Raw genomic sequence first — 72,089 nt, forward strand, 5'->3', positions numbered from 1 at the left:
TGAACATCACTTATGTTGATCATATCTACTATATGATTCACGCTCGACCTTTCGGTCTCAGTGTTCCGAGGCCATATCTGCATATGCTAGGCTCGTCAAGTTTAACCTGAGTATTCTGCGTGTGCAAAACTGGCTTGCACCCGTTGTAGATGGACGTTGAGCTTATCACACCCGATCATCACGTGGTGTCTGGGCACGACCAACTTTGGCAACGGTGCATACTCAGGGAGAACACTTTTTATCTTGAAATTTAGTGAGAGATCATCTTATAAAGCTACCGCCGAACTAAGCAAAATAAGATGCATAAAAGATAAACATCACATGCAATCAAAATATGTGACATGATATGGCCATCATCATCGTGTGCCTTTGATCTCCATCTCCAAAACATCGTCATGATTTCCATCGTCACCGGCATGACACCATGATCTCCATCATCTTGATCTATATCAATGTGTCGTCACATGGTCGTCTCGCCAACTATTGCTCTTGCAACTATTGCTATCGCATAGCGATAAAGTAAAGCAATTATTTGGCGCTTGCATCTTATGCAATAAAGAGACAACCATAAGGCTTCTGCCAGTTGCCGATAACTTCAACAAAACATGATCATCTTATACAACAACTTATATCTCATCACGTCTTGACCATATCACATCACAACATGCACTGCAAAAACAAGTTAGACGTCCTCTACTTTGTTGTTGCAAGTTTTTACGTGGCTGCTACGGGCTGAGCAAGAACCGTTCTTACCTACGCATTAAAACCACAATGATAGTTTGTCAAGTTAGTGTTGTTTTAACCTTCTCAAGGACCGGGCGTAGCCACACTCGGTTCAACTAAAGTTGGAGAAACTGACACCCGCTAGTCACCTATGTGCATAGCACGGCAGTAAAATCAGTCTCGCGTAAGCGTACGCGTAATGTCGGTCCGGGTCACTTCATCCAACAATACCGCCGAACCAAAGTGTGACATGTTGGTAAGCAGTATGACTTATATCGCCCACAACTCACTTGTGTTCTACTCGTGCATATTACATCAATGCATAACACATGGCTCTGATACCACTGTTGGGGAACGTAGCAATTTCAAAAAAAATCCTATGCACACGCAATATCATGGTGATGCATTGCAACGAGAGGGGAGAGTGTTGTCCATGTACCCTTGTAGACCGAAAGCGGAAGCGTTAGCACAACGCGGTTGATGTAGTCGTACGTCTTCACGATCCGACCGATCAAGTACCGAACGCACGACACCTCCGAGTTCTGCACACATTCAGCCCGATGATGTCCCTCTAACTCCGATCCAGCCGACTGTTGAGGGAGAGTTTCGTCAGCATGACGGCATGGTGACGATGTCGATGTTCTACTGATGCAGGGCTTCGCCTAAGCACCGCTACAGTATTATCGAGGTGGACTATGGCGGAGGGGGACACCGCACACGGCTAAGAGACGATCAACTTGTGTGTCTAGAGGTGCCCCCCTGCCCCTGTATATAAAGGAGCAAGGGGGGAGGCGGCCGGCCTAGGAGGAGGGCGCGCCAAGATGGGAGTCCTACTCCCACCGAGAGTAGAACTCCTCCTTTCCTTGTTGGAGTAGGAGTGAAGGAAAGAGGGGGAGAGGGAGAAGGAAAAAGGGGCGGCACCCCTTGTCCAATTCAGACTAGAGGGGGGGGGGGCGCAGGCCTCCTTCCTTTTGGCCTATCTTCTCTATTCCCGTATGGCCCAATAAGGCCCATATACTCCCCGACGAATTCCCGTAACTCTCTGGTACTCCGAAAAATACCCGAATCACTCGGAACCTTTCCGAAGTCCGAATATAGTCGTCCAATATATCGATCTTTACGTCTCGACCATTTCGAGACTCCTCGTCATGTCCCCGATCTCATTCGGGACTCCGAACTCCTTCGGTACATCAAAACATATAAACTCATAATATAACTGTCATCGAACTTTAAGCGTGCGGACCCTACGGGTTCAAGAACTATGTAGACATGACCGAAACACGTCTCCGGTCAATAACCAATAGCGGAACCTGGATGCTCATATTGGCTCCTACATATTCTACGAAGATCTTTATCGGTTAAACCGCATAACAACATACGTTGTTCCCTTTGTCATCGGTATGTTACTTTCCCGAGATTCGATCGTAGGTATCTCAATACCTAGTTCAATCTCATTACCGGCAAGTCTCTTTACTCGTTCCGTAACACATCATCCCACAACTAACTCATTAGTTGCAGTGCTTGCAAGGCTTATAGTGATGTGCATTACCAAGTGGGCCATGAGATACCTCTCCGACAATCGGAGTGACAAATCCTAATCTCGAAATACGCCAACCCAACAAGTACCTTCGAAGACACCTGTAGAGCACCTTTATAATCACCCAGTTACGTTGTGACGTTTGGTAGCACACAAAGTGTTCCTCCGGTAAACGGGAGTTGCATAATCTCATAGTCATAGGAACATATATAATTCATGAAGAAAGCAATAGCAACAAACTAAACGATCAAGTGCTATGCTAACGGAATGGGTCAAGTCAATCGCATCATTATCCTAATGATGCGATCCCGTTAATCAAATGACAACTCATGTCTATGGTTAGGAAACATAACCATGTTTGATCAACGAGCTAGTCAAGTAGAGGCATACTAGTGACAACTCTGTTTGTCTATGTATTCACACATGTATTATGTTTCCGGTTAATACAATTCTAGCATGAATAATAAACATTTATCATGATATAAGGAAATAAATAATAACTTTATTAGTGTCTCCAGGGCATATTTCCTTCAGCCTATATACATGATCATACCTAGATATTCTCATAACTATGCTCAATTTTGTCAATTGCTCAACAGTAATTTGTTCACCCACCATAGAATACTTATGCTCTTGAGAGAAGCCACTAGTGAAACCTATGGCCCTCGAGTCTCTTTCTCATCATATAAATCTCCATCACTTTATTATTGTTTTGCTTTTTTACTTTGTCTTTTACTTTTCACTTTGCATCTCTATACCAAAAATACCAAAAATATTATTTATCATCTTTATCAGATCTCACTTTCGTAAGTGACCGTGAAGGGATTGACAACCCCTAAGCGCGTTGGTTGCGTTGAGCTATAGTTTTTGTGTTGGTGCGAGGGACTCGTGCGTAGCCTCCTACTGGATTGATACCTTGGTTCTCAAAAACTAAGATAAATACTTACGCTACTTTGCTGCATCATCCTCTCCTCTTCGAGGAAATCCAACGCAGTGCTCAAGAGGTAGCAAGAAGAATTTCTGGCGCCGTTGACGGGGAGTCTGTGCAAAAGTCAACATACCAAGTACCCATCACAATCCCTATCTCCCGCATTACATTATTTGTCATTTGCCTCTCGTTTTCCTCTCCCCCCAATTCACCCTTTCCGTTTTATTCGCCCTCTCTCTCTCTATCCTTCCTCTCTTTCTCTATTTGCCCGTTTTGCCTTTTTGTTTGCTTGTGTGTTAGTTTGCTTGCTTGTCGCGATGGCTCAAGATAATACTAAATTGTGTGACTTCACCAATACCAACAACAATGATTTCCTTAGCACTCCGATTTCTCCTCTTACCGATGCTGAATCTTGTGAAATTAATGCTACTTTGCTGAATCTTGTCATGAAAGATCCATTCTCCGGCCTTCCTAGTGAAGATGCCGCTACCCATCTTAATAGCTTCGTTGATTTGTGTGACATGCAAAAGAAGAAAGATGCCGATAATGATATTGTTAAACTGAAGCTATTTCCTTTTTCGCTTAGAGATCATGCTAAAGCTTGGTTTTCATCTTTGCCTAAAAATAGTATTGATTCATGGAACAAGTGCAAAGATGCTTTTATCTCTAAGTATTTTCCTCCCGCTAAGATCATCTCTCTTAGAAACGATATTATGAATTTTAAGCAACTTGATCATGAACATGTTGCACAAGCTTGGGAGAGAATGAAATTAATGATACATAATTGCCCTATTCATGGTTTAAATTTGTGGATGATTATACAATTTTTTATGCTGAATTGAATTTTGCTTCTAGAAATCTTTTAGATTCGGCCGCGGGAGGCACTTTTATGGAAATAACTTTAGGAGAAGCTACTAAACTCCTAGATAATATTATGGTTAATTATTCTCAATGGCATACTGAAATATCTACTAATAAAAAGGTGCATGCGATAGAAGAAATTAATATTTTGAGTGGAAAGATGGATGAACTTATGAAATTATTTGCTAATAAGAGTGTTTCTTCTGATCCTAATGATGTGCCCTTGTCTACTTTGATTGAGAATAATAATGAATCTACGGATGTGAGTTTTGTTGATAGGAACAATTTTGGTAACAACGCGTATAGAGGAAATTTCAATCCTAGGCCTTATCCTAGTAATCCCTCTAATAATTATGGTAATTCCTACAACAATTCTTATGGAAATTATAATAAGATGCCCTCTGATTTTGAATCTAATATTAAAGAATTTATTTCTTCGCAAAAGAATTTTAATGCTATGATTGAAGAAAAATTGCTTAAGATTGATGATTTGGCTAGGAACGTTAATAGAATTGCTCTTGATGTTGATTCTTTGAAACTTAGATCTATTCCACCTAAGCATGATATCAATGAGTCTCTCAAACCCATGAGAATTTCCATTGACGAGTGTAAAGAAAGAACCGCTAGGATGCGTGCTAAGAAAGATGCCTTTATAAAAGCGTGTTCTTCTAGTTCCTATGAAAATAATGATGAAGATCTAAAAGTTATTGATGTGTCCCCTATTAAGTCTTTGTTTTGCAATATGAATATTGATAATGATGGGACTGAATATGATCCAACTTTACCTAGAAGGCGTTCCAAGAATGCTGAATCTTTTGATCTTAATGCTAAATTTGATAAAAGTGGGATTGAAGAAATTAAAACCCTAGATGTTGATAAACCCACTATTATGGATTTCAAGGAATTTAACTATGAAAATTGCTCTTTGATTAATTGTATTTCCTTGTTGCAATCCGTGCTAAATTCTCCTCACGCTTATAGTCAAAATAGAGCGTTTACTAAACATATCGTTGATGCCTTGATGCAATCTTATGAAGAAAAACTTGAATTGGAAGTTTCTATCCCTAGAAAACTTTATGATGAGCGAGAACCTACTATTAAAATTAAAATTAAAGATCATGAGTTTTATGCTTTGTGTGATTTGGGTGCTAGTGTCTCTACTATTCCCAAAACTTTGTGTGATTTGCTAGATTTCCGTAATTTTGATGATTGCTCTCTAAACTTGCATCTTGCGGATTCCACTATTAAGAAACCTATGGGAAGAATTAATGATGTTCTTATTGTTGCAAATAGGATTATGTGCCCGTAGATTTTATCGTTCTTGATATAGATTGCAATCCTTCTTGCCCTATTATTCTCGGTGGACCTTTCCTTAGAACAGTTGGTGCAATTATTGATATGAAGGAAGGGAATATTAGATTTCAATTTCCACTAAAAAGGGCATGGAACACTTCCCTAGAAAGAAAATAAAATTACCATATGAATCTATCATGAGAGCCACTTATGGATTGCCTACCAAAGATGGCAATACCTAGATCTATTCTTGTTTGTTATGCCTAGCTAGGGGCGTTAAACGATAGCGCTTGTTGGGAGGCAACCCAATTTTATTTTTATTCCTTGCTTTTTGCTCCTGTTTAGTAATAAATAAATTATTTAACCTCTGTTTTGGTTGTGTTTTTTGTGTTTAATTAGTGTTTGTGCCAAGTAGAATCGTTGGGAAGACTTGGGGAAAGTCTTGTTGAACTTGCTGTAAAAAAACAGAAACTTTAGCGCTCACAAGAACTTCTGTCATTTTTATTTGGAGAGTGCTATTTAGTTAATTCTTCTGGCAGATGATTAATAGATAAATTCCTCACGTCCAGCAATTTATTTTAGAATTTTGGGGGTTCCAGATCTTGCGCTAGCTACAGATTACTACAGACTGTTCTGTTTTTGACAGATTCTGCTTTTCGTGTGTTGTTTGCTTATTTTGATGAATCTATGGCTAGTAAAATAGTTTATTGTAGCGACCAGACCTCAAACAGTCTGATCTCTATGCTCTGGTGTCATCCCTGGATCAGTAATGTTGACACCACACAGTACTTAGAGGATTTATAACAGAGTAGCAATCGCACACTTATTACATCGAGTGTCTCATAAGAGAACTTATTACAATAAATATGGCTTAAGGCCATCTAATAACGATAACAGCGGAAGGCTTGGAAGATAAGTGAGTCCATCAACTCCAACGGCATCACTGAGTATAGAACCTTGACCTAAAAACTCCTTAATCGTCGTCTGAAAAGTCTGCAACATTAACGTTGCAGCCCGAAAACGGGTCAGCACATGGAATATGCTGGCAAGGTAACACATAAAGAGTAATGGAATGAAACAGCTATACTATATGCATATTTGGCTGGTGGAAAGCTCTATGGTTATAGTTTTGCGTAAAGCCAATTTTTCCCTACTTCAAAGGAATAAAATTTAATTACTATCATGGTGGTTGTTAAACATTGAGAATGGTTGACAGCATCCTCAATCCCAATTAAGCATCATCATTAAACATAACCCAACAAAATTAATTTTAGAGTAACATGTTGAGATTCACATGAAAATCCAAGTACTAGATACTCAAGATGTCCATAACCGGGGACACGACTAACCATGATTAGTTTATTACACTCTGCAGAGGTTTGCGCACTTTTCCCCACAAGACTCGATCGCCTCCGTTTGGTTTCTCGCACTACATGGTGTTTGAGAAGACGGATGACCGAGACATAGTCTTTCAGAAGCACTAGCACCTTACGATGGGTAGACCGTACCACCTATATCTGCTAGTCTACCACTGTAAGAGTTTGCACGACTTAGTCAACTATGCTAGAGCCCATAATAGCTTGTGGCTGCACACGAAAGTTTCTAGTATGAATAGTCTCATGATCCCTTTGAGCCTGGGTGGCGGTCCAAAAGAAAACAGGCAAGTCCTGAAATACCCAGGTGCCTCAATCCACCCAGATGTGTGTTTAAGTTGCCACCTTAGATAAACCATTAATTAACAATCTCACATCTGTCATGGATTTCACTCACCCAATCCACGTCTACTATCATAGCATGGCACAATAAGCAAACGTAGAAGTAACTCCCAAAGGTTTGATAATAAAAAGGTAATAGGTACTACCTCATCTACTTCCCATCCCACAATTTAATTAGATCCTAATCATGCAATGTGTGAGGATTGATCTAATGCAATAAAACTGGGTAGTAGAAAAGGTATGATCAAAGTATTACTTGCCTTGCTGATGATCCGCGAAACCTAACGATTTGAAGTAACAGGCGGCGCACTCCGGGTATTCTATCGCAGACAAACAAACAAGCATACAATAAGTACTCATCTAAAGCACAGGTAAAACTCAAATAAGAGATCTAACCAGAAGGTTTAACTTAAGAACTCCGGTTGGCAAAAAGAATCAAATCGAACGAAGCAACGAAAGACAAACGGCGAAACAAAACAACTTCATTCTAGTAATCTCGATCTAGGGCAAATTTTACAGTAATAAAAACTTGTTTAAGTTGGTTAAACGGATAGAGGGTTTCGAGACGAATCCCTAGGCGCTTGAATCGCCTGATTCCGATAAACGAGCGAGAAGCTAAACTAAAACGAAAATGGGATCAGGAATCGCGATCAGAAAAATCGTGGATTTAATCCGAGAAAAAGAAAAACGACGAACGCCGAATTTTTTCTCTTTTTTTTCCTCTTTTTTTTGGCACGGAAAATGAGGTGCGACGAACCTCGGGTGGCGGGATCGTCGGCGGCGGCAATGGCTCCGGCAGCGCGCGTGGATCGAGGCGGGGCTGATGGGCTGGGGCGGCGCTATTTAAAGGCTGCCCCCAGGCGGTGTCCCGCTCGGGTACGGCCCGAAGTCGGTTCGTTTTTTATTATTCTGCTCGGAAGAAAAATAAAAAGAAATACTAAACAGACTCCAAAAATTCCGAAATAAATTTTCACGGGCTTCTAAAATCAAGTCGCACAAGGTGAACATTTATTTGGGCCCTGAATGCAATTTTGAAAAACGCACATTTTTCCTAAATTCAAATAAAACACCGAAAAACTCCGAAATAAAATCTTATTTAATTTTTTTATTAAATCCTCAATATTTCTTTATTTTGGGAAAGTCATTTTATTCCCTCTCTCATATTTTTGTAATAGAAATAATTGACGATAAAATAATTAAAATCAAATGATCCTATTCTCAAAATTTGAGAAAACTCAAATATGAAAATAACGAAATCCCCAACTCTCTCTGTGGGTCATTGAGTTGCGTAGAATTTCTAGGATCAACCAAAATGCAAAATAAAATATGATATGCATGATGATCTAATGTATAACATTCCAAATTGAAAATTTGGGATGTTACATTTGTAAACCATAGAGAAGTTGGAATATAGTAGGTTTAACACCAATATAAATAAAGAATGAGTTCATTACAGTACCTTAAAGTGGTCTTTTGTTTTCTTTCGCTAACGGAGCTCACGAGTTTTCTACTTTAAGTTTTGTGTTGTGAAGTTTTCAAGTTTTGGGTAAAGATTTGATGGATTGTGGAACAAGGAGTGGCAAGAGCCTAAGCTTGGGGATGCCCATGGCACCCCCAAGATAATCTAAGGACACCTAAAAGCCAAAGCTTGGGGATGCCCCGGAAGGCATCCCCTCTTTCGTCTACTTCTATCGGTAACTTTACTTGGAGCTATATTTTTATTCACCACATGATATGTGTTTTGCTTGGAGCATCTTTTATGATTTGAGTCTTTGCTTGTTAGTATACCACAATCATCCTTGCTTTACACACCTTTTGAGAGAGCCATACATTATTTTGAATTTGATAGAATACTCTATGTGCTTCACTTATATCTTTTGAGCTCTATAGTTTTACTCTAGTGCTTCACTTATATCTTTTGAGTTTTATAATTTTGCTCTAGTGCTTCACTTATATCTTTTAGAGCACGGTGGTGGATTTGTTTTATAGAAACTATTGATCTATAATGCTTCACTTAGATTATTTTGAGAGTCTTAATAGCATGGTAAATTGCTTAATAATAATATGCTTGGTATTCAAGATTTGTAAAACTTCCTTTTGAGTGTGTTGAATACTAAGAAAAAATTGATGCTTGATAATTGTTTTGGGATATGAGGTTGGTGATATTAGAGTCATTCTAGTTGACTAGTTGCGAATTTGAGAAATTCTTGTGTTAAAGTTTGTGATTCCCGTAGCATGCACGTATGGTGAACCGTTATGTGATGAAGTCGGAGCATGATTTATTTATTGATTGTCTTCCTTATGAGTGGCAGTCGGGGACGAGCGATGGTCTTTTCCTACCAATCTATCCCCTAGGAGCATGCGCGTAATACTTTGCTTTGATAACTTCTAGATTTTTGCAATAAGTATATGAGTTCTTTATGACTAATGTTGAGTCCATGGATTATACGTGCTTTCCTTCCTTCCACCATTGCTAGCCTCTCTAATACCGCGCACTTTTTGCTGGTATCATACGCCCACCAAATACCTTCCTCAAAACAGCCACCATACCTATCTATCATGGCATTTCCATAGCCATTCCGAGATATATTGCCATGCAACTTTCCACCGTTCCGTTCATTATGACACGCTCCATCATTGTCATATTGCTAGCATGATCATGTAGTTGACATCGTATTTGTGGCAAAGCCACCATTCATAATTCTTTCATACATGGCACTCTTGATTCATTGCATATCCCGGTACACCGCCGGAGGCATTCATATAGAGTCATATTTTGTTCTAAGTAATGAGTTGTAAGAAAAATAAAAAGTGTGATCATCATCATTTTTAGAGCATTGTCCCAAGTGAGGAAAGGATGATGGAGACTATGATTCCCCCACAAGTCGGAATGAGACTCCGAACGAAAAAAAGAGGCCCAAAAAAAGAGAAGGCCCAAAAAATGAGAGAAAAAGATAGAAGGGACAATGTTACTATCCTTTTACCACACTTGTGCTTCAAAGTAGCACCATGATCTTCATGATAGAGAGTCTCTCATTATGTCACTTTCATATACTAGTGGGAATTTTTCATTATAGAACTTGGCTTGTATATTCCAATGATGGGCTTCCTCAAAATGCCCTAGGTCTTCGTGAGCAAGCGAGTTGGCTGCACACCCACTTAGTTTCTTTTGTTGAGCTTTCATATACTTATAGCTCTAGTGCCTCCGTTGCATGGCAATCTCTACTCACTCACATTGATATCTATTGATGGGCATCTCCATAGCCCATTGATACGCCTAGTTGATGTGAGACTATCTTCCCCTCTTTTTGTCTTCTCCACAACCACCATTCTATTCCACATATAGTGCTATATCCATGGCTCATGCTCATGTATTGCGTGAAGATCGAAAAAGTTTTGAAAATGTCAAAAGTATGAAACAATTGCTTGGCTTGTCATCGGGGTTGTGCATGATTTAAATACTTTGTGTGGCGAAGATAGAGCATAGCCAGACTATATGATTTTGTAGGGATAACTTTCTTTGGCCATGTTATTTTGAGAAGACATAATTGCTTTGTTAGTATGCTTGAAGTATTATTATTTTTATGTCAACATGAACTTTTGTCTTGAATCTGAATATTCATACCACAATTAAGAAGATTTACATTGAAATTATGCCAAGTAGCACTCCGCATCAAAAATTCTGTTTTTATCATTTACCTACTCGAGGACGAGCAGGAATTAAGCTTGGGGATGCTTGATACGTCTCCAACGTGTCTATAATTTTCGATTGCTCCATGCTATATTATCTACTGTTTTGGACATTATTGGGCTTTATTATCCACTTTTATATTATTTTTGGGACTAACCTATTAACCGGAGGCCCAGCCTAGAATTGCTATTTTTTGCCTGTTTTAGGGTTTCGAAGAAAAGGAATATCAAACGGAGTCCAAACGGAATGAAACCTTCGGGAACGTGATTTTCTCACCGAATACAACTCAGGAGACTTGGACCCTACGTCAAGCCAATTAACAGGAGGCCACGAGGTAGGGGGGCGCGCCTCCCCCCCAGGCGCGCCCTCCACCCTCGTGGGCCCCCTGTTGCTCCACCGACGTACTTCTTCCTCCTATATATATCCACGTACCCCCAAACGATCAAATACGGAGCCAAAAACCTAATTCGACCGTCGTAACTTTCTGTATCCACGAGATCCCATCTTGGGGCCTGTTCCGGAGCTCCACCGGAGGGGGCATCGATCACGGAGGGCTTCTACATCATCATCCAAGCCCTTCCGATGAAGTGTGAGTAGTTTACTTCAGACCTACGGGTCCATAGTTAGTAGCTAGATGGCTTCTTCTCTCTTTTTGGATCTCAATACAATGTTCTCCCCCTCTCTCGTGGAGATCTATTCGATGTAATCTTCTTTTTGCGGTGTGTTTGTTGAGACCGATGAATTGTGGGTTTATGATCCAGTCTATCTATGAATAATATTTGAATCTTCTCTGAATTCTTTTATGTATGATTGGTTATCTTTGCAAGTCTCTTCGAATTATCAGTTTGGTTTGGCCTACTAGATTGGTTTTTCTTGCCATGGGAGAAGTGCTTAGCTTTGGGTTCGATCTTGTAGTGTCCTTTCCGAGTGACAGAAGGGGCAACAAGGTATGTATTGTATCATTGCCATCGAGGATAACAAGATGGTTTTTTTATCATATTGCATGAAACTATCCCTCTACAGCATGTCATCTTGCTTAAGGCGTTACTCTGTTTTTAACTTAATACTCTAGATGCATGCTGGATAGCGGTCGATGAGTAGAGTAATAGTAGTAGATGCAGGCAGGAGTCGGTCTACTTGTCTCGGACGTGATGCCTATATACATGATCATACCTAGATATTCTCATAACTATGCTCAGTTCTATCAATTGCTCAACAGTAATTTGTTCACCCATCGTGGAATACTTATGCTCTTGAGAGAATCCACTAGTGAAACCTATGGCCCCCGGGTCTATTTCTCATCATATCAATCTCCAACACTTTATTATTGCTTTGCTTTTTTACTTTGCCTTTTACTTTTCACTTTGCATCTCTATACCAAAAATACCAAAAATATTATTTATCATCTTTATCAGATCTCACTTTCGTAAGTGAACGTGAAGGGATTGACAACCCCTAAGCGCGTTGGTTGCGTTGAGCTATTGTTTTGTGTAGGTACGATGGACTCGTGCGTAGCCTCCTACTGGATTGATACCTTGGTTCTCAAAAACTGAGGGAAATACTTACGCTACTTTGCTGCATCATCCTCTCCTCTTTGGGGAAATCCAACGCAGTGCTCAAGAGGTAGCAGCGCGGTGCGTACATGGTCAGAAAACGGCCACCGGAGGACGTTTGGACCGCCGCTAGCATCTACAGGTGCAGGGGGACGACGCGCTTCGAACCGCGGCAGCAGCGGGGGCGGGGGTTGCCGGGGCGGCACCGACGGCGAGCGTGGGTGGCGGTTGGCTTCGGGCCTCATCGGGGATGGGGCTACGGGCTCTCAAAAGGAGCGTGGGGTGGTGCGTTCAAAAGCAGGGGCTCGAGCGCAGCCATTCGAGGTCTCAGCCGAGGTTGGGATGGACGGTGTCGACGGTGGCATCGACCGCGGCGGACGTCGGAGCTTGGGCGAGCTCGAGCTCGTCGAAGCAGGGCACGACAGGGGCAACTGGCGTGTGGGTCAGGCTGCTCGGAGCGTGCTGGGCACGGCGCAGTGCTCTGTTGAGCTCGACGGCGAGCGTGGTCACGATGGTGAGGAGATCTGCGGCGGCGAACTCACGGTAACGGCGATGAGCTAGCTAGGGAGAACCACACAGTGCGGGAGAAGAATGGAGGGAGGGAGGAGCTCACCGAGCGGCGCAAGGAGGACGGCGATTGGATTAGTAGCAGCAGGGGTGCTCGAGGTCGCCGGCGAGCGTCGGAGACAGAGGCGAAAGGGGACGATGGCGATCGGTAGCTGCAGGGGCCCTCGGCTCCAATGGAGGACCCCATGCGACATGGATGATGACGGCGGAGCGGACGGACAGGGCCGGTGGCCTCGGGATCGATGGAGGTACAACGGCGATGGCACTCGGTGGGGTTGGGATCTCGCGAGAGAGAGAGGGCAACCAGTGAGAGAGAGCGTCCAGAGGGAGTGGGACGAGTGGAGTGGTAGGGGGGAGCCCGAGGGGTCGGCCTCGTCGTCGCCCTTATCCCCTCGCTGGCGGGGACGGCAAGGTGGTCCGGCAGAGACGCGAGCGCGCGGTCGCTCGCGCAGTGGGGAGCGGGAAGACGACAGGGGGGAGTGGGCTGGCTTAGCTGGGCCAGTTGCCTCGGGTGGGCCGAAGCCCAAAGGGAGGCCAGGGGCTCTCCCACCCCTTCTCCTTTTCTTTTCCTTTTTCTTTTTCTTTTGATTTTATTTTTCCAGCAGCTTTTGCATTTCATTTTGCCACAAATGACTTTACAAAAAATATCCCACTTGCCAAAACAAATTCAAAGAAGTACTGTACACTGCCACAAAAATGTTGGGAATGTTTTGAATCCCTTTGGATTTATTCAAAAAGAAAAGGGCATTTTAAAAGGCTGTTTTGGCTCTATTAAAAGCATTAGGCCCATTTAGGGTTGATGATGATGTTGTGTTCCTTAACAGCAAATAGTTTTGGATTATTTGCTAAAAGGTGAACATTTTTCCAACAAGTTATGAGCAACTTCATTTTGTACTTTGAATTTGAATGGAATTCAAAGAAGGAATGTGAAATGAGATATTAACCCAACATGATTATTATTGCAAATCTCAATAGCTTAGCATCATCATGATGGATTACTGTAGCATGACACTGGGGGTGTTACACATGGCCCTCGTAGGTCGAGCACAATTGCAAGCATGAAAAACAGACGTCGAAGGCAACGGCGATGCCAATGTCAAGCTCGATGGTGAGCAGCCACACATTCCAGAGCACCCACTGGAAAAACGAGCTCGGGGACATCCCTCGTATCCGCGACAGATGGGTACTTCCAGGCACGTCGAAGCCCACCGCCAACAAGTCGCCCTGCAAAAATATGGTCGTATGTTCATCTTAGCGGACATCAAAAAGGAAGAGAGAATGGGTTGGTTAATTGCAGCCTTAATTGGAGACACGAAAGGAGGGCAAAAGGTCAGGCTCCTGCCATGCGGGTTGGTCGGGTCAGCGGTGGTGGCTGACATCGGCAGCTACGTCTTGTTGTGACTGGCTGACACAGGCAGCGATGGGTTCGTGGCGGCGAGGTGTGGGCAGGAGGTGGGGCCACAAGGGGACAAGGAGCGTGGCACCGTTCTTGACTGGGAGCGGCCAACATGGCTCTTGACGCAGGAGCCATCAGCGGTGCTGTTGTTTGAGGTTGTGCTTTTTGTTGATGGTGGTGTTGAGGGAGCACACTTGGGAGGTGGGAAAGGTGAGCTTGTGATGGGTGGCGCCGTGAAGTGGGGGAGTGGTTTTGGCGAGAGGAGGGCTCGCTCCCGACCCAACCTCTCCCGCTAGGGTTTCCCCGTTGTCGCCGGTGCCCTAGCCCCCTCCCGCCGCCGCCGGCCCCGGCGCGTGCGCCCCGGCCCACCCCGCTCCCCCCTTCCCATCCCGACCCTGTGTTGTCTTCCCAGGAGGCGGCCTGGGGCGGCGCGCGCCCCTTCCCCCTTGTCCCCCACCCTCCTTCATGCCCTCCCACTTCCGCCGCCGGTCGCCCCCGGATCTGGCCGGGTGGTCCCGGCGGTGGGTCTTCCAGTACCCGCCCGTGCTCCTCCTGCCTGGGGCGGGGGGCGGCGGCGATGATGTTCGACCGGTGGCGGCCCGACGTCCTGGTGGCGGCGTCTAGTGGCGCGCATAGTGGTGGTGCTTCCACTTGGTGTCGGGGCGGTCCGATGGTGTTGGGTGGCCGGTGTCGCGGCCCCGGCCCAGATCTGGGCCCGTAGGGCCCCATCTTGGTCCTAGCGGGCCGGCTCCGGCACGACCTCGACGCTCTTTGTGCGGGGAGGCAGGGGAGCGGCTTGGACAGGGGCGGCGATGCCTACGGCGTGCCGGCTGCAGCGCGAAGGTGGAAACTTTATGGGCTTCTGAGATCCCGGCCGGGTCTGTGCGGCCATGGGCCTGGTATGTTCCTGCTATTGCGTCCGGTCTACCGTCGTTGACGGTGGAGGTGGGGCCCTCCCGCGTGCCGACGGTGTTGCTGCCCTAGTCCCGACTCCTCTTCTTCATTGTGCAGGCCATGCATCGCGGTGCCGTGGTGAGATAGCATGGGAAGCTGAAGGAAATATGCCCTAGAGGCAATAATAAAGTTATTATTTATTTCCTTATATCATGATAAATGTTTATTATTCATGCTAGAATTGTATTAACCGGAAACATAATACATGTGTGAATACATAGACAAACAGTATGTCACTAGTATGCCTCTACTTGACTAGCTCGTTGAATCAAAGATGGTTAAGTTTCCTAGCCATAGACATGAGTTGTCATTTGATTAACGGGGTCACATCATTAGAGAATGATGTGATTGACTTGACCCATTCCGTTAGCATAGCACTTGATCGTTTAGTTTGTTGCTATTGTTTTCTTCATGACTTATACATGTTCCTATGACTATGAGATTATGCAACTCCCATTTACCGGAGGAACACTTTGTGTGCTACCAAACGTCACAACGTAACTGGGTGATTATAAAGGTGCTCTACAGGTGTCTTCGAAGGTACTTGTTGGGTTGGCGTATTTCGAGATTAGGATTTGTCACTCCGATTGTCGGAGAGGTATCTCATGGCCCACTTGGTAATGCACATCACTATAAGCCTTGCAAGCACTGCAACTAATGAGTTAGTTGTGGGATGATGTGTTACGGAACGAGTAAAGAGACTTGCCGGTAATGAGATTGAACTAGGTATTGAGATACCTACGATCGAATCTCGGGAAAGTAACATACCGATGACAAAGGGAACAACGTATGTTGTTATGCGGTTTAACCGATAAAGATCTTCGTAGAATATGTAGGAGCCAATATGAGCATCCAGGTTCCGCTATTGGTTATTGACCGGAGACGTGTTTCGGTCATGTCTACATAGTTCTTGAACCCGTAGGGTCCGCACGCTTAAAGTTCGATGACAGTTATATTATGAGTTTATGTGTTTTGATGTACCAAAGGAGTTCGGAGTCCCAGATGAGATCGGGGACATGACGGGGAGTCTCGAAATGGTCGAGACGTAAAGATCGATATATTGGACGACTGTATTCGGACATAGGAAAGGTTCCGAGTGATTTGGGTATTTTTGGGAGTACCGGGGAGTTATGGGAATTCGTATTGGGCCTTAATGGGCCATACGGGAAAGGAGAGAAAGGCCTCAAAGGGTGGCCGCACCCCTCCCCATGGGCTGGTCTGAATTGGACTAGGGAAGGGGGTGCCCCCTTCCTTCCTTCTCCTTTTCCCTTCCCTTTCCTTCCCTCCTACTCCTACTACTTGGAAGGGCTCCTAGTTCTACTAGGAAAGGGGGAATCCTACTCCCGATGGGAGTAGGACTTCCCTAGGGCGCGCTATAGAGAGGGTCGGCCCTCCCCCTCCTCTACTCCTTTATATACGGGGGCAAGGGGCTCCCCAAAGACACAACAATTGATCTCTTGATCTCTTAGACGTGTGCGGTGCCCCCCTCCACCATAATCCACCTCGATCATATCGTAGCAGTGCTTATGCGAAGCCCTGCATCGGTAGAACATCATCATCGTCACCACGCCGTCGTGCTGACGAAACTCTCCCCCCAACACTCGGCTGGATCGGAGTTCGAGGGACGTCATCGAGTTGAACGTGTGCGGAACTCGGAGGTGCCGTGCGTTCGGTACTTGATCGGTCGGATCATGAAGACGTACGACTACATCAACCATGTTGTGGTAACGCTTCCACTTTCGGTCTACGAGGGTACATGGACGACACTCTTCCCTCTCGTTGCTATGCATCACCATGATCTTGCGTGTGCGAAGGATTTTTTTTGAAATTACTATGTTCCTCAACAGTGGCATCCGAGCCAGGTTTTATGCGTAGATGTCATATGCACGAGTAGAACACAAGTGAGTTGTGGGGGATATAAGTCATACTGCTTACCAGCATGTCATACTTTGGTTCGGCGGTATTGTTGGATGAAGCGGCCCGGGCCGACATTACGCATACGCTTACGCGAGACTGGTTCTACCGACGTGCTTTGCACATAGGTGGCTGGCGGGTGTCAGTTTCTCCAACTTTAGTTGAACCGAGTGTGGCTACGCTCAGTCCTTGCGAAGGTTAAAACAGCACCAACTTGACAAACTATCATTGTGGTTTTGATGCGTAGGTAAGAACAGTTCTTGCTAAGCCCGTAGTAGCCACGTAAAACTTGCAACAACAAAGTAGAGGATGTCTAACTTGTTTTTGCAGGGCATGTTGTGATGTGATATGGTCAAGACATGATGCTAAATTTTATTGTATGAGATGATCATGTTTTGTAACCGAGTTATCGGCAACTGGAAGGAGCCATATGGTTGTCGCTTTATTATATGCAATGCAATCGCCCTGTAATGATTTACTTTATCACTAAGCGGTAGCGATAGTCGTGGAAGCATAAGTTTGGCGAGACGACAACGATGCTACGATGGAGATCAAGGTGTCGTGTCGGTGACGATGGTGATCATAACGGTGCTTCGGAGATGGAGATCACAAGCACAAGATGATGATGGCCATATCATATAACTTATAATGATTGCATGTGATGTTTATCTTTTATGCATCTTATCTTGCTTTGATTAACGGTAGCATTATAAGATGATCTCTCACTAAATTTCAAGATAAAAAGTGTTCTCCCCGAGTATGCACCGTTGCCATAGTTCGTCGTGGCCAGACACCACGTGATGATCGGGTGTGATAAGCTCTACGTCCATCTACAACGGGTGCAAGCCAGTTTTGCACACGCAGAATACTCAGGTTAAACTTGACGAGCCTAGCATATGCAGATATGGCCTCGGAACACTGAGACCGAAAGGTCGAGCATGAATCATATAGTAGATATGATCAACATAGTGATGTTCACCATTGAAAACTACTCCATTTCACATGATGATCGGTTATGGTTTAGTTGATTTGGATCACGTGATCATTTAGAAGATTAGAGGGATGTCTTTCTAAGTGGGAGTTCTTAAGTAATATGATTAATTGAACTTTAATTTATCATGAACTTAGTCCTGGTAGTATTAGCATATCTATGTTGTAGATCAATAGCTCGCGTTTAGCTCCCTTGTTTATTTCGGTATGTTCCTAGAGAAAACTAAGTTGAAAGATGTTAGTAGCAATGATGCAGACTTGGTCCGTGATCTGAGGATTATCTTCAAGAAAAGGGAAAGGGAAATAAAGGGAACTTCAAGAAGAACGGCAAGCAAATTGCTGCTCAAGTGAAGAAACTCAAGTCTAGACCTAAGCCTGAGACTAAGTGCTTCTACTGCAAAGGGACTGGTCACTGGAAGCGGAACTGCCCCAAGTAATTGGCGGATAAGAAGGATGGCAAAGTGAACATAGGTATATTTGATATACATGTTATTGTTGTGGACTTTACTAATGTTTATAGCAACCCCTTAGTATTTGATACTAGTTCAGTTGCTAAGAATAGTAACTCGAAACGGGAGTTACAGAATGAACATAGACTAGTTAAGGGTGAAGTGATGATGTGTATTGGAAATGGTTCCAAGATTGATATGATCATCATCGCACACTCCCTATACTTTCGGGATTAGTGTTAAACCTAAAATAAATGTTATTTAGTGTTTGCATTGAGCATGAATATGATTGGATCATGTTTATTGCAATACAGTTATTCATGTAAGTTAGAGAATAATTGTTGTTCTGTTTACATGAATAAAACCTTCTATGGTCATACACCCAATGAAAATGGTTTGTTGGATCTCGATCGTGGTGATACACATTTTTATAATATTGAAGCCAAAAGATGCAAAGTTAATAATGACAGTGCAACTTATTTGTGGCACTGCCGTTTAGGTCATATTGGTGTAAAGCACATGAAGAAAATCCATGCTGATGGGCTTTTGGAATCACTTGATTATGAATCAGTTGATGCTTGCGAACCATGCCTCATGGGCAAAATGACTAAGACTCCGTTCTCCGGAACAATGGAGCGAGCAACAAATTTGTTGGAAATCATACATACTGATGTATGTGGTCCGATGAATATTGAGGCCCGCGGCAGGTATCATTATTTTCTGATCTTCACAGATGATTTGAGCAGATATGAGTATATCTACTTGATGAAACACAAGTCTGAAACATTTGAAAAGTTCAAAGAATTTCAGAGTGAAGTGGAGAATCATCGTAACAAAAAAAAGTTTCTACAATATGATCGCAGAAGTAAAATATTTGAGTTACGAGTTTGGGCTTCAGTTAAAACAATGTGAAATAGTTTCACTACTCACGCCACCTGGAACACCACAGTGTAATGGTGTGTCCGAACGTCGTAACCGTGCTTTATTAGATATGGTGCGATCTACGATGTCTCTTATCGATTTACCACTATCGTTTTGGGGTTATGCATTAGAGACATCTACATTCACATTAAATAGGGCACCATCTAAATCCGTTGAGACGACACCGTATGAACTATGGTTTGGCAAGAAACCTAAGCTGTTGTTTCTTAAAGTTTGAGGTTGCAATGCTTATGTGAAAAAGTTTCAACCTGATAAGCTCAAACCCAAATCGGAGAAGTGCATCTTCATAGGATACCCAAAAGAAAATGTTGGGTACACCTTCTATCACAGATCCGAAGGCAAGATATTCATTGCTGAGAATGGATCCTTTCTAGAGAAGGAGTTTCTCTCGAAAGAAGTGAGTGGGAGGAAAGTAGAACTTGATGAGGTAACTGTACCTGCTCCCTTATTGGAAAGTAGTTCATCACAGAAATTTGTTCCTATGACTACTACACCAATTAGTGAGGAAGCTAATGATAATAATCATGTAACTTCAGATCAAGTTACTACCGAACCTTGTAGGTAAACCAGAGTGAGATCCGCACCAGAGTGGTACGGTAATCCTGTTCTGGAGGTCATGTTACTTGACCATGACGAGGCTACGAACTATGAGGAAGCGATGATGAGCCCAGATTCCGTGGAATGGCTTGAGGCCATGAAATCTGAGATGAGATCCATGTATGAGAACAAAGTGTGGACATTGATTGACTTGCCCATTGATCGGCGAGCCATTGAGATTAAATGGATCTTCAAGAGGAAGACGGACGCTGATAGTAGTGTTATTATCTACAAAGCTAGAATTGTCGCAAAAAGGTTTTTGACAAGTTCAAGGTATTGACTACGATGAGAGTTTCTCACTCGTATCTATGCTTAAGTCTGTCCGAATCATGTTAGCAATTGCCGCATTTTATGAAATCTGGCAAATGGATAAACAAAACTGCATTCCTTAATGGATTTATTAAAGAAAAGTTGTATATGATGCAACCAGAAGGTTTTGTCAATCCTAAAGGTACTAACAAAATATGCAAGCTCCAGTGATCCATCTATGGACTGGTGCAAGCATCTCGGAGTTGGAATATACGCTTTGATAAGTTGATCAAAGCATATAGTTTTATACAGACTTGCGGTAAAGCTTGTATTTACAAGAAAGTGAGTGGGAGCACTACAACATTTCTGATAAGTATATGTGAATGAAATATTGTTGATTGGAGATAATGTAGAATTATTCTGCAAAGCATAAAGGAATGTTTGAAAGGAGTTTTTCAAAGAAAGACCTCGGTGAAGCTGCTTACATATTGAGCATCAAGATCTATAGAGATAGATCAAGACGCTTGATAAGTTTTTCAATGAGTACATACCTTGACAAGATTTTAAAGTAGTTCAAAATGGAACAGTCAAAGAAGGAGTTATTGCCTGTGTTACAAGGTGTGAAGTTGAGTAAGACTCAAAACCCGACCACGGCAGAAGATAGAGAGAGAATGAAAGTCATTCCCTATGCCTCAGCCATAGGTTCTATAAAGTATGCCATGCTGTGTACCAGACCTATTGTATACCCTGCCCTGAGTTTGGAAAGGGAGTACAATGGTAATGTGAACTATTGATGTTAAATCACATGGCAATGTGAACTAGATTATTGACTCTAGTGCAAGTGGGAGACTGAAGGAAATATGCCCTAGAGGCAATAATAAAGTTATTATTTATTTCCTTATATCATGATAAATATTTATTATTCATGCTAGAATTGTATTAACCGGAAACATAATACATGTGTGAATACATAGACAAACAGTATGTCACTAGTATGCCTCTACTTGACTAACGCGTTGAATCAAAGATGGTTAAGTTTCCTAGCCATAGACATGAGTTGTCATTTGATTAACGGGGTCACATCATTAGAGAATGATGTGATTGACTTGACCCATTCCGTTAGCATAGCACTTGATCGTTTAGTTTGTTGCTATTGCTTTCTTCATGACTTATACGTGTTCCTATGAATATGAGATTATGCAACTCCTGTTTACCGAAGGAACACTTTGTGTGCTACCAAACGTCACAACGTAAATGGGTGATTATAAAGGTGCTCTACAGGTGTCTCTGAAGGTACTTGTTGGGTTGGCGTATTTCGAGATTAGGATTTGTCACTCCGATTGTCGGAGAGGTATCTCTGGGCCCACTCGGTAATGCACATCACTATAAGCCTTGCAAGCATTGCAACTAATGAGTTACTTGTGGGATGATGTGTTACGGAACGAGTAAAGATACTTGCCGGTAATGAGATTGAACTAGGTATTGAGATATCGACGATCGAATCTTGGGAAAGTAACATACCGATGACAAAGGGAACAACGTATGTTGTTATGCGGTTTGACCGATAAAGATCTTCGTAGAATATGTAGGAGCCAATATGAGCATCCAGGTTCCGCTATTGGTTATTGACCGGAGACGTGTCTCGGTCATGTCTACATAGTTCTCGAACCCGTAGGGTCCGCATGCTTAAAGTTCGATGACAGTTATATTATGAGTTTATGTGTTTTGATGTACCGAAGGAGTTCGTAGTCCCGGATGAGATCGTGGACATGACGAGGAGTCTCGAAATGGTCGAGACATAAAGATCGATGTATTGGACGACTATATTCGGATATCGGGAAGGTTTCGAGTGATTCGAGTATTTTCGGGAGTACCGGGGAGTTACGGGAAATCGTATTGGGCCTTAATGGGCCATACGGGAAAGGAGAGAAAGGCCTCAAAGGGTGGCCGCACCCCTCCCCATGGGCTGGTCCGAATTGGACTTGGGAAGGGGGCGCCTCCTTCCTTCCTTCTCCTTTTCCCTTCCCTTTCCTTCCCTCCTACTCCTACTACTTGGAAGGGCTCCTAGTTCTACTAGGAAAGGGGGAATCCTACTCCCGGTGGGAGTAGGACTTCCCTAGGGCGCGCCATAGAGAGGGCCGACCCTCCCCTTCCTCTACTCCTTTATATACGGGGGCAGGGGCACCCCAAAGACACAACAATTGATCTCTTGATCTCTTAGCCGTGTGCGGTGCCCCCCTCCACCATAATTCATCCTCGATCATATCGTAGCAGTGCTTATGCGAAGCCCTGCGTCGGTAGAATATCATCATCGTCACCACGCCATCGTGCTGACGAAACTCTCCCTTAACACTCGGCTGGATCAGAGTTCGAGGGACGTCATCGAGTTGAACGTGTGCAGAACTCGGAGGTGCCGTGCGTTCGGTACTTGATCGGTCGGATTGTGAAGACGTACGACTACATCAACCGCGTTGTGCTAACGCTTCCGCTTTCAGTCTACGAGGGTACGCGGACAATACTCTCCCCTCTTGTTGCTATGCATCACCATGATCTTGCGTGTGCGTAGGATTTTTTTTTGAAATTACTACGTTCCCAACAGAAGCTTCATGACCGGGTTGCGCAGGGTGGTGGTTGGTTTGATGGCGAGCGCCGGAGTGCCTGAGGTGAAGGTTGAGAGTGGAAGAAATCCCTGTTGGCTTGGCCGACACCGACGCGGTGGCGCCTGAGGGTGCCGCCAGACCTTCCTGGAGGGCGTCCGGGGTACCCTTCCTTTCTCCTCACCGCGCACCGCCGGAAACCCTTGGCAGCAGCGTCGTCATCGTCGCGTCCCTTCTTGAAGGTGTTGATTGGTACCGGCTCTTGGGAGTCTCAGAGCTTGGTGGGCGATCTCCGATGGATGCAGCGGCCGCGAGGCTTCTTTGTTTTTTGTCGATCCGCCGTTGTCGGCATTTGTTTCTCTTGTATTTTCTCTTTTATTTCTTTTGAGCATGACTGTGCTGCTTCCGTCCCAGCACCTATTGTTGGTTGTCTCGGTTGGTTGCTTTGTACACAAAGCGGGGGGAAACCTTTTTTCGATAGTGGTGTTAGCGAGTGTCGGTGGCGGTGAGGTGGGCTGTGGGGAGGCGACGGGATACCTGGTGCACATATGACAACGACGAGAGCTCTGCCTCACTCTCTCTCGAAGAGAATAACGAGATTTTGAAGAAGCCTCGACCCTGCGCTTGCTATAGGGAGGAAAGGATAAGATGTTTGCGTCACGAATGAAAACCATGACGTGGCAGTGTGCCAAGATTCATATGAGCGATCCAATGGTTCATAGTTTAAGAAATTCTATAATGGCCTCAAAAATATGAATGAACAAAGAAAAAGGGTTTGGGAAATTCTATAATGGACCCAAAATATGAATGAATGAAGAAAAAAATGGCAATGCCACATTCGCCCACCGTGGGGCTCGAACCCACGACCACAAGGTTAAGAGCCTTGCGCTCTACCAACTGAGCTAGACGGGCTTTGGCGAGATAGAAGAGGAATGCTTCTCCAGTATCTATGATGCCTATACGATTCCATGATGCCATTCACCAAAGCAAACCCACCGGTCGGTCGGATCCGACCTCCGAGCCCCGCCAGCACCAACTATCCCGCGAAGAGAACCCCACTGCCGCGGCCGGAAATCTCACCAGTCAGTTCATCTACCTAGCTCGCCGTCTCGTCGCCAGCCACCCTCCTCTCGCCGGGGCGGTGATCCCGCCATGGCCTCCTGGCTCAAGGTCGCCGAAGGTACGCGCCAGAGCCTCCTCTCCCCTCCCCTCCTCCCGATCGCCGCCGAGATCCACCTCTCCTGCGGGCTAAGATCTGGGGTTTCTCCCCTCGACTCTAGTACTGCATCCGCGGCGGTTACTGCGTGGGATTACGACGCCGGCTGCGAAATCTGGCGAGCTAGCCTTGATGCAGTGCCTTGTTCGACCGCCTTTGGGTGTGCGGGCGGGCCAGTTGCACCCCACCCGAACCCATTGCCTGCTTGATACGCTATTGAGTTGTTGGCAATGTGGAGCTGTAACAAGTATCCTGTTTTTTGCTGTAACAGACTTGCTCGAAGTGGTCGACCGGAGGGCGAAAAGCGTGGCCACCGAGCTGTCCGACGAGCAGACTGCTCCTCAGCCCTCAGGTAAACATTGCCCCGTGTTAGCCAGCTGCTCGGCGAGTTGGAATATAAGTAATCGCTGATGTTTGTTTGCTGAAGGATCGAATGGCCAAGAAGGGCAAGCAAAGAGGGGAAAGCCCAGGGAGAAGGTCGCAACTGGATAGACTTCTTGAGCGTACTTGATTCCTTGCAGACGGCGTGCCTGATACCTGATGTCTAAAGCCTGCTGTAAATCCGCATTGCAGGGTCCATTGAAGCTCACTACCGGGGATGCAGGTAACAGGACAGCGGCTCAGAAGGAGAGGAAGAACAGGCAACCGCCTCGGGAGAGGATTAAGATTGAGAAGATCAAACCTTCGGCACGTCCTGATTCATCAAATGATGATGCTCTTGCTATTGTTAGTGCCAGCGAACCTGAAGTCACTTCAGTTGATGTTAAGGGAGCGAATGCTGAGAGCACATCCGACAAAGTAGAGAACACCACTGTTGACCTTAAAAATGATGTAGCTGCTAATGCTGTCGATAATGCGGTTGAAGTCCAGTCAATAGAGAGAACCCCTGAGGATACAGGTCCCATCACGGATCATGTTGCAGATTCTGGCAATTTGGAGAGTGCTTCTGAAAGCTCTGCTCCTTCAGTTCCAGACGAAAAAAATGAGCCAAGCAGCAGTAACCAGTCTACTGACATTGGTTTAGCAGTCAGTTTGGAGGATAAAGACACAGCTGTGGCTGTTATCCAGGAGAGAACTATCTCTGGAGTACCCGATTCACAAGGTTCTGGCAAATCCCAAGATCTGAAGAAAGATAATTTGTCAGATCCACCAGAAATCACACAAAATCAACAGGAACATAAGTCTGAATCAGTTCCTCTGAAGGATCAAGACCAACTTGAGGAGGTAGGCTGTAGCAAATTGCACTCATAATGACCAAGATATGCTGATGTGAATGCATTCTCTGCTTACACTATAGCGCTGTCTTGTTGGTCTTTGGCAGGCTCAGGGATTACTAAAAAGCGCTGCAAAAACTGGCCAGTCAAAAGAAGCTAGATTAGCTCGGGTATGATTAGTATAAGCATAGTGACGCTGCCACGTTACCTGCTTACCTTTATTGTGATTAAGTCCATATGTTGACCTGTTGGTTTATGTTTTACTTATCAACAGGTCTGTGCTGGACTTTCATCTCGTCTCCAAGAATATAAATCCGAGAATGCACAGCTAGAAGAACTTCTTGTTCAGGAGGTCAGATTATCTTACCGAAATTCATCTCATTACATTTTATTTCCAATTACCTTAACCCCATGCATGGTAGAGTGGTTTTCCCTAATATATATTGATTTCATAACACATAACAGAGAGAGAAATGTAGCTCACATGAAGCTCATATAAAGCAACTACAGCAAGAACTATCGGTGTCCAGAGTACAAGGTTCACGAGTTGAATCTAACATGGTTGATGCTTTGGCTGCAAAAAACACTGAGATTGAATCTCTAGCTAAATCATTGGACTCTTGGAAGAAAAAAGCAGCAGCTTCAGAAGAAATGCTGGCATCTTTACAGGTTTCATCTTTCATACTCTTTCAAGTTTCTTTTAATCTTTCTGTAACACTACTACATCGCCAAAGGAAACCATACATTGTGGCCAGTGTCCTGTGCAGTTGCAGAGTTTAATGTATGATTGTATGAACTCCATAGTGGCACTTTACTGCTGTCTTCAATCATTATACAACAACAACAAAGCCTTTAGTCCCAAACAAGTTGGGGTAGGCTAGAGGTGAAACCCATAAGATCTCGCAACCAACTCATGGCTCTGGCACATGGATAGCAAGCTTCCACGCACCCCTGTCCATAGCTAGCTCTTTGGTGATACTCCAATCCTTCAGGTCTCTCTTAACGGACTCCTCCCATGTCAAATTCGGTCTACCCCGCCCTCTCTTGACATTCTCCGCACGCTTTAGTCGTCCGCTATGCACTGGAGCTTCTGGAGGCCTGCGCTGAATATGCCCAAACCATCTCAGACGATGTTGGACAAGCTTCTCTTCAATTGGTGCTACCCCAACTCTATCTCGTATATCATCATTCCGGACTCGATCCTTCCTCGTGTGGCCACACATCCATCTCAACATACGCAACTCCGCCACACCTAACTGTTGAACATATCGCCTTTTAGTCGGCCAACACTCAGCGCCATACAACATTGCGGGTCGAACCGCCGTCCTGTAGAACTTGCCTTTTAGCTTTTGTGGCACTCTCTTGTCACAGAGAATGCCAGAAGCTTGGCGTCACTTCATCCATCCGGCTTTGATTCGATGGTTCACATCTTCATCAATACCCCCATCCTCCTGCAGCATTAACCCCAAATACCGAAAGGTGTCCTTCCGAGGTACCACCTGGCCATCAAGGCTAACCTCCTCCTCACACCAAGTAGTACTGAAACCGCACATCATGTACTCGGTTTTAGTTCTACTAAGCCTAAACCCTTTCTATTCCAAGGTTTGTCTCCATAACTCTAACTTCCTATTTACCCCCGTCCGACTATCGTCAACTAGCACCACATCATCCGCAAAGAGCATACACCATGGGATATCTCCTTGTATATCCCTTGAGAGTTGTGACCTCATCCATCACCAATGCAAAAAGATAAGGGCTCAAAGCTGACCCCTGATGCAGTCCTATCTTAATCGGGAAGTCATCGGTGTCGACATCACTTGTTCGAACACTTGTCACAACATTATCGTACATGTCCTTGATGAGGGTAATGTACTTTGCTGGGACTTTGTACATTACCCTCATCAAGGACATGTACGATAATGTTGTTCAGTGGCCATTATAATTGTTTCAAATATGCTAGCACAGTGGCCATTTGTTCAGTGATTTGCTACTCACATGCTTTCATTTTCTGTCATGATCTAATTATAATTGCGTTGTCATATGTGTTTTTGTACTTTTCCATTTGGAATACCGTGGAGGTGCTTGTGAACTTTCTTTCTAGTTGAATGCAGATAAGGTCCCAAGTAGACATGATTTGGAGTTGGAGTAGCAGGATTTTGGATATTTTTTACGCATTCCAAGAACTCAAGATGCTCATGTCATTTGCGGATTCTTGTAGCTTTGTTAATATTCACCCTTGTGTGTCTTAAAAAAATTCTGGCTGTAGAACTTAGCATAAAAACTTATTAGTGATGTAGAAACTCCCCCCTCCTAGTTTATTCTGTGCCCGGGAGTGGGAGTTGCTCATTTTCATTTTATATATGCACATCTGCACGTGTCTGTTTTTTGATACATGGAAAGTCTCTTACAGTCTCTAGCATTCTGCCTTCATAGTTTAAATCAATGGAGCTTCGTGTTCCTGCTCAAATTTTGAGCTCGAGCTGTGTGTTATCGCAAATGAGTATGAACCTGGAGTGTCCTGTGCTCTCTCTGTCAGACTCAGATATCAGTGGAAGTCTTGGACTTACTCTCAGGAACTAGCACCTGTGTGTTTAAGTTGTACAGCTTGATATGATCTCTTTTGGATATAAATCTTGAATAGTATGGCTATGTGGGTGACTGTTAACACTTTTCCTTATGTTTTTAGGCTTCTGTAAGACTGTAACATAACTGATGTTATCAAATAATAAATCGATTTTGTTTTCTGTGGATACTAGGAAGATATGGATGGCCTTAAGAGGAACCGTGAGCTTACTGAAACCAGGATCATCCAGGTTAGTGAAATAGACTTTCTGGGGTAGAATAATAGAATAGCCTCATATTTTCATGAAGTTATCTAACCTCTGTGCAATTCTCAAAAAAATAAAAATAAATCTAACCTCTGTGTACCATGTACATGTTAGGCTCTACGAGAGGAACTTTCAACCGTGGAGCGGAGGGCTGAAGAGGAGCGTATTGCACATAATGCTACAAAGATGGTAATTTGTTGAAGTGCATCCGTTTTATTGCTTTGTCTTTATCATAATTTCTTGTGTTCTAAAATTTCAATACTTTCTATTACATTGCAGGCAGCTGTTGACAGAGAAGTAGAATTGGAGCATCGGGCTGTCGAGGCATCAAATGCTCTTGCTAGAATCCAGGTAATTTTACAAGGTATAAATATGAAGCGTCAACATGTGGTCTATTATGTGAGGATGTCAAAATTGTCTGCCAATTTTCTTGAACACTAACAAGGAAATTGCATGTTAGTGCTATGTAGATGTTTGTTTCAATTGACATTTCTTGCAATATCATGCGCAGTGCAAGGGGCATTTATCACAGCCTGACTATTTGTTTCAACAACTACAGATGTTAGTCTACTACATTCTAGAATCGGCAGAATGAAAGTTTACTCCTGTAAGATCAAATGTTTTGGCACATGCCACGCTATCCCATTAGTTGCGTTCATCTGTTTATTGGCGTATTGTTCTCCAAGGGATACATTTGAAGATCTAAGTAGATGTCCTTAAAACAAGTTTCATACTCAAACTGCCAAGATGAGCTAATTCAACATTTAGAAGTTCTAGCACTGTGACTAAGTGGAGACAAATCTATCTAGATTTTAGAGGTTCGTCAATACCACAAGGCCAGCATGTGTACTTGCAAGAAACAGTAATCCAGCTAGAAAATTAGTAAATGTTATGTTTCCAGGGCTGTGCTTCAATACATATATGTGATTTATAGTATGTTTCCACTAATTTTCTAAGCTCTTGTTTAAATAGTTCAACTCCTATCCGTTCTATGTCAATTTAATCCAAATCTTGTACTTGCAATAATGTCACTTAGTTTAGATTCCATGGGTGTCACATTTTAGTCGATTGGTCTCTGATTTTTGATCTTGACTGTTCTGTTGGCATACAGAGAGCTGCTGATCAAAGCTCATCGAGAGCAATGGAATTTGAGCACAAAGTAGCTGTACTTGAGGTAAATTCCTTTCCGCACTGTGTGTCATATCTGATCAGTTTAGTTTCTGCTATTAACTATCGGTACCCTGGTTGTTTCAGGTTGAATGTGCATCACTGCACCAAGAACTACAGGAAATGGAAGCTCGTAATCGCCGTGCTCAGAAAAAGCCTTCTGAAGATGCTAGTCAAGCTCTTCAGGTTAAAATTTTCTTCTAAACCAGATCTCCCGTTTCTCATTACTAAAAAATTATAGTTGACAGCAATAGGAGGGGAAAAATGGAAAATGTTTTGACACCTATCAGGAAATCCGCAGTGCGATCACGGTCTGGGTCAAGAACTGCAGAGAAGTTGATAGCACCTCCTATTAGTATTAGCTACCTTTGCACAGACACTCAGCCAGATAAAATAGCGGCAAAGAAGTAGCAACAAGGCATAACAATATATATATAGTGTGGAACTGATTCCAAATAGTGGTGAAACCGTGAAAGTATAACTGGGGGTTCTTCAGGTTAAAATCAAAGAACCTTGGTTTCTTTACGGGATTAATATGAGCTGTACTTTTAGCACACTCCATACCTGAGATACTCATATTGTGGATCTATTTACTACCCTATCTACAAATGTCTATCTGTATTTATTTACCTTTGCTTTTGAAATAATAGAACTTAGCATATTGCACTATCCTGAAATGTAACACTATGGTGTTTGTTTCTCTTGATGCTGTGCTTTTGGAAAGCAGATACAGGCATGGCAGGAGGAAGTTGAGCGAGCACGGCAAAGCCAAAGAGAGGCAGAAAGCCAGATATTATCCTTGGAGGTACCATTTAATTCATAAGATATCAAAGAATCAGTTGTCAAGTAATAATTCGGAAGTTTAGGTAAAAATGCTAATATGATGATCAGGTATAATATCACAGAAAATGTAAAAAGGATCAATGGAGTTGTTTCTATTATAGTAATCAGAATGCTCTGTCTTGCACCATTATTTGTTCAACATCTTTATTTGTATGATGTAGGCTGAGTTGCAGAAGATGAGAGTTGAAATGGCTGGAATGAGACGCGACGCAGAGCATTATTCTAGACAGGTTGTTAATCCTAATCAAATCACACTTTTCTTGTTAAAACTGGGTGAACAACATTTACCCACCTTATAACTGGACGAATGCAACATTTACTACAATCTATCTTGTTACCAGATCATACTTAATGGTTACTTTTTCTTGTGCAAATGTGTCTCTTTTTAGGAGCATGTTGAGCTAGAGAAAAGATACCGTGAGCTCACTGATTTGCTGGTATGTGCTGAAGCATACCAATTTCCTTTTCTGTCATTGACATTTTAGCTAAGGAGAGCTAATTCATTATCTATGCATTATTTCTTCCAGTACCACAAGCAAACACAATTAGAATCCATGGCCAGTGAAAAAGGTGCATTAGAGTTCCAACTGGAGAAATCATTGAAGCAATTCCATGAAGTGCAGGTTCATAATTTCTCTTCTTCCTATGTTGCTTGTGCTATAGGAATTGTCCTGCGGATGTTCTTATCTTCCTACCATTCTGTTATCTTTGTGTTCCATTTGATAGGTAGAAGCAGAAAGGAGTAGGGTTTCTCGCAGATCAGCATCATCATGGGAAGAAGATACTGATATCAATGCGCTAGAGTATGTTGACCGTTTTCTTTTCATTATTGAACATGCAGGAAAATATTGTTTATAAGCATGCCATAGTTTCTTTATGCTGTGAGAATGTCCAGTCAAAAGAGAAGCAGCCATGTGTTGCAAATTGTACTTGAGATTTCCAAGGTTTAGCTGTGTTCCTCTATTTGGAAGTTCTAGTACAGTTTTAGATAATTACCTTTTATATTTCAGGCCTCTTCCACTGCATCATCGACACATGGCAACGGCAAATCATCAGGTATATGTGTCCAATGGAAATCTGGAGTGCAGCATCCTAACAAATAGTGGGAGAGTGCTAATATTTTACCTTGGCATTTTTGGCGTTCCAGTTACAAAAAGCTGCGAAGTTTTTAGATTCAGGGGCTGTGAGGGCGACAAGATTTTTGTGGCGGCATCCTGTTGCCCGAGTCAGCCTTCTATTCTATCTGGCAAGAACATAATTTTGATCCTGTATGTTTATTTTAGATCTTATTAAGGCTGATCTCTGATTGAATCTGCGTATACCTGTTCCAGGTGTTTGTGCATTTGTTCTTGATGTACTTGATGCAGCGCCTGCAGGTACTCAACCATGTTATACTGCTATCACATTTATTTATTTTCATTCATGTCATCTCATGCCTTGGTCAGGCACACAATGTTGTTTATTTTTCATTCTATCCGTGTATTATCACAGAGCTCTTTTGCTAAAACAATTAACCAAAGTTAACTGATGAGCGTGTTGGAATGTTACAGGACTTTGCAGCGGAAGAGACTGTGAAATCGTCCATGGGGGACCTGGCCAACGTGAAGTTGCCATAGGCTTTACAGCCTATTCCCACCCCCTCACGAATCTAGGCGTTACTTCCTGATTATAGCTCTATACGTGGCCCCTATATGTTCCTACGGGATTTCGACGATTGCCTGTGAAATTCCTGTGTTCGAAATAGGCCAGCCATTAAGTTTTTCTTGGTTTGATGTGGTGTTAACCCTGCTACAATTTTTTTCTTCCCCTTCCCTCTCGTTTGTAAAGTAGTAATGTTCTTTGGTTGGCCGTGGGCTATATAATCCATTCTTTAACACTTGATATTAATCACAAATGTAGCAGCCTGACCCGATAATAATATATGTGTCATACAGGCCACTTGAGCCAATTCTTGTAGTACTTACAACAAGCTGTTGGGGGTCGATGGAGCAAACTGATATGAAATGAGGAAATGCGTCCATACTCGAGTTTTGTTCTGTTTTGTATTGCATCGTCTCTTCTCATCTGGATGCTGCCTGTCTGGTGCACACACACGTGCACACAAGCGCACGCGCGCGCGCACACACACGTGACACACACACACACACGCACACACAGGGGCATAATCACTGATCTTCCCCCAAATTTAACCCCATCAGACCCAAAATTGAACCCATATCAACTTAGATTGCGTCCTAGATCCCATGGGTTAAGGACTTAACCCCATCGACAAGTTGCGATGAGGCGCCTTTGGATGGTCGTCGCCGATGCCATCCATGGTGCCGCCAAAGGTGAGAGGAGAGTGACAGGGGAGACAGGTGAGAGTGAGCGTGAGAGAGTGATGAGGGTGTTTTATGGCCCGCCTTCAAGAAGCATCGCGTCATCTCCCGCTCGTCATCGCTCATGCGGCCGCGTGCTCTCTTTACGCTTGCTCGGGCTTGGCTCACTGGAAACGGTCAACCCCGACGTTCCTCCAAAGCTAAGCTATGGGCTGCTTTGAGGAGCATGCGATGCAGGCCCAGCCGCATGCGCAACTAACCAAACGAGCCAAATCCACCCCCCCACCGGGCTAGGATGGAGGTTGTGCGGTCAACCAAACAGTCCCAGGTGTCTCTCCACTGGTCCTGCCCGATTTGAGTTGTGAGTGTGTAGCAGGGATCATAGGTGACGGTGCGAAATACCGTCAGATCCCTCGGTAGGGGTCCAAGCACGACCGGAAGTCTTGGATCGGAGGTCGCACAAAGGTTCTACCCAAGTTTGAGCCTCCGAAGAGTAATACCCTACGTCCTGCTTGGTTTGATATTTCATGGTGGAGGGATACCTCATGCGAGGGGTTTAGAGTGGTGTTTGATGTTGCTATCGAGAGTTGCTATCTGAGATTAGATGTGATGAAAACCTCCTGACCCCCCCCCTTATATAGATGAAGGAGGCCTAGGGTTTACAGGGGGCAGATGCGATCTAGGTTGCCTTCGATCTTTGCCTTGGGCGGTAGGAAGGTCCTTAACGCTACCCTTAGGGTTTCGCCCGACCTTGGGGCTTGTGGGCCCCGACAAGGCCTACGGTTGGGCACCTCCGAATAAGCCACCCCAGGTGTATGACACTCTCAGTAGCCCCCGCGCGTGGCGGAGGTCGTAGAAGTGGTCTTTGAGACCACCAGCGGCTCATGTCTTCCTCTTTTTCGCACCTTGGTCCTTCAGCTTTAGGAAACCTGAACCCGACCTCTTGTGGTAGTCGCTTCCTTCAGAGGGCCACACACTCCCAGCGGGCCTTTTTTACTTTAGGCAGAATCGAAGCTCCGCTGAGGGAATCGTCGGCGGTGTATCCCTTTAACTTTGGGCGTTGATGATGGCGCCATGATTCTCGCACCCGTTTTGGAGCGGCTATAAGAGGAGGCAAAGTGAGGGGTTTTCAATTTCTCCCCGCCTCTAGTCATTTCAACTTCCTTTTCCGCCGCCAGCCTAATCGCGTGTGTTGTTAGTGCTCCGCCTTGCTCCCCTGCCAACCTCTTTGTCCTTCCTTTTTCACCGCGATGGTGACCAAGAGTGAGAAGGGGAGTCGGGCTTCCAGCCAGGAGCCGGTTGTGAGTGCTCCCGGCCAAAAGCGGAAGCGGCCCGCCTCCATAAGCGTGAGATCGTCGCGATCTCCCCCCAAATCCACAAGGAAGTGGTTCCCCTTCGTGTCAATGGAGGAGGTCCAGGCCTACAAGGACCAGCTTATGATGCCGACAGACTTGAAGGTCCGGCTTCCACTTGGGGAAGCGCCGCCTGTTGGTGTCCTAGATTAGGGGTGCTTGCCACGTCGGCCCGTCAGTAATGGACCAAGCCGAGAACCCATTGAAGATTGTTGGCATGGCCGTGCCAGCCCTGACCCACGGCAGATCTCCTGAAAACTTGGCGTTCACTTCAAGCGTACTTAAACCGGCATGCTTATCTCTAAAGATTGTAACCTCCCATTTGTAAACCCTAGGTACCTCTGGCGTCTAGAGACACGTGCGTACTCATTCGCAAGGTTTAGAGCTTAGACAAACTCATACAATCTCGAGGTAGATCAATATGTACTTTGTACCCCCATCACAATCGATATATAAGAAGCATGACGTAGGGTTTTACCTCATCAAGAGGGCCCTAACTTGGGTAAAACACCATGTCCCTACTCTCCTTGTTACCATCTAGCTCTGATCACCAAGCTTGGGACCCCCTACCCGAGATCTGCTGGTTTTAGCACTGACATTGGTGGCCCATGCAGGTCCCACCAGGTGATCACACGAACTCGATGGCAGATCTACGGATCAACGATTTGTCTTCGGCAACATCACACTACTTGCCGATACGACTGACCATCTAGTCCAGATAGAGACCCCCCCTTTGGACCAAGCCATGTGGCTCGACAATTTGAAAAATGCTACGGATCGCCGCGACAGGATTACCTTTTCATGCCAGATGTCAGATTGGCCCATGAATACCGACGCATATGCCCCGGATTCGATCTCGGATCCAAAAACTTCCTCGCTGGTTCGGGCATTTAGCCTGCCTGATAGGAACCCCGAGGCAGCACCCCACGGTGCCCAGGCGCAAGTCCGACTCGGTGCCACCCGCCATTGGATGATGGGTAAAATCGATCTTCTTGCTTTCAACAAGATGTTGGACCAAGCTTGAAACCTCAGGATTTCAGATTTGCCGGTCTCGGCCCGCGGTCAGGGCAGATTTAGATCAAAAAATGTGGAGCTTTTCGACCCACCCACCACCCACTTAGTCGTCATGATTGAGGACTTAACTGACGTGTTGGACTACGCCTCCGAGGAGGCCGTCGATATGGAAGAGGATGTCGATGACATGTCGTATACATCGTCACCTCTAACATCCGGTTATACCAGGAACCAGGCAGTCACTTCTACCTTCGATGTCTACATGGTAGACACTCCCAAGGATAAAAGGAAGGACAAAGGAGAGGAGCCACCCAAACACCGGTGACGCCGCAATAAAGGCGCAGGTAATGGTGATGCTAGCCACGAAGCCACTAATAACGATGACGTCACCGATAACGGCGATACCCCAGAAGGCGCCGATAACCTGGACACATGTTATAACACCGACAATGGTCCCATCAATAGCATCACGCCCAACGGGGACGATGATGACCCCGAGGACATCAACCATTACCAAGAGTCCGAGGAATATTTAAGCCTCAGACCGGATGAGTCCGACATGCCTGAGGAACCGTTAGATGATCCTCGGTTATAGGACTTTCACCGGCAGTTGTCGGCCCAGTGGGAACCAGGGTACCACGGGCCACCTGCCTATGACCCAGGAAGGCCCCTTGGCCAAAATCATGAGGCAGCCCATCGGCGGGCACCGCGAAGCCAGCAACCTCGCGAGGGCCCTGCCCTACAAGGGGCTTCTCCTACGAAGGCCTTCATCAAGACTACCATCGCAACAAGTGGCCTCGCGAGGCCGCCCTTGCGAGACGCCCTCCTGTGAGGCCTCCCGAGGAGCCATGCAGCGCAGGCGCTACCCATCACATGGATGACGTAGGGCTATTACCTCCACCGAGAGGGGCCTGAACTCGCTAAACACCGAGTGTTACACCTACGTCGCAGCTAGGATCTGCCCCTCTTTCATACCCCTAGTACTCATTGTCAGGATCGTAACCCCGACACCATCCTATGCACTCGGAGACAGTTTCCCCTTCGGTGCTAAGGGAGCAGCTATGCCTACCTGCCCCAAAGCAAGTCCCAAAGGTTTTCTCTTTGGTGATAGAAGACCAAGACGGTGGTGCGGCAGGACGGAGGTCATCATGGAGCCCCTGACACTTCACGGATAAGCCCTTTGGCAGGCGAAGACCACCTTTTGTTAGGAGAAGCACTAGCGCCTGTCCCCTTTCAAATTGCCGCCCTCTAGTAGCCCTTTCCCACTCATATTTTTGGGGAAGAGGCCCAAGGCATCTATATAAGAGACAAATTGGCCACCGTAGCAAGGGATCGACTCCTGCCCAAACCCTAGCGCCATTGCTACCCCCAAAGATCTTCGGCTCATCTTCTAGCTCTGAGAGCACTGTCCACAAGCAATACAACCAAGCAGGAGTAGGGTTTTACACCACACGGTGCCCCGAACCTGGGTAGCTAGATGTGTGCTCGTCGCACCTAGCTCGTAGCCTCGTAGACGCAAAGCCAGGCCCCCAAAGCTCGAACCAGGGTTTTGGAGGATTTCCCGTGGCTCAAAATCAATCCCCCGACATTTGGTGCGCCATGTAGGGGGCTTGGTTTTAGCGCCTCGAGCTTCCACACCGCCATGGCCAACGCTCGACGCACCCATGCCTAGTGCCGAGCCAACCACATCCAGACGGAGCCCATGGGTGTGGAGCCGTAGGGGGAGGCTTCCTCCGAGCACCCTTCAGTCGGGCAGCACCAGCAGTAGCCACCGCCGACGCACACGGCCACGGCGACTTCGCTTGCCCGCCACCACCCGCAGGCTACGCTCCACATGGCGCAAGAGCTACCGCGCTACTGCCCCACCGAGGACGGCTACGATGACTGGCTCACCTGCATCACCGAGCCCATCAACATCATCGGGGATGCACCGACCCCTTTTTCACCCTCTGATCCCGCCTCCGTCACGTGGAGCGCGGGCAGGGCAGGACGCACCTCCTCTACCTCCTCTGTGCAACGATCACGAGCACATCACCACCGTGATCGCTCGCCCGAGTCCTCCCATGGTTCCTCCCCCGCCGCACGACGACAACCCGAGCTGCCAGATCCTCGAGCACGCACGACCGAACGGACAAGTTCTCATTGAAAGCCAGCGCGGGTGCCAGAATCGCACCACCCAGGGGGTTGTGGCTGCCGGGTGCTAGAACCACGCCTCCCTTGTAGACGGAGTAGTCTCCACCGTCGGGGGCCGCTTGGCCTTCACCGCGAGCTCTGGCATGTGATGTGGCCCGTGAAGTTCAAGCCAGAGATGTCTCCCCACTATGATGGCACCGCCAACCCCATGGAGTTCTTGTCGCTCTACTTCTTGAGCATCCAGGCCGCCAAGGGCGACAACAAGGTCATGGTGAACTAGTTCCCCATGGCCCTCAAGGATGCAACACGTTCATGGCTAATGAACCTTCCTGAGGGCTCCATATCCTTGCGGGCTGAGCTGTGCCGGGAATTTGTTACCAACTTCAAGGGCACGTCCGACCGCCCCCTCGCACTCAGCAGCCTGTGCGCCATCCACCAGCAGCCTGACGAGCCCCTCCGCAAGTATATCCAGTGCTTCAGCCAGGTGCGCAACAAGACCCCGCGCGCCTCCGAAGTCGCGGTTATTGCAGGGTTCTCCTCAGGCATCATGAACGTCATGATGTGCGAGAAGCTCACCGTCCACAACGACCTTTACACTGTGGTGTAACTTTTCGAACTCACCGACAAGTGCGCCAAGGCTGAGGAGGGTTGTCTCTTTGCCCACAATGACCCTAACACCGACCTTGACGTCGCCAAGCCTAAGGGCAGGGACACCAAGCGCAAGGGCCCCGCCGTTCTTGCGGCGGAGCCTGAGCAGAAGCACGACCACGACCGTGACAAGGCCAAGAAGGACGAATGCCCTTTCTGTGCCTACCACAACATGCACTCCCACGCCACTTAAGACTGCCACGAGCTCAAGCTGTTCCACAATGAGTGGCAGGAGATTACAACAATCAGACGCCAAGCCCATCAAGTGGTCACAGTACCCAATCGGCTTTGATTACAACAACCACCCCAAGTCTACAAAGTACGCGGGAACCATCCCTCTACTGTGCACACCTACCATCAACAACGTGGCAGTCACCAAGACACTCATCGACAGTGGCGCCAGCCTCAATGTGATCTCTGTGGAGACCTTCGAGCAGTTCCAAGTGCCTTACGAGCGCTTTATGCCCACGAGGCCCTTCTCGGGCATGACTGGCGGCTCCATAGTGCCCCTGGGGCAGGTGCGTGATAACCCACAAGTATAGGGGATCGCAACAGTTTTTGAGGGTAGAGTATTCAACCCAAATTTATCGATTCAACACAGGGGGAGCCAAAGAATATTCTCAAGTATTAGCAGCTGAGTTGTCAATTCAACCACCCCTGGATAAATTAATATCTGCAGCAAAGTATTTAGTAGCAAAGTAATATGATAGTAGTGGTAACGGTAGCAAAAGGTAACGATAGCAAAAGTAATGTTTTTGGTATTTTGTAGTGATGATAGCAATAGCAATGGAAAAGTAAACAAGCGAAGAACAATATATGGAAAACTCATAGGCAATGGATCGGTGATAGAGAATTATGCCGGATGCGTTTCATCATGTAACAGTCATAACCTAGGGTGACACGGAACTAGCTCCAATTCATCAATGTAATGTAGGCATGTATTTCGAATATAGTCATACATGCTTATGGAAAAGAACTTGCATGACATCTTTTGTCCTACCCTCCCGTGGCAGCGGGGTCCTAGCAGAAACTAAGGGATATTAAGGCCTCCTTTTAATAGAGTACCGGACCAAAGCATTAACACATAGTGAATACATGAACTCCTCAAACTACGGTCATCATCGGGAGTGGTCCCGATTATTGTCACTTCGGGGTTGCCGGATCATAACACATAGTAGGTGACTATAGACTTGCAAGATAGGATCAAGAACTCACATATATTCATGAAAACATAATAGGTTCAGATCTGAAATCATGGCACTCGGGCCCTAGTGACAAGCATTAAGCATAGCAAAGTCATAGCAACACCAATCTCAGAACATAGTGGATACTAGGGATCAAACCCTAACAAAACTAACTCGATTACATGATAAATCTCATCCAACCCATCACCGTCCAGCAAGCCTACGATGGAATTACTCACACACGGCGGTGAGCATCATGAAATTGGTGATGGAGGATGGTTGATGATGACGACGGCGACGGATTCCCCTCTCCGGAGCCCCAAACGGACTCCAGATCAGCCCTCCCGAGAGGTTTCAGGGCTTGGCGGCGGCTCCGTATCGTAAAACGCGATGAATCTTTCTCCTTGATTTTTTTCTTTCCGAACATGAATATATAGAGTTGGAGTTGAGGTCGGAGGAGCTCCAGGGGGCCCACGAGGTAGGGGGCGCGCCCCCACCCTTGTGGCTAGGGTGTGGGCCCCCTAGCCTTGATCTTTTGCCAGTATTTTTTATTATTTCCAAAAATACGCTCCGTGGAGTTTTAGGTCATTCTGAGAACTTTTGTTTCTGCACATAAATAACACCATGGCAATTCTGCTGAAAACAGCGTCAGTCCGGGTTAGTTCCATTCAAATCATGCAAGTTAGAGTCCAAAACAAGGGCAAAAGTGTTTGGAAAAGTAGATACGACGAAGACGTATCAACTCCCCCAAGCTTAAACCTTTGCTTGTCCTCAAGCAATTCAGTTGATAAACTGAAAGTGATAAAGAAAAACTTTTACAAACTCTATTTGCTCTTGTTGTTGTAAATATGTAAAGCCAGCATTCAAGTTTTCAGCAAAGATTATAGACTAACCATATTCATAGTAATGCATAGGTCTCATGTTTGCTCATATTAATGGCATAATCAACTGCGAGCAATAATAATAAATCTCGGATGACAACAGTTCCTCAAAACAATCATAAAATGATATAACAAGATGGTATCTCACTAGCCCTTTCTGAGACCGCAAAACATAAATGCAGAGCACCTTTAAAGATCAAGGACTAACTAGACATTGTAATTCATGGTAAAAGAGATCCAGTCAAGTCATACTCAATGTAAACTAACAGTAATGAATGCAAATTACAGCGGTGCTCTCCAACTGGTGCTTTTTAAAAAGAGGATGATGACTCAACATAAAAGTAAATAGATAGGCCCTTCGTAGAGGGAAGCAGGGATTTGTAGAGGTGTCAGAGCTCGGTTTTGAAATAGAGATGAATAATATTTTGAGCGGTATACTTTCATTGTCAACATAACAACCAAGAGATGGCGATATCTTCCATGCTACACACATTATAGGCGGTTCCCAAACAGAATGGTAAAGTTTATACCCCCCCCTCCACCAACAAGCATCAATCCATGCCTTGCTTGAAACAACGAGTGCCTCCAACTAACAAGTGAAGGAAATATGCCCTAGAGGCAATAATAAAGTTATTGTTTATTTCCTTATATCATGATAAATGTTTATTATTCATGCTAGAATTGTCTTAACAGGAAACATAATACATATGTGAATACATAGACAAACATATTGTCACTAGTATGCCTCTACTTGAGTAGCTCGTTGATCAAAGATGGTTATGTTTCCTAACCATAGACATGAGTTGTCATTTGATTAATGGGGTCACATCATTAGGAGAATGATGTGATTGACATGACCCATTCCGTTAGCTTAGCACACGATCGTTTAGTATTCTGCTATTGCTTTCTTCATGACTTTTTACATGTTCCTATGACTATGAGATTATGCAACTCCCGTTTACCGGAGGAACACTTTGTGTGCTACCAAACATCACAAAGTAAGTGGGTGATTATTAAGGTGCTCTACAGGTGTCTCCAAAGGTACTTGTTGGGTTGGCATATTCCGAGATTAGGATTTGTCACTCCGATTGTCGGAGAGGTATCTCTGGGCCCTCTCGGTAATGCACATCACTTAAGCCTTGCAAGCATTGCAACTAATGATTTAGTTGCGATATGATGTATTACAAAACGAGTAAAAGAGACTTGCCGGTAACAAGATTGAACTAGGTATTGAGATACCGACGATCGAATCTCGGGCAAGTAACATACCGATGACAAAGGGAACAACATATGTTGTTATGCGGTTTGACCGATAAAAGATCTTCATAGAATATGTGGGAGACAATATGAGCATCCAGGTTCTGCTATTGGTTATTGACCGGAGACGTGTCTCGGTCATGTCTACATAGTTCTCTAACCCGTAGGGTCCGCACGCTTAACGTTTCGATGACAGTTATATTATGAGTTTATATGTTTTGATGTAGCGAAGGTTGATCGGAGTCCCGGATGTGATCACGGACATGACGAGGAGTCTCGAAATGGTTGAGACATGAAGATTGATATATTGGAAGCCTATGTTTGGATATCGAAAGTGTTCCGCGTGAAATCGGGATTTTACCGGAGTACCGGGAGGTTACCGGAACCCCCCGGGGACTTAATAGGCCTTAGTGGGCCTAGGTGGAAGAGAGGAGAGGCGGCTAGGGCTGGGTCGCGCCCCCCTCCCCCAGTCCAAATAGGACAAGGAGAGGGGGGCGACGCCCCCTTCCTTCTTCTCCTCCACTCTTTCCCCCTCCCAAGTCCTAATCCAACTAGGAAGGGGGGGGGGAGTCCTACTCCCGGTGGGAGTAGGACTCCTCCTGGCGCGCCTCCTCCCTGGCCGGCCGCACCCCCCTTGCTCCTTTATATATGGGGGCAGGGGGCACCCCATAGACACAACAATTGATCGTTTGATCTTTTAGCCGTGTGCGGTGCTCCCTCCACCATAGTCCACCTCGATATTACTGTAGCGGTGCTTAGGCGAAGCCCTGTCTCGGTAGAACATCAACATCGTCACCACGCCGTCGTGCTGACGAAACTCTCCCTCAACACTCGGCTGGATCGGAGTTCGAGGGACGTCATCGGGCTGAACGTGTGCTGAACTCGGAGGTGCCGTACGTTCGGTACTTGATCGGTCGGATCGTTAAGACGTACGACTACATCAACCGTGTTGTGCTAACGCTTCCACTTTCGGTCTACGAGGGTACGTGGACAACACTCTCCCCTCTTGTTGCTATGCATCACCATGATCTTGCGTGTGTGTTGGAATTTTTGTGAAATTACTATGTTACCCAACAGTGGCATCCGAGCCAGGTTTTATGCGTAGATGTCATATGCACGAGCAGAACACAAGTGAGTTGTGGGCGATATAAGTCATACTGCTTACCAGCATGTCATACTTTGGTTCGGCGGTATTGTTGGATGAAGCGGCCCGGACCGACATTAGCGTACGCTTACGCGAGACTGGTTCTACCGACGTGCTTTGCACACAAGTGGCTGGCGGGTGTCAGTTTCTCCAACTTTAGTTGAACCGAGTGTGGCTATGTCCGGTCCTTGCGAAGGTTAAAACAGCACCAACTTGACAAACTATCATTGTGGTTTTGATGCGTAGGTAAGAACGGTTCTTGCTAAGCCCGTAGCAGCCACGTAAAACTTGCAACAACAAAGTAGAGGACGTCTAACTTACTTTTACAGGGCATGTTGTGATGTGATATGGTCAAGACATGATGCTAAATTTTGTTGTATGAGATGATCATGTTTTGTTACCGAGTTATCGGCAACTCGCAGGAGCCATATGGTTGTCGCTTTATTGTATGCAATGCAATCGCCCTGTAATGCTTTACTTTATCACTAAACGGTAGAGATAGTCATGGAAGCATAAGATTGGCGAGACGACAATGATGCTACGATGGAGATCAAGGTGTCGCGCCGGTGACGATGGTGATCATGACGGTGCTTCGGAGATGGAGATCACAAGCACAAGATGATGATGGCCATATCATATCACTTATATTGATTGCATGTGATGTTTATCTTTTATGCATCTTATCTTGCTTTGATTGACGGTAGCATTATAAGATGATCTCTCACTAAATTTCAAGATAAAAAGTGTTCTCCCTGAGTATGCACCGTTGCCAAAGTTCGTCGTGCCCAGACACCACGTGATGATCGGGTGTGATAAGATCTACGTCCATCTACAACGGGTGCAAGCCAGTTTTGCACATGCAGAATACTCAGGTTAAACTTGACGAGCCTAGCATATGCAGATATGGCCTCGGAACACTGAGACCGAAAGGTCGAGCGTGAATCATATAGTAGATATGATCAACATAGTGATGTTCACCATTGAAAACTTCTCCATTTCACGTGATGATCGGTTATGGTTTAGTTGATTTGGATCACGTGATCACTTAGAAGATTAGAGGGATGTCTTTCTAAGTGGGAGTTCTTAAGTAATATGATTAATTGAACTTAAATTTATCATGAACTTAGTACCTGATAGTATCTTGCTTGTCTATGTTGTATTGTAGATAGATGGCCCATGCTGTTGTTCCGTTGAATTTTAATGCAATCCTTGAGAAAGCAAAGTTGAAAGATGATGGTAGCAATTACACGGACTGGGTCCGTTACTTAAGGATTATCCTCATTGCTGCACAGAAGAGTTACGTCCTAGAAGCACCGCTGGGTGTACCACCTGCGCCAGCAATTGCAGACATTGTGAATGCCTGGCAGTAACGTGTTGATGACTACTCGATAGTTCAGTGTGCCATGCTTTACGGCTTAGCACCGGGACTTCAACGACGTTTTAACGTCATGGAGCATATGAGATGTTCCAGGAGTTGAAGTTAATATTTCAAAAGAATGCCCGGATTGAGAGATATGAAGTCTCCAATAAGTTCTGTAGCTGCAAGATGGAGGAGAATAGTTCTGTCAGTGAGCATATACTCAAGATGTCTGAGTACTGCAATCACTTGATTCAACTGGGAGTTAATCTTCCGGATGATAGCGTCATTGACAGAATTCTCCAATCACTTCCACCAAGCTACAAGAGCTTCGTGATGAACTATAATATGCAAGGGATGGATAAGACAATTCCTGAGCTCTTCGCAATGCTAAAGGCTGCGGAGGTAGAAATCAAGAAGGAGCATCAAGTGTTGATGGTCAGTAAGACCACCAGTTTCAAGAAGGGCAAAGGGAAGAAGAAGGGGAACTTCAAGAAGAACAACAAGCAAGTTACTGCTCAGGAAAAGAAACCCAAGTCTGGACCTAAGCCTGAGACTAAGTGCTTCTACTGCAAGCAGACTGGTCACTGGAAGCGGAACTGCCCCAAGTATTTGGCGGATAAGAAGGATGGCAAGGTGAACAAAGGTATATGTGATATACATGTTATTGATGTGTACCTTACTAGAGCTCGCAGTAGCACCTGTGTATTTGATACTGGTTCTGTTGCTAATATTTGCAACTCGAAAGAGGGACTACGGATTAAGCGAACACTGGCAAAGGACGAGGTGACGATGTGCGTGGGAAATGGTTCCAAAGTCGATGTGATCGCGGTCGGCACACTACCTCTACATCTACCTTCGGGATTAGTATTAGACCTAAATAATTGTTATTTGGTGCCAGCGTTGAGCATGAACATTATATCTGGATCTTGTTTGATTCGAGACGGTTATTCATTTATATCAGAGAATAATGGTTGTTCTATTTATATGAGTAATATCTTTTATGGTCATGCACCCTTGAAGAGTGGTCTATTTTTGATGAATCTCGATAGTAGTGATACACATATTCATAATGTTGAAGCAAAAAGATGCAGAGTTGATAATGATAGTGCAACTTATTTGTGGCACTGCCGTTTAGGTCATATCGGTGTAAAGCGCATGAAGAAACTCCATACCGATGGACTTTTGGAACCGCTTGATTATGAATCACTTGGTACTTGCGAACCGCGCCTCATGGGCAAGATGACTAAAACGCCGTTCTCCGGAACTATGGAGAGCGCAACATATTTGTTGGAAATCATACATACAGATGTATGTGGTCTGATGAATGTTGAGGCTCGTGGTGGATATCGTTATTTTCTCACCTTCACAGATGATTTAAGCAGATATGGGAATATCTACTTAATGAAGCATAAGTCTGAAACATTTGAAAAGTTCAAAGAATTTCAGAGTGAAGTTGAAAATCATCGTAACAAGAAAATAAAGTTTCTACGATCTGATCGTGGAGGAGAATATTTGAGTAATGAGTTTGATCTACATTTGAAACAATGCGGAATAGTTTCGCAACTCACGCCACCCGGAACACCACAGCGTAATGGTGTGTCCGAATGTCGTAATCGTACTTTACTAGATATGGTGCGATCTATGATGTCTCTTATAGATTTACCGCTATCATTTTGGGGTTATGCTTTAGAGACAGCCGCATTCACATTAAATAGGGCACCATCGAAATCCGTTGAGACGACGCCTTATGAACTGTGGTTTGGCAAGAAACCAAAGTTGTCGTTTCTGAAAGTTTGGGTCTGCGATGCTTATGTGAAAAACCTTCAACCTGATAAGCTCGAACCCAAATCGAAGAAATGTGTCTTCATAGGATACCCAAAGGAGACTGTTGGGTACACCTTCTATCACGGATTCGAAGGCAAGACATTCGTTGCTAAGAATGGATCCTTTCTAGAGAAGGAGTTTCTCTCGAAAGAAGTGAGTGGGAGGAAAGTAGAACTTGATGAGGTAACTATACCTGCTCCTCTATTGGAAAGTAGTTCATCACAGAAACCGGTTTCTGTGACACCTACACCAATTAGTGAGGAAGTTAATGATGATGATCATGGGACTTCAGATCAAGTTACTACTGAACCTCGTAGATCAACCAGAGTAAAATCCACACCAGAGTGGTACAGTAATCCTATTCTGGAAGTCATGCTACTAGATCATGATGAACCTACGAACTATGAAGAAGCGATGGTGAGCCCAGATTCCGCAAAATGGCTTGAGGCCATGAAATCTTAGATGGGATCCATGTATGAGAACAAAGTGTGGACTTTGGTTGACTTGCCCGATGATCGGCAAGCAGTTGAGAATAAATGGATCTTTAAGAAGAAGACTGATGCTGATGGTAATGTTACTGTCTACAAAGCTCGACTTGTTGCGAAAGGTTTTCGACAAGTTCAAGGGATTGACTATGATGAGAATTTCTCACTCGTAGCGATGCTTAAGTTTGTCCGAATCATGTTAGCAATTGCCGCATTTTATGATTATGAAATTTGGCAAATGGATGTCAAAACTGCATTCCTGAATGGATTTCTAGAAGAAGAGTTGTATATGATGCAACCAGAAGGTTTTGTCGATCCAAAGGGAGCTAACAAAGTGTGCAAGCTTCAGCGATCCATTTATGGACTGGTGCAAGCCTCTCGGAGTTGGAATAAACGCTTTGATAGTGTGATCAAAGCATTTGGTTTTATACAGAGTTTTGGAGAAGCCTGTATTTACAAGAAAGTGAGTGGGAGCTCTGTAGCATTTCTAATATTATATGTGGATGACATATTGTTGATTGGAAATGATATAGTATTTCTGGATAGCATAAAGGGATACTTGAATAAGAGTTTTTCAATGAAAGACCTCGGTGAAGCTGCCTATATATTGGGCATCAAGATCTATAGAGATAGATCAATACGCTTAATTGGACTTTAACAAAGCACATACCTTGACAAAGTTTTGAAGAAGTTCAAAATGGATCAAGCAAAGAAAGGGTTCTTGCCTGTGTTACAAGGTGTGAAGTTGAGTAAGACTCAATGCCCGACCACTGTAGAAGATAGAGAGAAAATGAAAGATGTTCCCTATGCTTCAGCCATAGGCTCTATCATGTATGCAATGGTGTGTACCAAACCTGATGTGTGCCTTGCTATAAGTCTAGCAGGGAGGTACCAAAGTAATCTAGGAATGGATCACTGGACAGCGGTCAAGAACATCCCGAAATACCTGAAAAGGACTAAGGATATGTTTCTTGTTTATGGAGGTGACAAAGAGCTCATCGTAAATGGTTACGTTGATGCAAGCTTCGATAATGATCCGGACGATTCTAAATCGCAAACCGGATACATGTTTACATTGAACGGTGGAGCTGTCAGTTGGTGCAGTTCTAAGCAAAGCGTTGTGGCGGGATCTACATGTGAAGCGGAGTACATAGCTGCTTTGGAAGCAGCAAATGAAGGAGTCTGGATGAAGGAGTTCATATCCGATCTAGGTGTCATACCTAGTGCATCGGGTCCAATGAAAATATTTTGTGACAATACTGGTGCAATTGCCTTGGCGAAGGAATCCAGATTTCACAAGAGAACCAAGCACATCAAGAGACGCTTCAATTCCATCCGGGATTTAGTCCAGGTGGGAGACATAGAAATTCGCAAGATACATAAGGATCTAAATGTTGCAGACCCGTTGACTAAGCCTCTTCCACGAGCAAAACATGATCAGCACCAAGGCTCCATGGGTGTTAGAATCATTACTGTGTAGTCTAGATTATTGACTCTAGTGCAAGTGGGAGACTGAAGGAAATATGCCCTAGAGGCAATAATAAAGTTATTGTTTATTTCCTTATATCATGATAAATGTTTATTATTCATGCTAGAATTGTATTAACAGGAAACGTAATACATGTGTGAATACATAGACAAACATATTGTCACTAGTATGCCTCTACTTGACTAGCTCGTTGATTAAAGATGGTTATGTTTCCTAACCATAGACATGAGTTGTCATTTGATTAATGGGGTCACATCATTAGGAGAATGATGTGATTGACATGACCCATTCCGTTAGCTTAGCACAGATCGTTTAGTATTCTGCTATTGCTTTCTTCATGACTTATACATGTTCCTATGACTATGAGATTATGCAACTCCCGTTTACTGGAGGAACACTTTGTGTGCTACCAAACATCACAACGTAACTGGGTGATTATTAAGGTGCTCTACAGGTGTCTCAAAAGGTACTTGTTGGGTTGGCATATTTCGAGATTAGGATTTGTCACCCCGATTGTCGGAGAGGTATCTCTGGGCCCTCTCGGTAATGCACATCACTTAAGCCTTGCAAGCATTTCAACTAATGAGTTAGTTGCGAGATGATGTATTACAAAACAAGTAAAAGAGACTTGCCAGTAACGAGATTGAACTAGGTATTGAGATACCGACGATCGAATATCGGGTAAGTAACATACCGATGACAAAGGGAACAACGTATGTTGTTATGCGGTTTGACCGATAAAAGATCTTCGAAGAATATGTGGGAGCCAATATGAGCATCTAGGTTCCGCTATTGGTTATTGACGGGAGACGTGTCTCGGTCATGTCTACATAGTTCTCAAACCCGTAGGGTCTGCACGCTTAACGTTTCGATGACAGTTATATTATGAGTTTATATGTTTTGATGTAGCGAAGGTTGATCGGAGTCCCGGATGTGATCACGGACATGACGAGGAGTCTCGAAATGGTCGAGACATGAAGATTGATATATTGGAAGCCTATGTTTGGGTATCGGAAGTGTTCCGGGTGAAATCGGGATTTTACCGGAGTACCGGGAGGTTACCGGAACCCCCGGGGGACTTAATGGGCCTTAGTGGACCTAGGTGGAAGAGAGGAGAGGCGGATAGGGCTGGGCCGCGCGCCCCTCCCCCCAGTCCGAATAGGACAAGGAGAGGGGGGCGACGCCCCCCTTGCTTCTTCTCCTCCACTCTTTCCCCCTCCCAAGTCCTAACCCATCTAGGAAGGGGGGGAGTCCTACTCCCGGTGGGAGTAGGACTCCACCTGGCGCGCCTCCTCCCTGGCCGGCCGCACCCCCTTGCTCCTTTATATACGGGGGCAGGGGGCACCCCATAGACACAACAATTGATCGTTTGATCTTTTAGCCGTGTGCGGTGCCCCCCTCCACCATAGTCCACCTCGATATTACTGTAGCGGTGCTTAGGCGAAGCCCTGCATCGGTAGAACATCAACATCGTTACCACGTGTCGTGCTGACGAAACTCTCCCTCAACACTCGTCTGGATCGGAGTTCGAGGGACGTCATCGGGCTGAAAGTGTGCTGAACTCGGAGGTGTCGTATGTTCGGTACTTGATCGGTCGGATCATGAAGACGTACGACTACATCAACCGCGTTGTGCTAACGCTTCCGCTTTCGGTCTACGAGGGTACGTGGACAACACTCTCCCCTCTCGTTGCTATGCATCACCATGATCTTGCGTGTGCGTAGGAATTTCATTGAAATTACTACGGTACCCAACAACAAGAGTCCCAGGGGGAGTTTTGTTTGCAATTATTTTGATTTGATTTGCATAAAGCATGGGACTGGGCATCCCGGTGACCAGCCATTTTCTCGTGAGTGAGGAGCGGAGTACACTCCTCTTGAGAATAACCCGCCTAACATGGAAGATACAGACAGCCCTAGTTGATACATGAGCTATTCGAGCATACAAAACAGGATATTTATTTGAAGTTTTAGAGTTTGGCACATACAAATTTACTTGGAACGATAGGTAGATACCGTATATAGGTAGGTATGGTGGACTCATATGGAATAACTTTGGGGTTTATGGAGTTGGATGCACAAGAAGTATTCCCGCTTAGTACAGGTGAAGGCTAGAAAAAGACTGGGAAGCGACCAGCTAGAGAGCGACAACAGTCATGAACATGCATTAAAATTAATCAACACCGAATGCAAGTAGGAGTAGGATATAATCCACCATGAACATAAATATCGTGAAGGCTATGTTGATTTTGTTTCAACTACATGCGTGAACATGTGCCAATTCAAGTCACTTAAATCATTCAGAGGAGGATACCACCCTATCATACCACATCACAACCATTTTAATAGCATGTTGGCACGCAAGGTAAACCATTATAAGCTCCTAGCTAATTAAGCATGGCATAAGCAACTATATTCTCTATTTGTCATTGCAAACATGTTTATTCATAATAGGCTGAATCAGGAACGATGAACTAATCATATTTACAAAAACAAGAGAGGTCGAGTTCATACCAGCTTTTCTCATCTCAGTCAGTCCATCATATATCGTCATAATTGCCTTTCACTTGCACGACCGAATGATGTGGATAATGATAATAGTGCACGTGCATTGGACTAAGATGGAATCTGCAAGCATTCAATAAACAGGAGAAGACAAGGAAATATGGTCTCTTTTGTCAGATCAACAATAATGCATATAAGAGCCACTTCAACAATTTAATTGTGGTCTTCTCCTATCGACGCCCAAAGAAAAGAAAAGAAATAAAACTATTTACACGGGAAAGCTCCCAACAAGCAAAAGAAGAACATGAAATCTTTTTGGGTTTTCTTTTTAATTACTACTACAAGCATAGAAATTAAAGCTAGCTAAAAGCTACAACTAATTTTTTGGTTTTTCTTAAGGTTTATCAAACACACAAGAAGAAAGCATAAAAAGGAAATAAACTAGCATGGATATTACAGTGAAAAAGTATGAGCACCGACATCTAGCAATGAGTGTGTGAGCATGAATGTAATGTCGGTGAGAAATACGTACTCCCCCAAGCTTAGGCTTTTGGCCTAAGTTGGTCTAATGCCACGGATGGCCTGGTGGATATCCAAAGTTGTAGTTGGGGTCGTACTAAGATGCAGCAGTCATTGCATCGTGGGCTGTAGCTTGGAGACGAGCTATCTCAGCCCTCCTCTTATACTCTTCCGCCTCCTCTCTGGTTATAGAATATCTCCCTTTTCCCTGAAAGTCAAAGAAAGTAGAAGCAGGGAGAGCGACGTGATAGGTGTGTTGTCTGTCAAAGATTAGTCGGTACTAGAGGAACTGATCGTTCCTCTCAACAAACTGATGACGAACCATAGCCTCATAATCCAAATAAGCAGGAGGCAACTCAATATCATGCTCACGTATGGTTATACCAAGAAAATTAGCTATGCGGGTTGCATAAATTCCACCGAAGAAATCTCCATTAAATCTATTAAGATGCAACCTACGTGCAACAATGGCTCCCAAATTATAAGATTTATCTCCTAACACAGCACTCCTAAGAATAATGAGGTCAGGGACACACCTATGACATGCTTCATCTTTACCATTTATGCACCTACCTATGAAGAGAGCAAAATAATGTATAGCAGGAAAATGAATGCTCCCTATGGTAGCTTGTGATATATCTCTAGATTCCCCCACAGTTATACTAGCAAGAAAATCTCTAAATTCAGATTTGCGAGGTTCACTAGTACTACCCCATTGTGGAAGTTTGCAAGCAGTGGTAAAGTCCTCTAAGTCCACAGTGTAAGAATTTTCATAAAGATCAAACATGACAGTTTGAGAATTACGTGAAGATGAAAATTCAAACCTCCTCACAACGGAGCTAGTGAGATAGTGGTACTGACGACATTTTTCTTCCTTGAAGCTCACAAGATCAGCGTTACGCAAATATGCATTAAATTCTTCCTTAATTCCTGCTCGATCCATGAAGTCCTCTGAAGGCCATTCACAAGGCCGCACTGGGGCATTCCTTGGTGGCTCATCGTCAGCATCACACATTGCAAGCCTGGGTCCTTGCTTCTTTGAAGAACCACCTTGGTACATTTTCCTAAGCATATTTCTCCATCTGAAAAATTTCTGAAATTTTTAGTAACTTCAAATAAAAGTAAGCCAAGCTCAACAAAATTGATAGCAACTACTCCTACAAGTGCCTAGAGACTATATCATGCATTAGAACTACTTGGAACCATATAAATTTGACATGCAAGCTCAAGAACAGGGTCACCTAAGCAGCAAAAATATGCAATGAATAAAGCACTAGAACAAAAACTAATTGGACCAATGGTGGAGTCACATACCACGGAACAATCCCCCTAAGCAGTTTTGTGAGAGGTGCTTTGAGCAAGGAGATCGAAAATCGCAGCAAAATGAGCTAGAACTCGTGCTTGAGTTGGATAATAGTGTTTGTGGGAGGAAGAAGGAGTGTGTGGGTGCAGGAATAAGTGGAGGAGGGCCACCATGGGCCCACGAGGCAGGGGGCGCACCCTCCACTCTCGTGGCCAGGTGGATGCCCACCTGCTGTGATCTCAGTGCCAAATATTCTCAAATATTCCAGAAAAAATCATATTTAAATTTCAGGGCATTTGGAGAACTTTTATTTTCGGGGTATTTTTATATTGCACGGATAATTCAGATAACAGGCATAAAATACTATTTTTATTTTATTTAATATAAATAACAGAAAGTAAAAGGAGGGTACAGAGAGTTGTGTTTTCTAACTTCATCCATCTCATGATCATCAAAAGGAATCCATTAACAAGGTTGATCAGGTCTTGTTAATAAACTCATTCCGAATGACATGGAACCGGAGAATTTTCGAATAACACTAGGTTACCTCAACGGGGATATGCACATCCCCAACAATAAGAATATCATATTTCTTCTTGACAGTGGGAAGAGGAAATTCAAAACCTCCAAAAGTAATTGATGGAATTTTTCCAATAGAATTAATAATGTGGACTTGAGGCTGTTTCCTCGGAAAGTGTACCGTATGCTCATTACCATTAACATGAAAAGTGACATTGCCTTTGTTGCAATCAATAACAGCCCCTGCAGTATTCAAAAAGGGTCTTCCAAGAATAATAGACATACTATCGACTTCGGGAATATCAAGAATAACAAAGTCCGTTAAAATAGTAACGTTTGCAACCACAACAGGCACATCCTCATAAATACCGACAGGTATAGCAGTTGATTTATCAGCCATTTGCAAAGAGATTTCAGTAGGTGTCAACTTATTCAAATCAAGTCTACGATATAAAGAGAGAGGCATAACACTAACACCGGCTCCAAGATCACATAAAGCAGTTTTAACATAGTTTCTTTTAATGGAGCATGGTATAGTGGGTACTCCTGGATCTCCAAGTTTCTTTGCTATTCCACCCTTAAAAGTATAATTAGCAAGCATGGTGGAAATTTCAGCTTCCGGTATCTTTCTTTTATTAGTAACAATATCTTTCATATACTTAGCATAAGGATTCATTTTAAGCATATCAGTTAACCGCATAAGCAAAAAGATAGGTCTAATCATTTCAGCAAAGCGCTCAAAATCCTCATCATCCTTTTTCTTGGATGGTTTGGGAGGAAAAGGCATGGGTTTCTGAATCCCATTGTTCTCTTTCTTTACCATGTTTCCTAGCAACAAAGTCTTTCTTATCATAATGTTGATTCTTTGATTGTGGGTTATCAAGATCAACAGCAGGTTCAATTTCTATATCATTATCATTGCTAGGTTGAGCATCAACATGAACATTATCATTAACATTATCACTAGGTTCAGGTTCATTACCAGATTGTGTTTCAGCATCAGAAATAGAAATATCATTTGGATTCTCAGGTGTTTCAGTAATATGTTCACTAGAAGCATGCAAAGTCCTATCATTCTTCTTTTTCTTCCTTTTAGAAGGACTAGGTGCATCTATATTATTTCTCTTAGAATCTTGCTCAATTCTCTTAGGGTGTCCTTAAGGATACAAAGGTTCCTGAGTCATTTTACCAGTTCTAGTAGCCACTCTAATAGCAAAATCATTATTCTTACTATTCAATTCATTGAGCAAATCATTTTGAGCTTTAAGTACTTGTTCTACTTGAGTGGTAACCATAGAAGCATGTTTACTAATAAGTTTAAGTTCACCTTTGACATTAGCCATATAATCACCCAAGTGTTCAAGCATATCAGCACTGTGTTTTAATTCTCTACCAAAATAAGCATTGAAGTCTTCTTGCTTAACCATAAATTTATCAAACTCATCTAAGCATGGGCTAGCAAACTTAGTAAATGGGATTTCAGCTTTATCATATCTATAGAGAGAATTTACCTTTACTACCTATGTCGGGTTATCAAGACCATGTATTCTTCAATAGGAGATGGATTAAAATTATGCATTTCTTCGACAGGCGGTAAATTAAGACCATGTATTTCTTCAATAGGAGGTAAATTCTTAACATCTTCAGCTTTAATACCCTTTTCTTTCATGGATTTCTTTGCCTCTTGCATATCTTCAGGACTGAGAAATAGAACACCTCTCTTCTTCGGAGTTGGTTTAGGAATAGGCTCAGGAAGTGTCCAATTATTTTCATTAGTCAACATATTATTTAATAGAATTTTAGCTTCATCCGGTGTTCTTTCCCTGAAAACAGAACCAGCACAACTGTCCAGGTAATCTCTGGAAGCATCGGTTAGTCCGTTATAAAAGATATCAAGTATTTCATTTTTCTTAAGAGGATGATCAGGAAAATCATAAGTAATTGGAGAAGCCTCCCCCAAGCTTGCGGGAGACTCTCTTCTTCAATTTGCACAAAATTATATATATCCCTTAAGGCACCTTGTTTCTTATGAGCAGGGAAATATTTAGCAGAGAAGTAATAAATCATATCCTGGGTACTACGCACACAACCAGGATCAAGAGAATCAAACCATATCTTAGCATCACCCTTTAATGAGAACGGAAATATTTGAAGGATATAAAAGTAACGAGTTCTCTCATCATTACTGAACAGGGTGGCTATATCATTTAATTTAGTAAGATGTGCCACAACAGTTTCAGATTCATAGCCATAAAAAGGATCAGATTCAACCAAAGTAATTATATTAGGATCAATAGAGAATTCATAATCCTTATCAGTAACACAGATAGGTGAAGTAGCAAAAACAGGGCCAGGTTTCATTCTAGCATTAAGGGATTGATGCTTCCATTTAGCTAATAACCTCTTTAGATCATATCTATCATTGCAAGCTAAAATAGCTCTAGTAGCTTCTTCATCCATAACATAACCCTCAGGAACAACAGGTAAATCATATTTATTAGGGGGAGAGTCTTCATCATCACTTTCATCAATATTATCAGTTTCAATAATTTCATTCTCTCTAGCCCTAGCAAGTTGTTCATCAAGAAATTCACCAAGTGGCATAGTAGTATCAAGCATAGAAGTAGTTTCATCATAAGTATCATGCATAGTAGAAGTGGCATCATCAATAACATGCGACATATCAGAATGAATGGCAGAAGCAGGTTTAGGTGTCACAAGCTTACTCAAAATAGAAGGTGAATCAAGTGCAGAGCTAGATGGCAGTTCCTTACCTCCCCTCGTAGTTGAGGGATAAATCTTAGTTCTTGGATCTTTCAAGTTCTTCATAATGATAAGTAGATATAAATCCCAAGTGACTCAAAGAATAGAACTATGCTCCCCGGCAACGGCACCAGAAAATAGTCTTGATAACCCACAAGTATAGGGGATCGCAACAGTTTTCGAGGGTAGAGTATTCAACCCAAATTTATTGATTCGACACAAGGGGAGTCAAAGAATATTCTCAAGTATTAGTAGCTGAGTTGTCAATTCAACCACACCTGGATAACTTAATATCTGCATCAAAGTATTTAGTAGCAAAATAATATGATAGTAGTGGTAACGGTAGCAAAAGGTAACGATAGCAAAAGTAATGTTTTTGGTATTTTGTAGTGATGATAGCAATAGCAACGGAAACGTAAGTAAGCGAAGAACAATATATGGAAAACTCATAGGCAATGGATCGGTGATAGAGAATTATGCCGGATGCGGTTCATCATGTAACAGTCATAACCTAGGGTGACACAGAACTAGCTCCAATTCATCAATGTAATGTAGGCATGTATTCCGAATATAGTCATACGTGCTTATGGAAAAGAACTTGCATGACATCTTTTGTCCTACCCTCCCGTGACAGCGGGGTCCTAGCGGAAACTAAGGGATATTAAGGCCTCCTTTTAATAGAGTACCAGACCAAAGCATTAACACATAGTGAATACATGAACTCCTCAAACTACGGTCATCATCGGGAGTGGTCCCGATTATTGTCACTTCGGGGTTGCCGGATCATAACACATAGTAGGTGACTATAGACTTGCAAGATAGGATCAAGAACTCACATATATTCATGAAAACATAATAGGTTCAGATCTGAAATCATGGCACTCGGGCCCTAGTGACAAGCATTAAGAATAGCAAAGTCATAACAACATCAATCTCAGAACATAGTGGATATTAGGGATCAAACCGTAACAAAACTAACTCGATTACATGATAAATCTCATCCAACCCATCACCGTCCAGCAAGCCTACGATGGAATTACTCACACACGGCGGTGAGCATCATGAAATTGGTGATGGAGGATGGTTGATGATGACGACGACGACGGATTCCCCTCTCCGAAGCCTCAAACGAACTCCATATCAGCCCTCCCGAGAGGTTTTAGGGCTTGGCGGCGGCTCCGTATCGTAAAACGCGATGAATCTTTCTCCTTGATTTTTTTCTCTCCGAACACGAATATATAGAGTTGGAGTTGAGGTCGGAGGAGCTACAGGGGGCCCACGAGGTAGGGGGCGCACCCAGGGGGTCAGGTGCGCCCCCACCCTCGTGGCTAGGGTGTGGCCCCCTGGCCTTTATCTTTTGCCAGTATTTTTTATTATTTCCAAAAATACGCTCCGTGGAGTTTCAGGTCATTCTGAGAACTTATGTTTCTGCACATAAATAACACCATGGCAATTCTGCTGAAAACAACGTCAGTCCGGGTTAGTTTCATTCAAATCATGCAAGTTAGAGTCCAAAACAAGGGCAAAAGTGTTTGGAAAAGTAGATACGACGAAGACATATCAGTGCGCCTTCCCATCACCTTCGGCTCCCGCAAGAACTACTACACCAAGCTCATCGACTTCGACGTGGCGCACGTTGGCCTGTCCTATAACGCCATCTTGGGCTACCCGGCGCTCACCAATTTCATGGAAGTGACCCACCATGCCTACAACACCGTCCGCTGGGACGAGAAGGATGCCATGCATATCCTCGAGCACGCCTGCAAGGCTGCCGCCACCGCGTACCTGGCATACGAAGACGAGGCAGGGCCTTCCGAGGCCGGCCCCGTGAAGAAAAAAGCTAAAGTTTGTTGGGGAACGTTCAATGGAAAACAAAAGTTTTCTATGCACACGCAAGATCTATCCATGGAGATGCATAGCTACGAGAGGTGAGCGCATCTACATATCCTTGTAGATTGCTAAGCGGAAGTGTTTATCAAAGCGGTTTATGTAGTCGTACACCTTCACGATCCGTCCCGATCAAGTATCGAACGTAGGACACCTCCGCGTTCAAGACACGTTCAGCTCAATGATGTCCTCGCCTTCTCGATCCAGCAAGAGAGGTGAAGTAGTAGATGAATTCCGGCAACACGACGGTGTGGTGACGGTGGTGGTGAAGAACAATCTCCGCAGGGCTTCGCCAAGCACAATAGAAACTATGATGGGGATAAACTAGAAGGGGCGGGGTTGCCGGCACACAACTTGGTGAATCTTGAAGTGTTCTTGGTGCTAGCCTTGCCCCTCTATTTATATGTTGAGCCCTGGGGTCGTTTCTTGGAGAAAGAGCCTCCTCAAAGTCGGTTTAGCCCGCAAGGCAAGAGTCCTTCTCAGACTCGAGGACCAGACGCTAGGGTCCTTGGTGTCTGGCCCCAGACTCCAGGGTCCCTGGTGTCTGCAAAACTTCCTTTTGCACCTTCCTTAAACCCCGTGGGCTTTACCCCTTGGCCCAAATAAAGTGTTCTCGCACCAGAACATTTTGGGAAACATCTAAAACCCCTTTGGGTGAATTCCGGAACCATTCCGGAGGCCAAACACTATTATCCCATATGTCAATCTTTACCTTCGAACAATTCCGGAGCTCCTCGTCATGTCCGTGATCTCATCCAGGACTCCGAACAACATTCATTCACCAACATACATAACTCATATAATACTATATCTTCAACGAACATTAACCGTGCAGACCCTACGGGTTCGAGAATGATGTAGACATGACCGAGACGTTTCTCCGGTCAATAGCCAATAGCGGGACCTGGATGCCCATATTGGTTCCTACATATTTTATGAAGATCTTTGTCGGTCGAACCTTTATGACAACATATGTAGTTCCTTTTGTCCGTCGGTATGTTACTTTCCCGAGATTCGATCGTCGGTATCTCCATACCTAGTTCAATCTCGTTACCGATAAATCTCTTTACTCGTTCTGTAATACATCATCTCGTAACTAACTCCTTAGTCACTTTGCTTGCAAGCTTCTTGTGATGCTGTATTACCGAGAGGGCCCAAAGATACCCCTTTGATACACGGAGTGACAAATCCCAATCTCGATCCATGCCAACTCAATAGACACCTTCAGAGATACCCATAGAGCATCTTTCTGATCACCCAGTTACGTTGTGACGTTTGATAGCACACAAGGTATTCCTCTGGTATCCGGGAGTTGCATGATCTCATGGTCGAAGGAAATGTATTTGACATTAAGAAAGCAGTAGCAATAAGATAAACAATCATATGCTAATATAACGGATGGGTCTTGTCCATCACATCATTCTCCTAATGATGTGATCCCGTTATCAAATGACAACTCATGTCTATGGTTAGGAAACCTTAACCATCTTTGATCAACGAGCTAGTCTAGTAGAGGCTCACTAGGGACATGATATTTGTTTATATATCCACACATGTATTTATGTTTTAGGTCAATACAATTCTAGCATGAATAATAAACCTTTATCATGATTAAGGAAATATAATAATAACCATTTTATGCCTCTAGGGCATATTTCCATCAGTCTCCCACTTGCACTAGAGTCAAGAATCTAGTTCACATTGCCATGTGATTAACACCCAAAGAGTTCACTAGAGTCAATAATCTAGTTCACATCGCCATGTGATTAACACACAAAGAGGTTTAAGGTGTGATCATGTTTTTCTTGTGAGATAAGTTTAGTCGATGGGTCTGCCACATTGAGATCCGTATGTATTTTGCAAATTTCTATGTCTACAATGCTCTGCATGGAGCTACTCTAGATGATTGCTCCCACTTTCAATACATATCCAGATTGAGACTCAGAGTCATCCAAATCGGTGTCAAAGCTTGCATCGATGTAACCCTTTACGATGAACTTTTTATCACCGCCATAACCGAGAAAAATTTCCTTAGTCCGACAATTTTGACCGCTGCCAGTGATCCACTCCTGGATCACTATTGTATCCCCTTGGCAGACTCATGGCAAGGCACACAAAAGGTCTGGTACACAACATGGCATACTTTATAGAATCTATGGCTGAGGCATTGGGAATGACTTTCATTCTCTCTCTATCTTCTGCCGTGGTCGGGCTTTGAGTTTTACTCAACTTCACACCTTGCAACACAGGAAAGAACCCTTTCTTTGACTGATCCATTTTGAACTTCTTCAAAACTTTGTCAAGGTATGTGCTTTGTGAAAGTCCTATTAAGCGTCTTGATCTATCCCTATAGATCATATGCCCAATATGTAAGTAGCTTCACCGAGGTCTTTTATTGAAAAATTCTAATTCAAGTATCCTTTTATGCTATCCAGAAATTCTGTATCATTTCCAATCAGTAATATGTCATCCACATATAACACCAGAAATGCTACAGCGCTCCCACTCACTTTCTTGTAAATACATGCTTCTTCGTAAGTCTGTATAAAACCATATGCTTTGATCACATCATCAAAGCGTATATTCCAATTCTGAGATGCTTGCCCCAGTCCATAAATGGATCGCTGGAGCTTGCACACTTTGTTAGCACCTTTAGGATCGACAAGACCTTCTGGTTGCATCATATACAACTCTTCTTTAAGAAATTCGTTAAGGAATGCAGTTTTGACGTCCATTTGACAGATTTCATAATCATGAAATGCGGCAATTGCTAACATGATTCGGACAGACTTAAGCATCACTACGGGCGAGAAAGTCTCATCATAGTCAATCCCTTGAACTTGTCGAAAACCTTTCGCGACAAGTCGAGCTTTATAGATAGTGATATTACCATCAACGTCTGTCTTCTTCTTGAAGATCCATTTATTCTCAATGGCTTGCCGATCATCGGGCAAGTCCACCAAAGTCCATACTTTGTTCTCATACATGGATCCTATCTCAGATTTCATGGCCTCAAGCCATTTGTTGGAATATGGGCTCATCATAGCTTCTTCATAGTTCGTAGGTTCGCCATTGTCTAACAACATGACTTCCAGGACATGATTATAGTACCACTCTGGTGCGGTACGCGTTCTGGTCGACCGATGAGGTTCAATAGTAACTTGATCCGACATTTCATGATCATCATCATTAGCTTCCTCTCTAGTTGGTGTAGGCATCACGTGAACAATTTTCTCTGATGTGCTACTTTCCAATTCGAGAGAAGGTACAATTACCTCATCACGTTCTACTTGCCTTCCACTCACTTCTTTCGAGAGAAACTCCTTCTCTAGAAATGACCCACTTAGCAACAAAGATCTTGCCTTCGGATTTGTGGTAGAAGCTGTAACCAATAGTTTCTTTAGGGTATCCTATGAAGTTGCACTTCTCCGATGTGGGTTCGAGCTTATCAGGCTGAAGCCTTTTGACATAAGTGTCGCATCCCCAAACTTGAAAAAATGACAACTTAGGTTTCTTGCCAAACCATAGTTCATAAAGGGTCGTCTCAACGGATTTAGACGGTGCCCTATTTAATGTGAATGCGGCTGTCTCTAATGCATAACCCCAAAACGATAAAGGCAAATTGGTAAGAGACATCATAGAATGCACCATTATATCTAATAAAGTACGGTTTCGACATCGGACACACCATTATGTTGTGGTGTTCCAGGTGGCATTTGTTGTGAAACAATTCCACATTGTCTAAAATGAAAGCCAAACTCATAACTCAAATATTCGCCTCTGCGATCAGATCACAGACACTTTATTTTCTTGTTACGATGATTCTCCACTTAACTCTGAAATTCTTTGAACTTTTCAAATGTTTCAGACTTGTGTTTCATCAAGTAGATATACCCATACCTACTCAAATCATTTGTCAAGGTTAGAAAATAATGATACCTGCCACGTGCCTCAACACTCATCGGACCTCATACATTGGCATGTATTATTTCCAACAACTCATTAGCTCGCTCCATTGTTCCGGAGAATGGAGTTTTAATCATCTTACCCATGAGGCATGGTTCGCAATTATCAAATTATTCATAATCACGTGATTCCAAAAGTCCATCTGCATGGAATTCCTTCATGCGCTTTACACCAATATGACCTAAACGACAGTGCCACAAGTATGTTGCACTATCATTATCAACTTTGCATCTTTTGGCATCAATATTATGAATATGTGTATCACTACGATCAAGATTCAACAAGAATACCATTCATCAAAGGTGCATGACCATAAAAGATATTACTCATATAAATAGAACAACCATTATTCTTTTATTTAAATGAATAACCGTCTCGCATTAAACAAGATCCAGATATAACATTCATGCTCAACGTTGGCACCAAATAACAATTATTGAGGTCTAAAACTAATCCCGAAGGTAGATGTAGCGGTAGCGTGCCGACGGCGATCACACCATCATTGGAACCATTCCCTACGCGCATCGTCACCTCGTCCTTAGCCAATCTTCATTTATTCCGCAACTCCTATTTCAAGTTAGAAATATGAGCAACCGAACCAATATCAAATACCCAGGCGCTACTATGAGAATTAGCAAGGAACACATCAATAACATGTATATCAAATATACCTTTGTTCACTTTGCCATCCTTCTTACCTGCCAAGTACTTGGGGCAGTTCCGCTTCTAGTGACCATTTTCTTTGAAGTAGAAGCACTCAGTTTCAGGCTTGGGTCCAGCTTTGGGCTTCTTCATGGGAGCGACAACTTGCTTGCCATTCTTCTTGAAGTTCCCTTTCTTTCCCTTGTTAACCATCAACACCTGATGCTCCTTCTTGATTTCTACCTCCGTCAATTTCAGCATCGCGAAGAGCTCGGGAATCATTTTCCTCATCCCTTGCATATTATATTTCATCACAAAGCCTTTGTAGCTTGGTGGCAGTGACTGAAGAACTCTGTCAATAACACTCTCAACTGGAAGATCAATTCCCAGCTGAGTCAAGTGGTTATGGTACCCAGAATTTTGAGTATGTGTTCACTGACAGAACTGTTCTCCTCCATCTTACAGCTATAGTACTTGTTGGAGACTTCATATCTCTCCCCGGGCATTTTCTTGAAATATCAACTTCAGTTCTTGGAACATCTCATATGCTTTGTGGCGTTCAAAACGTTTTTGAAGTCCCGATTCCAGGCCGTAAAGCATGGCACACTGAACTATTGAGTAGTCATCAGAGTGAGCTTGCCAGACGTTCATAACATCTGTAGCAGCTCCTGCAGCAGGTCTGTCACCTAGGGTTGCATCAAGGACATAATTCTTTTGTGCAGCAATAAGGATAATCCTCAAGTTATGGACCCAAGTCCATGTAATTGCTACCATCATCTTTCAACTTAGCTTTCTCCAGGAACACATTAAAATTCAAGGGAACGGTAGCACGGGCCATTGATCTACAACATAGATATGCAAAAACTATTAAGACTAAGTTCATGATAAATTTTAGTTCAAATAATCAAATTACTAATGAACTCCCACTTAAATCAACATCCCTTAAGTTGTATAAGTGATACATGATCCAAATCAACTAACCCATGTCCAATCATCACATGAGATGGGGTAGTGTTCAATGGTGAACATCTCTATGTTGATCATATCTACTATATGACTCACGTTCGACCTTTCGGTCTCCGGTGTTACGAGACCATGTTTTTACATGCTAGGCTCGTCAAGTTTAACCCAAGTATTCTGCATGTGCAAAACCGGCTTACACCCGTTGTATGTGAACATATAATCTATCACACCCGATCATCACGAGGTGCTTCGAAATGACGTACTTTGGCAACAATGCATACTCAGGGAGAACACTTTTATCTTCAAATTAAGTGAAGGGGTCATCTTATAATGCTACTGTCATTCTAAGAAAAATAAGATGCATAAAGGATAAAGATCACATGCAATCAAAAATACGTGACATGATATGGCCATCATCATCTTGTGCTTTTGATCTCCATCTCCAAAGCATCGACATGATCTCCATCGTCACCGACACGACACCTTGATCTCCATCGTAGCATCGGGGTCGTCTCGCCAATTATTTCTTCTACAACTATTGCTAACGCATAGCGATAAAGTAAAGCAATTACATGGCGCTTCAATGGTTGACACACGGGTCATACAATAATTAAAGACAACCCTAAGGCTCCTGCCGGTTGTCGTACTCATCGACATGCAAGTCATGAACTTATTACAAAACATGATCATCTCATACATCAACAAATATCACATCATATCTTGACCATATCACATCACAACATGCCCTGCAAAAACAAGTTAGACGTCCTCTACTTTGTTGTTGCAAGTTTTACGTGGCTGCTACGGGCAACTAGCAAGAACCGTTCTTACCTACCAAAACCACAATGGTGATCATCAAGTTTGCTATTTTAACCTTCTGCAAGGACCGACCACAATCAAATTCGATTCAACTAAAGTAGGAGAAACAGACACCCGCCAGCCACCTTTATGCAAAACAAGTTGCATGTTAGTCGGTGGAACCAGTCTCATGTACGTGGACATGTAAGGTTGGTCTAGGCCGCTTCATCCCACAATACCGCTGAATCAAAATAAGACGCTGGTAGTAAGCAGTATGAACATCACCGCCCACAACTTGTAACGCCCTCGATGCGGCTATATCTCCTACGTGTCGAAGCACGACTTAGAGGCATAACCGCATTGAAAGCAATGTCGCAAGTTAGGCAATCGTCACAGCATCCCATGTAATATAGATAATAAAAGGGGAGATACATAGTTGGCTTACACTCGCCACGTCAATCAAAGTACATAAATAGCATTACATCAACCAAACATTCATGGCACGACTACGACGCCAAAATAAAAGATCAACCCAACATGCGACACGGTCCCGATCGCCCCAACTGGGCACCACTACTGATCATCAGGGAAAGACACATAGTAACAGCGGGAAGCTTCATCGAACTCCCACTTGAGCTCATGCACATCATCTGGAACGGAATCATCAGGCCCTGCATCTGGTTTGGAAGTAATCTGTGAGCCACAGGGACTCAGCAATCTCGCACCCTCGCGATCAAGACTATTTAAGCTTATAGGTAAGGCAAGGTAAATATGTGGAGCTGCAGCAAGCGACTAGCATATATGGTGGCTAACCTATTCGCAAAAGAGAGCGAGAAGAGAGGGCATAGCGCGAACGAATAACTAGAGAACAACCTGCGGCAAGCATTACTCCAACACCGTGTTCGCTTCCCGGACTCCGCCGAGAAGAGACCATCACGGTAACTCACACAGTTGATTCATTTTAATTAAATTAAGGTTCAAGTTATCTACAACCGGACATTAACAAATTCCCATCTGCCCATAACCGCGCGCACGGCTTTCGAAAGTTCAATCCCTGCAGGGGAGTCCCAACTTAGCCCATGACAAGCTCTCATGGTCAACGAAGGAATAGACCTTCTCCCGAGACATTCCGATCAGACTCGGTATCCCGGTTCTACAAGACACTTCGACAAGTTAAAACCAATCCAGCAACACCACCCGCTGTGCCGACAAATCCCGATAGGAGCTGAACATATCTCGTTCTCAGGGCACACCGGATAAGCTAAGCGTACGGAAGCCAACGTAACCCAAGTTTCCAAGGGACGGCCCCGCATGGTGCTCTAGGTTGGACCAACACTTAGAGAAGCACTGGCCCGGGGGTTTAAAATAAAGATGACCCTTGAGTCCACGAAACCCAAGGGAAAAAGGCTAGGTGGCAAATGGTAAAACCAAGGTTGGGCATTGCTAGAAAAGCTTTAATCAAGGCGAACTATCAAGGGGTTCCCATTATCACCCAACCGCGTAAGGAACACAAAAATCCGGGAACATAACACCGATATGACGGAAACTAGGGAGGCAAGAGTGGAACAAAACACTAGGCGAGAGGCCGAGCCTTCCACCCTTTACCAAGTATATAGATGCATTAAGATAACCAGATAATATAATGATATCCCAACAAGTAAATAATGTTCCAACAAGGAACAGTCTCCAATCTTCACCTGCAACTAGCAACACTATAAGAGGGGCTGAGCAAAGCGGTAACATAGCCAATCAACGGTTTGCTAGGACATGGTGGGTTAGAGGTTTGACATGGCAATTTGGGAGGCATGATAAGCAAGTGGTAGGCATCGTAGCATAGGCATAGCAAAAGAGCGAGCATCTAGCAAAGCAAAGATAGTAGTGATTTCGAGGGTATGATCATCTTGCCTGCAAAGTTGTCAGAGTTGACTGGATCCTCGAAAGCAAACTCAACGGGCTCCTCGTTAGCGAACTCGTCTCCCAGCTCTACCCAAACAAGACAAACAAGCAACAAGGACACAATCAACCACGTGCAAAGCTCAAACAACAAGATGCAAACATGATATGCTATGCGGGATGCGATATGCGATGCATATGCAAGATTTGGCAAGAGATGAATGAACCTGGCTTCAACTTGGAAATCCAAGTGTGCCACTGGAAAGGTGAGATGATTCCTCTTGAAAATGATATAAAGAACGCCGGAATCGGAGTTACGGTTTGGAAATGGCAAGCGATTCAAATATGGCACCGGTCTGCAATATACATCAAGTAGCCATCTAAATGCAACACGATGAACATGCTACAACACTCAAACATGGCAACAAAATACATGGAAGGGATCCATTCATGATGCTTAACAAAAGAGGAACACTGAGCTACGGCCAATTCATCCATTAACAGGTTCAAACAAGCATGGCAAAAATGCATTTGGTAAACAGATTTCAGACTTAGTGAAATTAACACTTGTCTGGAATTTCAGATCAGGTAGCACACTTCGCATCATGAAAACTATATGCTACAGGACCTGAACATGGCAAAGTAAAGCATGGCATGGGGCTACTCAAAGAGCTTAACAAAAGTCCCTTAGTGACCTTGAGCCAAAAGGGATCAGAAAATACATTTGCAAGCATGTGAACATGGCAAAAACATAATCAGTTCTCAGACTTAGTGAAAACTGGAACATGCAAAATCAGATATCAAGTAAGCATGTTTACGAGCTCGATGCACTCACTACAGAGCAAGTCATGACAATCTAAGCATACACCCATCAAGAATATACATTATAAAAGCTAGAAATGGCAAGAACAATAGCATAGCACGCACGGATCAACTACAACATCCTCGGCAAAATCGCTAACAAGTAGACAGTCTGCCCAGATTCATGAAAAAGCAAAAGTAGAGCTTGATTGACTCAAGCTAGGATGCTCCATAATTGCAAACAAAGACATGGATGGATAGAGCACTACAAGATTAACAAAACATCTTTACTGATCATCCTCAAAACAAGCACGGATCACTAGGAAACAACATGAACATATGGCATAATGAGATAAAAAGGCCAAGGACTTGGTGGAATTACTAAGTCCCTGAAAACAACATTAACGAATGCTCCACTTTGCAAGCTTGTGCTAGTCACTACACACGTTACAAAAATACATAGGTTGCACCTCTGGATAGATAGCAAAACATATAACAAAACACATGTAGAGCTCAGGGACTTAGTGGAATTACTAAGTCCCTGAAAACAGCATTAACGAATGCTCCACTTTGCAAGCTTGTGCTAGTCACTACACACGTTACAAAAATACATGGGTTTCACCTCTGGATAGATGGCAAAACATATAACAAAACACATGTAGAGCTCAGGGGCATATCATGCACACAATAATCATGGCAAAAATGACAAATATCTAATTGGAGCAGCAGATCTGACAAATATCTCAACTAGCACTCTTCCAACAGAATTTCGGGCATCAAGATGAACTCAAATGAAAATGATGCAGTGAGATGAAATGATGTGCTCTCTGAGACGAACATTTTGATATGCTATATGCCCAACACGGAGCTACGGATGCAAAGTTACGACACGTCAAAGTATGGAAAAATTCTAGGGTTTCCGGAGGAAAAAGTCAACCGAGGCAAAATGGATCTGGATCTGGATCTCGTCTGGGTACTGTAGCGGCGGTCTTCCCGAGGACGGCCGGCCGGAGTTCGTGCTCGCCGGAGCTGATCGGCCGGCGCGGCGATGACGATGCGGCGGCGGAGGGCGGCGCTTGGCGGGGCGGCGAGGTGGGCGGCCGCGGCGGAGGTCGGCACCAGCGACGAGACGCGTCACGGTGGAGGCGGCCGACGGCTTTGGTGGCGAAGCCGGGCGGTGAGAGGAGGCGGGCGGCGGCCGGCTCGGGCCCGGGAGGGCCTCCCGTGGGCTTGCCGGGCCGGAGGAGAGAGGAGGAGGCGGGCGACGTGGCGCTCTCCTATTGGTCCGGGGTGGCGGCGGCGAGACGTCCGGCCGGAACGGACATGTCCGGCGCGGTGCGAGGAGATTTCTAGGGTTAGGGGAGGAAGGAGATCCGGGAATTTCGGGAGAGGGCTATTTATAGGATATGAGGAGCTAGGAGAGTCCAAATGAGGTGCAGTTTTCGGCCACGCGATCGTGATCGAACACTCTAGATGATGGAGAGGGTTTTGATGGGTTTTGGACCAAAATGGAGGGGTGTTGGGCTGCAACACACACGAGGACTTCTCGGTCCCTCGGTTAACCGTTGGAGCATCAAACGAAGTCCAAATGGTACGAAACTTGACAGGCAGTCTACCGGTAGTAAACCAAGGCCGCCTGGCAAGTCTCGGTCCAATCCGGAAATGTTTAACCCCCACACATGAAAGAAAGGTAGAAATAACCACTGGAGGAGAACGAAGCGCCGGAATGCAAAACGGACAACGGGGAAAATGCTCGAATGCATGAGATGAACACGTATGCAAATGCAATGCACATGATGACATGATAAGAGATGCATGACAACAATAACAACACACAGAGAAAAAGACCCGAACCCGAGAAAATAAAATAACTTAACACCGGAAACGGCAAGAGTTGGATTACATATTAGGAAAATCACATCCGGGGTGTTACAACACTCCACCACTATGAAAGGATCTCGTCCCGAGATCTAGGACTGAAAGAACGCCGGGTATTCAGAAGGAAGGTGATCGTCATGTTCCCAGGTAGCTTCACGGTCGGAATGGTGTGACCACTTGACTTTGAGGAATTTGATTGACTTGTTGCGAGTCTTGTGTTCAGTCTCTTCAAGAATAGCAACGGGATGCTCACGATAAGAGAGATCTTCTTGGAGCTCAATGTCCTCGAAGTTGATGGTGCTGTCAGGAGTCTTGAAGCACTTTAGGAGCTGAGAGACATGGAACACGTCATGCACATTTGCAAAGTTTGAAGGAAGCTCGAGTTGATAGGCGAGATCGCCCCTCTTGCTAACGATCTTGAAAGGTCCCACGTATCTAGGGGCAAGCTTCCCTTTGATACCGAAGCGACGAGTACCTTTCATAGGAGAGACGCGGAGGTAAACATGATCTCCGATCTCAAAAGCCAAATCACGGTGCTTACTATCATAGTAGCTCTTCTAGAGCGATTGCGCTGCTTTGAGGTTATCTCGAATGACTTTGCACATTTCCTCTGCCTCTGTGATTAAGTCATTTCTGAGAAGCTGACGTTCACCGGTTTCAGCCCAGTTGAGAGGGGTACGGCACTTCCTGCCATACAGAATTTCAAATGGGACCTTGCCCGAACTTGCTTGAAAACTGTTGTTGTAGGAGAATTCAGCATATGGAAGACAATCCTCCCACTTCATGCCGAAGGAGATCACACAAGCCCTGAGCATATCTTCAAGAATCTGGTTGACACGCTCGACTTGACTGCTAGTTTGAGGATGGAAAGCTGTACTGAAGCAGATGTTGGTGCCCATGGCCTTCTGAAAAGAATCCCAAAACTTGGAGGTAAAGATGCTGCCACGGTCTGAAGAGATCACCTGTGGAATACCGTGCAGCGAGACAATTCGAGAGGTATAGAGCTCCGCCAATTGAGCTGCAGTGATTGACTCTTTGATAGGCAGAAAGTGAGCCACTTTAGTGAGTTTGTCGATGACAACGAATATGGCATCGTTGCCACGTTTGGACTTTGGAAACCCAGTCACGAAGTCCATCTCAATGTGGTCAAACTTCCATTCTGGAATGGCAAGAGGTTGGAGGAGACCACCTGGCCTTTGGTGTTCTGCCTTCACTCTTCTGCAGACATCACATTCATTCACGAACTGAGCAATCTCGCGCTTCATTTGAGTCCACCAATAAGCCTGCTTGAGGTCCTGATACATCTTCGTGCTCCCAGGGTGGATGGAGAGGAGAGAATTGTGAGCCTCGTTCATGATCACTTTTCGTAGGTCACCTTTGGGCACAACAATACGATCCTCAAAGAAGAGAGTATCCTTGTCATCAAGGCAGTAGCACTTGTACTTGGGTTGACTCTTGGCAATCCCAATTTTCACCTTTTTCACCATAGCATCAAGAAGCTGAGCTTGGTGAATCTGGTCTTCCAAGGTAGGAGAGACTTGAAGGTTGGCGAGGAACCCTTGAGGAACAACTTGCAGATTAAGTTTGTGGAAAGCTTCACAAAGCTCGGGTTGATAAGGCTTGAGAATCAGACTGTTGCAATAAGCCTTCCTGCTCAATGCGTCAGCAATCACATTGGCCTTTCCTGGAGTATACTCGATACTCGGATTATACTCTTGAATCATTTCGACCCATCAAGTCTGTCTGAGGTTGAGATTAGGCTGAGTGAAGATGTACTTGAGACTCTTGTGGTCAGTGAAAATGTCCACTTTTCTTCCCAATAAGAGATGTCTCCAAGTCAAAAGAGCATGCACAACTGCCGCCAACTCGAGGTCATGAGTGGGGTAGTTCTTCTTGTTGGGCTTCAACTGACGAGAAGTATAAGCCACAACTTTCTTCTCTTGCATCAACACTGCACCGAGACCTTGGAGAGAGGCATCGCAAAAGACCTCGAACGGTTTGGATTCATCAGGAGGAGTCAGCACTGGAGCAGTGACCAATTTCTCTTTCAAAGTGTTGAAAGCAATGTCACACTCCGGAGACCAAACGTACTTGACGTGCTTCTGGAGAAGATTTGAGAGAGGCTTCGCGATCTTAGAAAAGTTTTCAACGAATCTTCGGCAGTAGCTTGCGAGACCGAGGAAGCTACGGAGTTGCTTCACGTTCTGAGGTGGTTCCCAATTCACAATTGCAGACAACTTCTCAGGATTCACCGCAATGCCCTTGGCAGAGATGATATGACCAAGATAAAGAACCTCATCGAGCCAAAATTCGCACTTGGAGAACTTGGCATAGAACTGATGTTCCCTCAGCTTATCGAGTACCAAATGCAAGTGCTTGGCATGATCTTCCTTGTTCTTCGAAAAGACCAGAATGTCGTCGAGATAGACCAAAACAAAGTCATTGGTGTAGGTGTTGAAGATGAAGTTCATCATGCGAGAGAAAGTCGGAGGAGCGTTGACAAGGCCAAAAGACATGACAGTGTATTCATATGAACCAAAGCCTTGTCCTGAAAGCCGTCTTGGGAATATCTTGCTCACAGATTCGAATCTAGTGATAACCCATACGGAGATAAAGCTTGGAGAATACTTGGGCACCTTTGAGTTGTTCGAACAGCTCGTTGATGTTGGGAAGTGGGTATTTGTTCTTGATGGTCTTCTTGTTCAATGGACGGTAATCAACACAAAGTCGGTCCGTTCCATCCTTCTTCTTCACAAAAAGAACACCACAACCCCACGGAGAAGAACTAGGTCGGATGAGGCCGATTCGCTCTTGAATATCGAGTTGCTTCTTCGGCTCCTTCAACTCTTCAGGTCCGAGCTTGTAAGGACGCTTGCACACTGGTTCCATGCCAGGCTCAAGATCGATGACAAATTCAACTGGCCGGTGCGGAGGCATTCCTGGAAGCTCTTCTGGAAAGACGTCTTGATATTCGCACACGACTGGAATTTGCGAGATAGCATCTAGTTCACCCTTCTCATTGAGAGAAAACAGACGGATGGTATCGTCATTAGCGGCAAAGACAATTACATCCTCAGACGAATGAGTCAATTGAATCTGCCTGGCTGCACAATCAAGCAGAGCCTTGTGCTTAGAAAGCCAATCCATTCCGAGAATAAGATCAATATCCGAGTTACCAAGAACCATTGGAGAAGCCAGAAACTTGAAATCACCCATCATGATAGAAACATCCGGGACTACTAAAGTAGCCCTCATAGACTTAGCCAGAGAAACCACTCCCATAGGTTTACTCAACATTTGTGAAACGAAGTCATGCTTGGAAACAAATGATCTTGACATGAAACAATGCGATGCACCAGTGTCAAAAAGAACTTTTGCGGGAAAAGAATTAACTGGAAAGTTACCCATGATGACATCTGATGAGTCCTCTACCTGAGCTGCATTCAGCAAGTTGACCTTGGCGGAATTGGGGTTATGCTTGACCACAACTGTACTTGCCGATCTCACAGGAGGAGGAGGAGGAGGGAGGCGCCTCTGGTTGAAGCACTTGTTGGCATAGTGACCCTTCTGTTGGCACTTGTTGCACGTGACCTCTGAAAGCGGACGGTGATACGGAGCACTCGATCTTGGAGCTTGAGACGAAGTCTTGTTCTGAAAGCCAGGGTTGGGTGGCTGGGAAGATCCACTGCCACCTTTGCTCTTCTGATACGGCTGACGGAACGGAGGAGGAGGAAGCCAATACTTCTGCTGCTTGGCCACGTGAGTAGCGGAAGAAGGAGTAGTGTCTCTAACTCGCTTCTTGGAAGCATCACACCTCAGTTGAGCGGCCTCTTGCTTCAATGCCATGTTGTAGAACTCATCGTACCTCAAGGGCTCAAAGAGAACAAGAGCTAGCTGAATTTCTTCTCTGAGACCACCCCTGAACTGGTATATCATGCTCTTCTCGTCAGGAATGTCCTACTTAGCAAAGCGGGCGAGCTTCTGAAACAACTTGTTGTAGTCATAGACAGACAAAGAGCCTTGCTTCAGGTTGCGGAATTCCTCACGCTTGCTCTCAACCACGCTCTAAGGAATATGATGAGCTTTGAAGTCTTGACAGAATTCATCCCAGGTAATCACACGGCCTCCTCTGGAATCCTTGTACTGCTGGAACCATTTTGCAGCTTGGTCTTTGAGTTGGAAGGAAGCGACCTTGACAAAGTCCTCAGGCCTGACGTTACTGCACTCGAAATGCTTGCACAGATCCACGAGCCAATCGTCAGCATTAGTTGCCTCAACACAATTGCTGAAAGTCTTTGGCCCGTTAGCAAGGAACTGGTTGAGTGTAGCAAAGTGATTCT

The 72,089-nt window shown here is 44.4% G+C and overlaps 1 protein-coding gene and 1 non-coding gene across 2 annotated transcripts; one reads left to right on the top strand and one right to left on the bottom strand.

Annotated features, from left to right (window-relative positions):
* Positions 1–23,795: 23,795 nt before the first annotated feature.
* Positions 23,796–23,868, bottom strand: TRNAK-CUU. The gene has a single exon. It is a non-coding gene; the product is annotated as a tRNA-Lys (tRNA).
* Positions 23,869–23,958: 90 nt separating this feature from the next.
* On the top strand, positions 23,959–32,180 carry LOC119268876 (golgin-84-like). The gene is made up of 21 exons (XM_037550585.1): positions 23,959–24,136; positions 24,444–24,524; positions 24,600–24,649; positions 24,746–25,396; positions 25,494–25,556; positions 25,661–25,738; positions 25,852–26,055; positions 28,143–28,199; positions 28,329–28,403; positions 28,494–28,565; positions 29,326–29,388; positions 29,469–29,567; positions 30,109–30,186; positions 30,386–30,454; positions 30,614–30,661; positions 30,752–30,847; positions 30,951–31,027; positions 31,235–31,280; positions 31,372–31,470; positions 31,556–31,600; positions 31,775–32,180. Exons 1-21 carry the CDS (start codon positions 24,109–24,111, stop codon positions 31,838–31,840), a joined length of 2,145 nt encoding a protein of 714 aa, XP_037406482.1. The 5' UTR covers positions 23,959–24,108; the 3' UTR covers positions 31,841–32,180.
* Positions 32,181–72,089: the final 39,909 nt, after the last annotated feature.

Source organism: Triticum dicoccoides, chromosome 3A (genome assembly GCF_002162155.2).
Source record: "Triticum dicoccoides isolate Atlit2015 ecotype Zavitan chromosome 3A, WEW_v2.0, whole genome shotgun sequence".
Taxonomy (NCBI): domain Eukaryota; kingdom Viridiplantae; phylum Streptophyta; class Magnoliopsida; order Poales; family Poaceae; genus Triticum; species Triticum dicoccoides.

Excerpts from the sequence above, each read along its gene's own strand:
- LOC119268876 (XM_037550585.1), top strand. The coding sequence starts at position 24,109 with ATGGCCTCCTGGCTCAAGGTCGCCGAAG. Across the intron at positions 24,525-24,599 it reads GACTGCTCCTCAGCCCTCAG|GATCGAATGGCCAAGAAGGG; the intron begins GTAAACATTGCC and ends TGTTTGCTGAAG. Across the intron at positions 28,404-28,493 it reads CACATAATGCTACAAAGATG|GCAGCTGTTGACAGAGAAGT; the intron begins GTAATTTGTTGA and ends ATTACATTGCAG.